Raw genomic sequence first — 71,580 nt, forward strand, 5'->3', positions numbered from 1 at the left:
TACATGAGGAGCATGAAACTGGCTGGAAAATAAGAGGAGCATGAAGTGGTGTTCAAAAACATGAAGAGATTTTAAAGTTGTGAAAAATATGAAAAGCTTCAAAAGGTGTCAAAAATGAGCTGAGCATGAAACGGTGTGAAATATAGGAGGAGCATGAAGCGGTGTTGAAAAAATGAAGAGCCTGAAAAGGTGTGAAAAATATGAAGAGCATCAAAAGGTGTCAAAAATATGAGGAGCATGAAATGGTCTGCAAAAAAGGAAGAGCATGAAGTGGTGTTGAAAAACTTGAAGAGCCTGAAAAGGTGTGAAAAATATGAAAAGCTTCAAAAGGTGTCAAAATATGAGGAGCATGAAACGGTATGAAAAATAGGAGGAGCATGAAGCAGTGTTCAAAAACATGAAGAGCCTGAAATGGTTTGAAAAATATGAAGAGCTTCTAAAGGTGTCAAAAATATGAGGAGCATGAAACAGTCTGAAAAATAGCAGGAGCATGAAGCGGTGTTGAAAAACATGAAAAGTCTGAAAAGGTGTGAAAAATATGAAGAGCTTCAAAAGATGTGAAAAATATGAGAAGCATGAAAGTGTCTGAAAAATAGAAACAGCATGAAACGGTGTTGAAAAACATGAAGAGCCTGAAAACGTGTGAAAAACATGAAGAGCCTGAAAATGTGTGAAAAATATGAAGAGCTTCAAAATGTGTCATAAATTAGAAGAACATGAAACGGTCTGAAAATTAGGAGGAGCATGAAGTGGTTTTGAAAAACATGAAGAGCCTGAAAAGGTGTGAAAAATATGAAGAGCTTCAAAATGCGTCAAAAATATGAAGAGCATGAAATGGTCTGAAAAATAGGATGATAATGAAGTGGTGTTCAAAAACATGAAGACCCTGAAAAGTTGTGAACGATATGAAGAATTTCAAAAGGTGTGAAATATATGAGGAGCATGAAACGGTCTGAAAAATAGGAGGAGCATGAAACGGTGATCAAAAACATGAGGAGCCTGAAAAGGTGTGAAAAATATGAAGAGCTTTAAAAGGTGTGAAAAATATGAGGTGCATGAAACGGTCTGAAAAATAGGAGGAGCATGAAGTGGTGTTGTAAAACTTGAAGAGCCTGAAAAGGTGTGAAAAATATGAAGAGCTTCAAAAGGTGTCAAATACATGAGGAGCATTAAATGGTCTAAAAAATAGGAGGAGCATGAAGCGGTGTTCAAAATATGAAGAGCCTGAAAAGTTGTGAAAAATATGAAGAGTTTCAAAAGGTGTGAAAAATATGAGGAGCACGAAACGGTCTGAAAAATAGGAGGAGCATGAATCGGTGTTGAAAAACATGAGGAGCCTGAAAAGGTGTGAAAAATATGAAGAGCTTTAAAAGGTGTGAAAAATATCAGGTGCATGAAACGGTTTGAAAAATAGGAGGAGCATGATGCGGTGTTGAAAAATATGAAGAGCCTGAAAAGGTGTGAAAAATATGAAGAGCTTCAAAAGGTGTCAAAAATATGAGGAGCATGAAACGGTCTGAAAAATAGGAGGAGCATGAAGCGGTGTTGAAAATCATGAAGGGCCTGAAAAGGTGTGAAAAATATGAAGAGTTTCAAAAGGTGTGAAAAATATGAAGAGCTTCAAAAGGTGTCAAAAATGAGATCAACAAGAAACCATCTGAAAAATAGGAGGAGCACGAAGCGGTGTTGAAAAATATGAAGAGCCTGAAAAGGTGTGAAAAATATGAAGAGCTTCTAAATGTGTCAAATATATGAGGAGCATGAAACGGTCTGAAAAATAGGAGGAGCATGAAGTGGTGTTGAAAAACATTAAGAGCCTGAAAAGGTGTGTAAAATATGAAGAGCTTCAAAAAGTGTCAAAAATATGAGGAGCATGAAACGGTCTGAAAAATAGGAGGAGCATGAAACGGTGATCAGAAACATGAAGAGCCTGAAAAGGTTTGAAAAATATGAAGAGCTTCTAAATGTGTCAAATATATGAGGAGCATGAAATGGTCTGAAAAATAGGAGGATCATGAAGTGGTGTTCAAAAACATGAAGACCCTGAAAAGTTGTGAACGATATGAAGAACTTCAAAAGGTGTGAAATATATGAGGAGCATGAAACGGTCTGAAAAATAGGAGGAGCATGAAAAGGTGATCAAAAACATGAGGAGCCTGAAAAGGTGTGAAAAATATGAAGAGCTTTAAAAGGTGTGAAAAATATGAGGAGCATCAAATGGTCTGAAAAATAGGAGGAGCATGAAACGGTGTTGAAAAACATGAAGAGCCTAAAAGCTGTGAAAAATATGAAGAGCTTCAAAAGGTGTCAAAAAATATGAGGAGCATCAAATGGTCTGAAAAATAGGAGGAGAATGAAGCGGTCGTCAAAAACATGAAGAGCCTAAAAAGGTGTGAAAAATATGAAGAGCTTCAAAATGTGTGAAATACAAGAGGAGAATGAAACGGTCTGAAAATTAGGCGAAGCATGAAGTGGTGTGGAAAAACATGAAGAGCCTGAAAAGGTGTGAAAAATATGAAGAGCTTCAAAATGTGTCAAAAATATGAAGAGCATGAAAGGGTCTGAAAAATAGGAGAATCATGAAGCGGTGTTCAAAAACATGAAGAGCCTGAAAAGGTGTGAAAAATATGAAGAGCTTCATAAGGTGTGAAACACATGAGGAGCATGAAACTCTCTGAAAAATAGGAGGAGCATGAAGTGGTGTTCAAAAACATGAAGAGCCTGAAAAGGTGTGAAAAATATGAAGAAATTCAAAAGGTGTCAAAAATATGCGGAGCTGAAACGGTCTGCAAAAAAGGAGGAGCATGAAGTGGTGTTGTAAACTTGAAGACCCTGTAAAGGTGTGAAAAATATGAAGAGCTTCAAAAGGTGTCAAAAATATGAGGAGGATGAAACGGTTTGAAAAATAGGTGGAGCATGAAGCAGTGTTGAAAAACCTGAAGAGCCTGAAAAGGTGTGAAAAATATGAAGAGCTTCAAAAGGTGTCAAAAATATGACGAGCATGAAACGGTCTGAAAAATAGGAGGAGCTTGAAGCGGTGTTCAAAAACATGAAGAGCCTGAAAACGTGTGAAAAATATGAAGAGCTTCAAAAGGTGTCAAATACATGAGGAGCATTTAACGGTCTGAAAAATAGGAGGAGCATGAAGCGGTGTTCAAAATATGAAGAGCCTGAAAAGTTGTGAAAAATATGAAGAGCTTCAAAAGGTGTGAAAAATATGAGGAGCATGAAACGGTCTGAAAAATAGGAGGAGCATGAAGCGGTGTTCAAAATCATGAAGAGCCTGAAAAGGTGTGAAAAATATGAAGAGCTTTAAAAGGTGTCAAGAATATGAGGAGCATGAAACGGTCTGAAAAATAGGAGGAGAATGAATCGGTGTTGAAAAACATAAGGAGCCTGAAAAGGTGTGAAAAATATGAAGAGCTTTAAAAGGTGTGAAAAATATGAGGTGCATGAAACGGTCTGAAAAATAGGAGGAGCATGAAACGGTGATCAAAAACATGAAGAGCCTGAAAAGGTGTGAAAAATATGAAGAGCTTCAAAAGGTGTGAAATACATGAGGAGCATGAAACGGTCTGAAAAATAGGAGAAGCATGAAGTTGTGTGGAAAAACATGAACATCCTGAAAAGGTGTGAAAAATATGAAGAGCTTCAAAAGGTGTGAAATACATGAGGAGCATGAAACTCTGAAAAATAGGAGGAGCAGGAAGCGGTGTTCAAATATATGAAGAGCCTGAAAAGGTGTGAAAAATATAAAGAGCTTTAAAAGGTGTCAAGAATATGAGGAGCATGAAATGGTCTGAAAAATAGGAGGATCATGAAGTGGTGTTCAAAAACATGAAGACCCTGAAAAGTTGTGAACGATATGAAGAACTTCAAAAGGTGTGAAATATATGAGGAGCATGAAACGGTCTGAAAAATAGGAGGAGCATGAAAAGGTGATCAAAAACATGAGGAGCCTGAAAAGGTGTGAAAAATATGAAGAGCTTTAAAAGGTGTGAAAAATATGAGGAGCATCAAATGGTCTGAAAAATAGGAGGAGCATGAAACGGTGTTGAAAAACATGAAGAGCCTAAAAGCTGTGAAAAATATGAAGAGCTTCAAAAGGTGTCAAAAAATATGAGGAGCATCAAATGGTCTGAAAAATAGGAGGAGAATGAAGCGGTCGTCAAAAACATGAAGAGCCTAAAAAGGTGTGAAAAATATGAAGAGCTTCAAAATGTGTGAAATACAAGAGGAGAATGAAACGGTCTGAAAATTAGGCGAAGCATGAAGTGGTGTGGAAAAACATGAAGAGCCTGAAAACGTGTGAAAAATATGAAGAGCTTCTAAAGGTGTGAAAACTATGAAGAGCTTCAAAATGTGTCAAAAATGAGATGAGCATGAAACGGTCTGAAAAATAGTAGGATCATGCAGTGGTGTTGAAAAACATGAAGAGCCTGAAAAGGTGTGAAAAATATGAAGAGCTTCAAAAGGTGTAAAAAATATGAGGAGCATGAAACGGTCTGAAAAATAGGAGGAACATGAAACGCTGATCAAAAACATGAAGAGCCTGAAAAGGTGTGAAAAATATGAAGAGCCTCAAAACGTGTCAAAAATATGAGGAGCATGATACGGTCTGAAAAATAGGAGGAGCATGAAATGTTGTTGAAAAACTTGAAGAGCCTGAAAACGTGTGAAAAAATATGAAGAGTTTCCAAAGGTGTCCAAAATGAGATGAGCATGAAACAGTCTGAAAAATAGGATGAGCATGAAGCGGTGTTGAAAATCATGAAGAGCCTGAAAAGGTGTGAATAATTATAGAGCTTCAAAAGGTGTGAAAATATGAAGAGCTTCAAAAGCTGACAAAATAAGATGATCATGAAACGGTCTGAAAATTAGGAGGAGCATGAAGTGGTGTTGAAAAAAATGAAGAGCCTGAAAAGGTGTGAAATATATGAAGAGCTTCAAAAGGAGTGAAAATATGAAGAGCTTCAAAAGCTGTCAAAATGAGATGAGAATGAAACGGTCTGAAAATTAGGAGCAGCATGAAATGGTGTTCAAACAAATGAAGAGCCTGAAAAGGTGTGAAAAATAAGAAGAGCTTCAAAAGGTGTCAAATACATGAGGAGCATGAAACTGTGTGTAAAATAGGAGGAGCATGAAGTGGTGTTCAAAAACATGAAGAGCCTGAAAAGATGTGAAAAATATGAAGAGCTTCAAAAGGTGTGAAATACATGAGAGGAATGAAACTGTCTGAAAAATAGGAGGAGCATGAAGCGGTTTTGAAAAACATGAAGAGCATGAAAAGTTGTGAAAAATATAAAGAGCTTCTAAAGGTGTCAAAAATATGAGGACAATGAAACGCTCTGGAAAATAGGAGGAGCATGAAGTGGTGTTGAAAAAGATGAAGAGCCTGAAAAGGTGTGAAAAATTTGAAGAGCTTCAAAACGTGCCAAAATTATGAGGAGCATGAAACGGTCTGAAAAATAGGAGGAGCATGAAGTGGTGTTGAAAAACATGAAGAGCTTGAAATGATGTGAAATATATGAAGAGGTTCAAAAGGTGCGAAAAATATGAGGAGGTTCAAAAAGGGTCAAAAATATGAGGAGCATGAAACGGTCAGAAAAATACGAGGAGCATGAAAAGGTGTTCAAAAACATGAAGAGCCTGAAAAGGTGTGAAAAATATGAAGAGCTTCAAAAGGTGTTAAATACATGAATAGCATGAAACGGTATGAAAAATAGGAGGAGCATGAAGCGGTGTTCAAAAACATGAAGAGCCTGAAAAGGTGTGAAAAATATGAAGAGCTTCAAAATGTGTCAAAATTATGAGGAGCATGAAACGGTCTGAAAAATAGGAGGAGCATGAAACGGTGTTCAAAAACATGAAGAACCAGAAAATGTGTGAAAAATATGAAGAGTTTCTAAAGGTGTCAAAAATATGAGGAGCATGAAATGGTCTGAAAAATAGGAGGAGCATGAAACGGTGTTCAAAAACATGAAGAGCCTGAAAAGGTGTGAAAAATATGAAGAGCTGCAAAACGTGTCAAAAATATGAGGAGCATGAAACGTTCTCAAAAATAGGAGGAGCAGCAAACGGTGTTCAAAAATATAAAGAGCCTGAAAAGGTGTGAAAAATATGAAGAGCATGAAGCGGTGTTCAGAAACATGAAGAGCCTGAAAACTGTGAAAAATATGAAGAGCTTCAAAAAGTGTGAAAAATATGAAGAGCTTCCAAAGGTGTGAAAAATATGAGGAGCATGAAACGGTCTGAAAAATAGGAGAAGCATGAAACAGTGTGGAAAAAATGAAGAGCATGAATAGGTGTGAAAATTATGAAGAGCTTCAAAAGGTGTGAAAAATATGAGGAGCATCAAACAGTCTGAAAAATAGGAGGAGCTTGAAATGGTGTTGAAAAACATGAAGAGCCTGAAATGGTGTGAAAAATATGAAGAGCTTCAACAGGTGTGTAAAAGATGAGGAGCATGAAACGGTCTGAAAAATAGGAGGAGCATGAAGCTTTGTTGACAAAAATGAAGAACATGAAAAGGTGTGAAAAATATGAAGAGCTTCAAAAGGTGTCAAAAATTGAGAAGCATGAAACGGTCTGAAAAATACGAGGAGCATGAAGCGATGTTGAAAAACATGAAGAGCCTGAAAAGGTGTGAAAAAAATGAAGAGCTTCAAAACGTGTCAAAAATATGAGGAGTATGAAACGGTCTGAAAAATAGGAGGAGCATGAAGCGGTGTGAAAAATATGAAGACCCTGAATAGGTGTGAAAAATATGAAGAGGTTCAAAAGGTGTCAAAAATATGAGGAGCATGAAACGGTCTGACTAAAAGGAGGACCACGAAACGATGTTCAAAAACATGAAGAGCCTGAAAAAGTGTGAAAAATATGAAGAGCTTCAAAAAGTGTGAAAAATATGAGGAGCATAAAACGATCTGAAAAATAGGTGGAGCAGGAAGCGGTGTTCAAAAACATGAAGAGCCTGACAGGTGGGAAAAGTATGAAGAGCTTCAAAAAGTGTAAAAATATGAGGAGCATGAAATGGTCTGAAAAACAGGAGAAGAATGAAGAGTTGTTTAAAAACATGAAGAGCCTGAAAAGGTGTGAATTATATGACGAACTTCAAAAGGTTTCAAAAATATGAGGAGCATGAAACGGTCTGAAACATAGGAGGAGCATGAAGCAGTGTTCAAAAACATGAAGAGCATGAAAAGGTGTGAAGAAAATGAAGCGTTTCAAAAGTTGACATAAATATGAGGAGAACGAAACGGTCTGAAAAATATGAGGAGCATGAAACGGTGTTGAAAAAGATGAAGAGCCTGAAAAGGTGTGAAAAATATGAAGAGCTTCAAAAAGTGTCAAAAATATGAAGAGAATGAAACAGTCCGAAAAATAGGAGGAGCATGAAAAGGTGTTGAAAAACATGAAGAGGGTGAAAATATGTGTAAAATATGAAGAGCTTCAAAAGGTGTGAAAAATATGAAGAGCTTCAAAAGGTGTGAAATATAGGAGGAGCATGAAGCGGTGTTCAAAAACATGAAGAGCCTGAAAAGGTGTGAAATATATGAAGAGCTTCAAAAGGTGTCAAAAATAAGAGGAGCATGAAGCGGTGTTCAAAAACATGAAGAGCTTGAAAAGGTGTGAAATATATGAAGAGCTTCAAAAAGTGTGAAATATAGGAGGAGCATGAAGCGGTGTTCAAAAACATGAAGAGCCTGAAAAGGTGTGAAATATATGAAGAGCTTCAAAAGGTGTGAAATATAGGAGGAGTATGAAGCGGTGTTCAAAAAAATGAAGAGCCTGAAAAGGTGTGAAATATATGAAGAGCTTCAAAAGGTGTCAAAAATAAGAGGAGCATGAAGCGGTGTTCAAAAACATGAAGAGCTTGAAAAGGTGTGAAATATATGAAGAGCTTCAAAAAGTGTGAAATATAGGAGGAGCATGAAGCGGTGTTCAGAAACATGAAGAGCCTTAAAAGGTGTGAAATATATGAAGAGCTTCAAAAGCTGTCAAAAACATGAGGAGCATGAAACGGTCTGAAAAATAGGAGGATCATGAAACTGTCTGAAAAATATGACGAGCATAAAACTGTCTGAAAAATAGGAGGAACAAGAAGCGGTGTTGAAATACATGAAGAGCCTGAAAAGGTCTGAAATACATGAAGAGCTTCAAAAGGTGTCAAAAATATGAGGAGCATGAAACGGTCTGAAAAAGAGGAGGAGCATGAAGCGGTGACAAAAAAATGAAGAGCCTGAAAAGGTGTGAAAAATATGAAGAGCTTCAAAAGGTGTGAAAAATATGAGGAGCATGAAACGGTCTGAAAAATAGGAGGAGCATAAAGCGGTGTTCAAAAACATGAAGAGCATGAAAAGGTGTGAAAAATATGAAGAGCTTCAAAAGGTGTCAAAAATATGAGGAGCATGAAACGGTCTGAAAAATAGGAGCAGCATGAAATGGTGTTGAAAAACATGAAGATCCTGAAAAGCTGTGAAAAATATGAAGAGCTTCAAAAGGTGTGAAATATATGAGGAGCATGAAACAGTCTGAAAAATCGGAGGAGCATGAAGCTGTGCTCAAAAACATGAAGATCCAGAAAAGGTGTGAAAAATATGAAGAGCTTCGAAAGGTGTGACAAATATGAAGAGCATGAAACGGTCTGAAAATTTGGAGGAGTATGAAACGTGCTGAAAAATAGGAGGAGCATGAAACTGTCAGAAAAATAGGAGGATCATGAAGCCGTGTTGAAAAACATGAAGAGCGTGAAAGGTTGTGAAAAATAGGAGGAGCTTCAAAATGTGTGAAAAATATGAGGAGCATGAAACGGTCTGAAAATAGGAGGAGCATGAAGCGGTGTTGAAAAACATGAAGAGCCTGAAAAGGTGTGAAAAATATGAAGAGCTTCAAAATGTGTGAAATACATGAGGAGCATGAAACGGGTTGAAAAATAGGAGAAGCAGGAAGTGGTGTGGAAAAACATCAAGAGCCTGAAAAGTTGTGAAAAATATGAGGAGCTTCAAAAGGTGTTAAATACATGAGGAGCAAGAAACGGTCTGAAAAATAGGAGGAAGATGAAGAGGTGTTCAAAAATATGAAGAGCCTGAAAAGGTGTGAAATATATGAAGAGCTTCAAAAGGTGTGAAAAATATGAGGAGCATGATACGGTCTGAAAAATAGGAGGAGCATGAAGCGGTGTTCAAAACATGAAGAGCCTGAAAAGTTGTGAAAAATATGAAAAGCTTCCAAAGATGTCAAAAATGAGATGAGCATGAAACGGTCTGAAAAATAGGAGGACCATGAAGCGGTGTTGAAAAAATGAAGAGCCTGAAAAGGTGTGAAAAATATGAAGAGCATCAAAAGGTGTAAAAAATATGACGAGTATGAAACGGTCTGACAAATAGGAGGAGCATGAAGCGGTGTTGCAAAACATGAGGAGCCTGAAAAGGTGTGAAAAATATGAAGCGCTTCAAAAGGTGAAAAAAATATGAGGTGTATGAAACGGTCTGAAAAATAGGAGGATCATGAAGCGGTGTTGAAAAACATGAAGAGCCTGAAAAGGTGTGAAAAATATGAAGAGCTTCAACAGGTATAAAATATATGAGGAGCATGAAACGGTGTTCAAAAACATGAAGAACCTGAAAAGGTGTGAAAAATATGAAGAGCTTCAAAAGGTGGAAAATATATGAGGAGCACGAAACGGTGTTCAAAAACATGAAGAGCCTGAAAAGTTGTGAATAATATGAAGAGCTTCAAAAGGTGTAAAAAAAAATATGAGGAGCATGAAATGGTCGGAAAAATAGGAGGAGCATGAAGCGGTGTTCAAATACATGAAGAGCCTGAAAAGGTTTGAAAAATATGAAGAGCTTCACAAGGTGTGAAATACATGAGGAGCATGAAACGGTCTGAAAAATAGGAGGAGCATGAAGCGGTGTTGAAAAACATGAAGAACCTGAAAAGGTTTGAAAAATATGAAGAGCTTCAATAGTTGTTAAAAATAGGAGGAGCATGAAGCATTGTTCAAAAACATGCAGAGCCTGAAAAGTTGTGAAAAATATGAAGAGCTTCAAAAGGTGTCAAAAAAGAGATGAGCATGAAACGGTCTGAAAAATAGGAGGAGCAAGAAGTCGTGTTCCAAAAAATGAAGAGCCTGAGAAGGTGTGAAATATATCAAGAACTTCAAAATGTGTCAAAAATATGAGGAGCATGAAACGGTCTGAAAAATAGGAGGAGCATGAAGCGGTTTTCAAAAATATGAAGAGCCTGAAAAGGTGTGAAAAATATGAGGAGCTTCAAAAGGTATGAAATACATAAGGAGTATGAAACTGTCTTGAAAATAGGAGGAGCATGAAGCGGTGTTAAAAAACATGAAGAGGCTTAAAAGGTGTGAAAAATATGAAGAGCTTCAAAAGGTGTGAAAAATATGAGGAGCATGAAACGGTCTGAAAAATAGGAGGAGCATGAAGCCGTTTGAAAAACATGAAGAGCCTGAAAAAGTGTGAAATATATGAAGAGGTTCAAAAGGTGTAAAAAATATGAGGGGATTCAAAAGGTATCAAAAATGTGAGGGCATGAAACGGTCTGAAAAAGAGGAGGAGCATGAATCGGTGTTGAAAATCATGAAGAGCCTGAAAATGTGTGAGAAATATGAAGAGCTTCAAAAGGTGTCAAAAATATGAAGAGCTTCAAAAGGTGTCAAAAATGAGAGGAGTATGAAGCAGTCTGAAAAATAGGAGGAGCACGAAGCGGTGTTCAAAAACATGAAGACCCTGAAAAGGTGTGCAAAATATGAAGAGCTTCAAAAGGTGTCAAAAATATGAGGAGCATGAAACGGTCTGCAAAAAAGGAGGAGCATGAAGTGGTGTTGAAAAACTTCAAGAGCCTGACAAGGTGTGAAAAATATGAAAAGCTTCAAAAGTTGTCAAAAATATGAGGAGCATGAAACGGTCTGAAAAATAGGAGGAGCATGAAGCGGTGTTCAAAAACATGAAGAGCCTGAAAAGGTGTGAAAAATATGAAGAGCTTCAAAAGGTGTCAGAATTATGAGGAGCATAAAACGGTCTAAAAAATAGGAGGAGCATGAAACGGTGTTCAAAACATGAAGAGCCTGAGAAGATGTGAAATATATGACGAGCTTCAAAAGGTTTGAAATACATGAGGAGCATTAAACTGTCTGAAAAATAGGAGGAGCATGAAGCTGTGTTCAAAAACATGAAGAGCCTGAAAAGGTGTGAAAATAATGAAGAGCTTCAAAAGATGTGAAATATAGGAGCAGCATGAAGCGGTGTTGAAAAACATGAAGAGTCTTAAAAGATGTGAAAAATATGAAGAGCTTCAAAAGGTGTCAAAAATTAGATGAGCAAGAAAAGGTCTGAAAAATAGGAGGAGCATGAAACGGTGATCAAAAACATGAAGAGCCTGAAAAGTTGTGAAAAATATAAAGAGCTTCAAAAGCTGTGAAAAATATCAAGGGCTTCAAAACGTGTCAAAAATATGTGGAGCATGAAATAGTCTGAAAAATAGGAGGAGCATGAAGCGGTGTTGAAAAACATGAAGAACCTGAAAACTTGTAAAAATATGAAGAGCTTCAAAAGGTGTGAAAAATATGAACCGTTTCAAAAGTGTGAAAAATGAGATGAGCATGAAGCGGTCTTAAAAATAGGAGGAGCATGAAGTGTTGTTGAAAAACATAAAGATCCTGAAAATGTGTGAAATATATGAAGAACTACAAAAGGTGTCAAAAATGTGAGGAGCAAGAAATGGTCTGAAAAATAAGAGAAGCATGAAATGGTGTTCAAAATATGAAGAGCCTGAAAAGGTGTGAAAAACATGAAGAGCTTCAAAAGGTGTGAAAAATATGATGAGCTTCAAAAGGTGTCAAAAATATGAGGAGCATGAAACGGTCTGAAAATTACGAGGCGCATGAAGCGGTGTTGAAAAACATGAAGAGTCTTAAAAGATGTGAAAAATATGAAGAGCTTCAAAAGGTGTCAAAAATTAGATGAGCAAGAAAAGATCTGAAAAATAGGAGGAGCATGATACGGTGATCAAAAACATGAAGAGCCTGAAAAGTTGTGAAAAATATGAAGAGCTTCAAAAGCTGTGAAAAATATCAAGAGCTTCAAAAAGTGTCAAAAATGAGATGAGCATGAAAGGTTCTGAAAAATAGGAGGAGCAAGAAGCGTTTTTGAAAAACATGAAGGGCCTGAAAAGGTGTGAAAAATATGAAAAGCTTCAAAAATGTGAAAAATATGAAGAACTTCAAAAAGTGTGAAAAATATGAGGAGTATGAAAACGTCTGAAAAATAGAAGGAGCATGAAGCAGTGGTGAAAAACATGAAGAGCCTGAAAATGTGTGAAAAATATGAAGAGCTTCAAAAATGTGAAAAATATGAAGAGCTTTAAAAGGTGTGAAAAATATTAGGAGCATGAAACGGTCTGAAAAATAGGAGGAGCATGAAGTGGTGTTCAAAAAATGAAGAGCATGAAAAGGTGTGAAAAATATGAAGAGCTTCAAAATGTGTTAAAAATATGAGGAGCGTGAAACGGTCTGAAAAATTGGAGGAGCATGAAACGGTGTTCAAAAACATGAAGAATCCTGAAAAGGTGTGAAAAATATGAAGAGCTTCAAAAGGTGTGAAAAATATGAAGAGCTTCAAAAGGTGTCAAAAATTAGATGAGCAAGAAAAGGTCTGAAAAATAGGAGGAGCATAAAGTGGTGTTGAAAAAATGAAGAGCCTGAAAAGCTGTGAAATATATGAAGAGCTTCAAAAGTTGTGAAAAATATGAAGAGCCTCAAAAGGTGTCAAAAATATGAGGAGCATGAAAAGGTCTGAAAAATAGGAGGAGCATGAAAGGTGTTCAAATACATGAAGTGCCTGAAAAGGAGTGAAAAATATGAAGAGCTTCAAAAACGTGAAAATATAAAGAGCTTCAAAAGGTGTCAATAATATGAGGAGCATTGAAACGGTCTGAAAAATAGGAGGAGCATGAAGCGGTGGTGAAAAACATGAAGAGTCTGAAAACGTGTGAAAAATATGAAGAGCTTCAAAAATGTGAAAAATTTGAAGAGCTTCAAAAGGTGTGAAAAATATGAGGAGCATGACACGGTCTGAAAAATAGGAGGAGCATGAAGTGGTGTTCAAAAAATGAAGAGCATGAAAAGGTGTGAAAAATATGAAGAGCTTCAAAAGGTGTTAAATTCATGAGGAGCATGAAACGGTCTGAAAAATACGAGGAGAATAAAGCTGTGTTCAAAAACATGAAGAGCCTGAAAAGGTGTGGAAAATATGAAGAGCTTCAAAAGGTGTGAAAAATATGAAGATCTTCAAAAGGTGTCAAAAATTAGATGAGCATGAAACGGCCTGAAAAATAGGAGGAGCATGAAGAGGTGTTGAAAAACATGAAAAGCCTGAAAAGGTGTGAGAAATATGAAGAGCTTCAAAAGGTGTCAAAAATATGAGTAGCATGAACCGGTCTGAAAAATAGGATCAGCCTGAAGCGGAGTGGAAAAATATGAAGAGCTTGAAAAGGTGTGAAAAATATGAAGAGCTTCAAAAGGTGTGAAATAAATGAGGAGCATGAAATGGTCTGAAAAATAGAAGGAGCATGAAGCGGTGTTGAAAAAAATGAAAAGCCTGAAAAGGTGTGAATTATACGAAGAGCTTCAAAAGGTGTCAAAAATATGAGGAGCATGAAACGGTCCGAAAAATAGGAGGAGCATGAAGCGGTGTTGAAAAACATGAAGAGCCTGAAAAGGTGTGAAAAATATGAAGAGCTTCAAAAGGTGTCAAAAATGAGATCTGCATGAAATGGTCTGAAAAATAGGAGGAGCATGAAGTGGTGTTGAAAAAAATGAAGAGCCTGAAAAGGTGTGAATTATACGAAGAGCTTCAAAAGGTGTCAAAAATATGAGGAGCATGAAACGGTCCGAAAAATAGGAGGAGCATGAAGCGGTGTTCAAAAACATGAAGAGCCTGAAAAGGTGTGAAAAATATGAAGAGCTTCAAAAGGTGTGAAAAACATGAGGAGCATGATATGGTTTGAAAAATAGGATTAGCATGAAGTGGTGTTGAAAATCATAAAGAGCCTGAAAATATGTGAAAAATATGAAGACCTTCAAAATTTGTCAAAAATGTGAAGAGCTTCAAAAGGTGTTAAAATGAGATGAGCATGAAACGATCTGAAAAATAGGAGGAGCATGAAGTGGTGTTGAAAATCATAAAGAGCCTGAAAACGTGTGAAAAATATGAAGACCTTCAAAATTTGTCAAAAATGTGAAGAGCTTCAAAAGGTGTTAAAATGAGATGAGCATGAAACGATCTGAAAAATAGGAGGAGCATGAAGTGGTGTTGAAAAAATGAAGAGCCTGAAAAGGTGTTAAAAATAAGAAAGCTTCAAAAGGTGTCAAAATTATGAGGAGCATGAAACGGTCTGAAAAATAGAAGCAGCATGAAACGGTGTTGAAAAATATGAAGAGCCTGAAAACGTGTGAAAAATATGAAGAGCTTCAAAAGGTGTGAAAAATATAAAGAGCTTCAAAGGTGACAAAAATGAGATGAGCATGATACGGTCTGAAAAACAGGGCGAGCATGAAGTGCTGGTGAAAAACATGAAGAGCCTGAAAAGGTGTGAAAAATATGAAGAGCTTCAAAATGTTTCAAAAATATGAAGAGCATGAAACGGTCTGAAAAACAGGAGGATCATGAAGCGGTGTTCAAAAACATGAAGAGCCTGAAAAGGTGTGAAATATATGAAGAGCTTCAAAAAGTGTCAAAAATATTAGGAGCATGAAACGGTCTGAAAAATAGGAGGAGCATGAAGTAGTGTTGAAAAACATGAAGAGCCTGAAAAGGTGTGCAAAATATGAAGAGCTTCAAAAAGTGTGAAAAATATGAGGAGCATGAAACGTTCTGAAAAATAGGAGGAGCATGAAGCGGTGTTCAAAAACATGAAGAGCCTGAAAAGATGTGAAAAATATGAAAAGCTTCAAAAAGTGTCAAAAATATGAGGAGCATGAAACGGTCTGAAAAATAGGAGGAGCATGAAGCTGTGTTCCAAAACATGAAGATCCTGAAAAGGTGTGAAAAATATGAAGAGCTTCAAAAGGTGTGAAAAATATGAGGAGCATGAAACGGTCTGAAAAATAGAAGTAGCATGAAACGGTTTTGAAAAACATGAAGAGCCTGAAGACGTGTGAAAAATATGAAGAGCTTCAAAAGGTGTGAAAAATATGAAGAGCTTCAAAAGGTGTGAAAAATATGAGGAGCATGAAACGGTCTGAAAAATAGAAGCAGCATGAAACGGTATTGAAAAACATGAAGAGCCTGAAAACGTGTGAAAAATATGAAGAGCTTCAAAATGTGTGAAAAATATAAAGAGCTTCAAAAGTGACAAAAATGAGATGAGCATGAAACGGTCTGAAAAATAGGAGGAACATGTAGTGGTGGTGAAAAACATGAAGAGCCTGAAAAGGTGTGAAAAATATGAAGAGCTTCAAAATGTTTCAAAAATATGAAGAGCATGAAACGGTCTGAAAATCAGGAGGATCATGAAACGGTGTTCAAAAACATGAAGAGCCTGAAAAGGTGTGAAAAATATGAAGAGCTCAAAAAGTGTCAAAAATATGAGGAGCATGAAACTCTCTGAAAAATAGGAGGAGCATGAAGCGGTGTTCAAAAACATGAAGAGCCTGAAAAGTTGTGAAAAATATGAAAAGCTTCAAAAGGTGTCAAAAATGAGATGAGCATTAAACGGTCTGAAAAATAGGAATAACATGAAACGGTGTTGAAAATCATGAAGAGCCTGAAAAACTGTGAAAAATATAAAGAGCTTCAAAAGGTGTCAAAAATATGAGGAGCATGAAACGCTCTGATAAATAGGAGGAGCATGAAGCTGTGTTCCAAAACATGAAGATCCTGAAAAGGTGTGAAAAATATGAAGAGCTTCAAAAGGTGTGAAAAATATGAGGAGCATGAAACGGTCTGAAAAATAGAAGCAGCATGAAACGGTGTTGAAAAATATGAAGAGCCTGAAAACGTGTGAAAAATATGAAGAGCTTCAAAAGGTGTGAAAAATATAAAGAGCTTCAAAGGTGACAAAAATGAGATGAGCATGATACGGTCTGAAAAACAGGGCGAGCATGAAGTGCTGGTGAAAAACATGAAGAGCCTGAAAAGGTGTGAAAAATATGAAGAGCTTCAAAATGTTTCAAAAATATGAAGAGCATGAAACGGTCTGAAAAACAGGAGGATCATGAAGCGGTGTTCAAAAACATGAAGAGCCTGAAAAGGTGTGAAATATATGAAGAGCTTCAAAAAGTGTCAAAAATATTAGGAGCATGAAACGGTCTGAAAAATAGGAGGAGCATGAAGTAGTGTTGAAAAACATGAAGAGCCTGAAAAGGTGTGCAAAATATGAAGAGCTTCAAAAAGTGTGAAAAATATGAGGAGCATGAAACGTTCTGAAAAATAGGAGGAGCATGAAGCGGTGTTCAAAAACATGAAGAGCCTGAAAATGTGTGAAAAATATGAAGAGCTTCAAAAGGTGTCAAAATTGAGATGAGCATGAAACGGTCTGAAAAATAGGAGGAGCATGAAGTCGTGTTGAAAAAAAAGAAGAGACTGAAAAGGTGTGAAATATATGAAGAGCTTCAAAAGGTGTCAAAAATATGAGGAGAATGAAACGGTCTGAAAAATAGGAGGACCATGAAGCTGTGTCGAAAAACATGAAGAGCCTGAAAAGGTGTGAAAAATATGAAGAGCTTCTAAAGGTGTCAAAAATATGAGGAGCATGAAACGGTCTGAAAAATAGAAGGAGGATGAAACGGTGATCAAACACATGAAGAGCCTGAAAAGGTGTGAAAAATATGAAGAGCTCAAAAAGTGTCAAAAATATGAGGAGCATGAAACGGTCTGAAAAATAGAAGGAGCATGAAACGGTGATGAAACACATGAAGAGCCTGAAAAGGTGTGGAAAATATGAAGAGCTTCAAAAGGTGTGAAATACATGAGGAGCATGAAACTCTCTGAAAAATAGGAGGAGCATGAAGCGGTGTTCAAAAACATGAAGAGCCTGAAAATTTGTGAAAAATATGAAAAGCTTCAAAAGGTGTCAAAAATGAGATGAGCATTAAACGGTCTGAAAAATAGGAATAACATGAAACGGTGTTGAAAATCATGAATAGCCTGAAATAGTGTGAAAAACATAAAGAGCTGCAAAAGGTGTCAAAAATATGAGGAGCATGAAACGGTCTGATAAATAGGTGGAGCATGAAGCTGTGTTCAAAAACATGAAGAGCCTGAAAAGGTGTGAAAAATATGAAAAGCTTCAAAATGTTTCAAAAATATGAAGAGCATGAAACGGTCTGAAAATCAGGATGATCATGAAACGGTGTTCAAAAACATGAAGAGCCTGAAAAGGTGTGAAAAATATGAAGAGCTCAAAAAGTGTCAAAAATATGAGGAGCATGAAACGATCTGAAAAATACGAGGAGCATGAAGCAGTGTTCAAAAACATGAAGAGCCTGAAAAGGTGTGAAAAATATGAAGAGCTACAAAAGGTGTGAAACATATGAGGAGAATGAAACGGTCTGAAAAATAGGAGGATCATGAAGCGGTTTTCAGAAACATGAAGAGCATGAAAAGGTGTGAAAAATATGAAGAGCTTCAAAAGGTGTCAAAATTGAGATGAGCATGAAACGGTTTGAAAAATAGGAGGAGCATGAAGTGGTGTTGAAAAAAACGAAGAGATTGAAAAGGTTTGAAATATATGAAGAGCTTCAAAAGGTGTCAAAAATATGAGGAGAATGAAACGGTCTGAAAAATAGGAGGAGCATGAAGCTGTGTCGAAAAACATGAAGAGCCTGAAAAAGTGTGAAAAATATGAAGAGCTTCTAAAGGTGTCAAAAATATGAGGAGCATGAAACGGTCTGAAAAATAGGAGGATCATGAAGCGGTGTTCTAAAACATGAAGAGCCTCAAAAGGTGTGAAAAATATGAAGAGCTCAAAAAGTGTCAAAAATATGATGAGCATGAAACGATCTGAAAAATAGAAGGAGCATGAAACGGTTATCAAAAACATGAAGAGCTTGAAAAGGTGTGGAAAATAAGAAGAGCTTCAAAAGCTGTGAAATACATGAGGAGCATGAAACTCTCTGAAAAATAGGAGGAGCATGAAGCGGTGTTCAAAAACATGAAGAGCCTGAAAAGTTGTGAAAAATATGAAAAGCTTCAAAAGGTGTCAAAAATGAGATGAGCATTAAACGGTCTGAAAAATAGGAATAACATGAAACGGTGTTGAAAATCATGAAGAGCCTGAAAAACTGTGAAAAATATAAAGAGCTTCAAAAGGTGTCAAAAATATGAGGAGCATGAAACGCTCTGATAAATAGGAGGAGCATGAAGCTGTGTTCCAAAACATGAAGATCCTGAAAAGGTGTGAAAAATATGAAGAGCTTCAAAAGGTGTGAAAAATATGAGGAGCATGAAACGGTCTGAAAAATAGAAGCAGCATGAAACGGTGTTGAAAAATATGAAGAGCCTGAAAACGTGTGAAAAATATGAAGAGCTTCAAAAGGTGTGAAAAATATAAAGAGCTTCAAAGGTGACAAAAATGAGATGAGCATGATACGGTCTGAAAAACAGGGCGAGCATGAAGTGCTGGTGAAAAACATGAAGAGCCTGAAAAGGTGTGAAAAATATGAAGAGCTTCAAAATGTTTCAAAAATATGAAGAGCATGAAACGGTCTGAAAAACAGGAGGATCATGAAGCGGTGTTCAAAAACATGAAGAGCCTGAAAAGGTGTGAAAAAGATGAAGAGCTTCAAAAGGTGTCAAAAATATGAGGAGCATGAAACGGTTGAAAAATTGGAGGAGCATGAAACGGTGATCAGAAACATGAAGAGCCTGAAAAGGTGTGAAAAATATGAAGAGCTTCAAAAGGTGTGACATACATGAGGAGCATGAAACGGGCTGAAAAATAAGAGAAGCATGAAGTGCTGTGGAAAAACATGAAGAGCCTGAAAAGCTGTGAAACATATGAAGAGCTTCAAAAGGTGTGAAATACATGAGGAGCATGAAATGGGCTGAAAAATAGGAGAAGCATGAAGTGGTGTTTATAAATATGAAGAGCTTGAAAAGGTGTGAAAAATATGAAAAGCTTCAAAAGGTGTCAAAAATGAGATGAGCATAAAATGGTCTGAAAAATAGGAGGATCATGAAACGGTGTTGAAAAACATGAAGAGCCTGAAAAGATGTGAAAAATATGAAGAGTTTCAAAAGGTGTCAAAAATATGAGGAGCATGAAACGTTCTGAAAAATAGGAGGAGCATCAACCTGTGTTCAAAAACATGAAGAGCCTGATAAGGTGTGAAAAATATGAAAAGCTTCAAAAGGTCTCAAAAATGAGATGAGCATGAACCCGTCTGAAAAATAGGAGGAGCATGAAGCGGTGTTGAAAGACATGAAGAGCCTGAAAACGTGTGAGAAATATGAAGAGTTTCAAAAGGTGTCAAAAATATTTGGAGCATGAAACGGTCTGCAAAAAAGTAGGAGCATGAAGTGATGGTGAAAAACTTGAAGAGCATGAAAAGGTGTGAAAAATATGAAGAGGTTCAAAGTTGTGAAATACATGAGGATCATGAAACGGTTTGAAAAATTGGAGGAGCATGAAGCAGAGGTCGAAAACATGAAGAGCCTGAAAAGGTTTGAAAAATATGAAGAGCTCAAAAAGTGTCAAAAATATGAGGAGCATGAAACGATCTGAAAAATATGAGGAGCATGAAGCGGTGTTGAAAAACATGAAGAGTCTTAAAAGATGTGAAAAATATGAAGAGCTTCAAAATGTGTCAAAAATAGGAGGAGGATGAAACGTTGTTAAAAAAACATGAAGAGCCTGAAAAGGTGTGAAATATATGAAGAGCTTCAAAAGGTGGGAAAAATATCAAGAGCTTCAAAAGGTGTGAAATACATGAGGAGCATGAAACTCTCTGAATAATAGGAGGAGCATGAAGTGGTGTTCAAAACATGAAGAGCCTGAAAGGTGTGAAAAATATGAAGAGCTTCAAAACGTGTCAAAAATATGAGGAGCATGAAACGGTCTGAAAAATAGGAGGAGCACGACGTGTTGTTGAAAAACGTGAATAGCCTGAAAAGATGTGAATATATGAAGAGCTTCAAAAGGTGTCAAAACTATGAGAAGCATGAAACGGTCTGAAAAATTGGAGGACCATGAAGAGGTGTTGAAAAACATGAAGAGCCTGAAAAGGTGTGAAATATATGAAGAGCTTCAAAAGGTGTCAAATATATGAGGAGCATGAAACGGTCTGAAAAATAGGAGGAGCATGAAACGGTGTTCAAAAACATGAAGAGCCTGAAAAGGTGTGAAAAATATGAAGAGCTTCAAAACGTGTGAAATACATGAGGAGCATGAAACGGTCTGAAAAATAGGAGGAGCATGAAGCGGTGTTCAAAAACATGAAGAACCTGAAAAGGTGTGAAAAATATGAAGAGCTTCAAAAGGTGTGAAAAATATGAAGAGCTTCAAAAGGTGTCAAAAATTAGATGAGCATGAAACGATCTGAAAAATAGGAGGAGCATGAATTGGTGTTGAAAAACATGAAGAGCCTGAAAAGGTGTGAAATATATGAAGAGCTTCAAAAGTTGTGAAAAATATGAAGAGCTTGAAAAGGTGTCAAAAATATGAGGAGCATTCAACGGTCTGAAAAATAGAAGGAGCATGAAACGGTGTTCAAAAACATGAAGAGCCTGAAAAGGTGTGATAAATATGAAGAGCTTCTAAAGGTGTTAAATTCATGAGGAACATGAAACGGTCTGAAATATAGGAGGAGAATAAAGCTGTGTTCAAAAACATGAAGAGCCTGAAAAGGTGTGGAAATATGAAGAGCTTCAAAAGGTGTCAAAAATATGAGGAGCATGAAACAGTCTGAAAAATGGGAGGAGCATGAAGCGGCGTTCAAAAACATGAAGAGCCTGAAAAGGTGTGAAAAATATGAAGAGCTTCAAAAGGTGGCAAAAATGAGATGAACATGAAACGGTCTGAAAAATAGGCGGAGCATGAAGCGGTGTTGGAAAACATGAAGAGCCTTAAAAGGTGTGAAAAATATGAAAGGCTTCAAAAGGTGTGAAAAATATGAGGAGCATGAAACGGTCTGAAAAATCGGAGGAGCATGAAGCGGTGTTGAAAAACATGAAGAGCCTGAAAAGTTGTGAAAAATATGAAGAGCTTCAAAAGGTGTAAAAAATATGAGGAGCATGAAACGGTCTGCAAAAAAGTAGGAGCATGAAGTGATGTTGAAAAACTTGAAGAGCATGAAAAGGTGTGAAAAATATGAAGAGGTTCAAAGTTGTGAAATACATGAGGATCATGAAACGGTTTGAAAAATTGGAGGAGCATGAAGCAGAGTTCGAAAACATGAAGAGCCTGAAAAGGTTTGAAAAATATGAAGAGCTCAAAAAGTGTCAAAAATATGAGGAGCATGAAACGATCTGAAAAATAGGAGAAGCATGAAACAGTGTTGAAAGACATGAAGAGCTTCAAAAGTGTCAAAAATATGAGGAGCATGAAACGGTCTGAAAAATAAGAGGATCATGAAACGGTCTGAAAAATAGGAGCAGCATGAAACGGTGTTGAAAGACATGAAGAGCTTCAAAAGGTGTCAAAATATGAGGAGAATGAAACGGTTTGAAAAATAGGAGTAGCATTAAACGGTCTGAAAAATAGAGGCAGCATGGAATGGTGTGGAAAAACATGAAGAGCTTCAAAAGTTGTGAAAAAATGAGGAGGTTCAAAAGGTGTCAAAAATATGAGGAGCATGAAACGGTCTGTAAAATAGGAGGGGCTTGAAACGGTGTTCCAAAACATGAAGAGCCTGAAAAGATGTGAAAAATATGAACAGCTTCAAAAGCTGTGAAAAATATGAGGAGCATGAAACAGTTTGAAAAATAGGAGAAGCATGAAACAGTGTTGAAAATATGAAGAGCATGACAAGTGTGAAAAATATAAAGAGCATTAAAAGGTGTCAAAAATATGAGGAGCATGAAATGGTCTGAAAAAAAGGAGGAGCATGAAGGGGTGTTGAAAACATGAAAAGCCTGAAAATGTGTGAAAAATATGAAGAGCTTCCAAAGGTGTGAAAAATATGAATAGCTTCGAAATGTGTCAATAATGAGAGGAGCATAAAACGGTGTGAAAAATAGGAGGAGCATGAAGCGGTGTGCAAAAACATGAAGAGCCTGAAAAGGTGTGAAAAATATGAAGAGCTTCAAAAGGTGTTAAAAATATGAGGAGCATGAAACGGTCTGAAAAATAGGAGGAGCATGAAACGGTGTTGAAAACATGAAGAGCCTGAAAAGGTGTGAAAAATATGAAGAGCTTCAAAAGATGTCAAAAATATGAGGAGCATGAAGCGGTCCAACAAATAGGATGAGCATGAAGCGGTGTTGAAAACATTAAGAGCCTGAAGAGGTGGGAAATATATAAAGAGCTTGAAAAGGTGTCAAAAATAGTGGGAGCATGAATCGGTGTGAAAAATAGGAGAAACATGAAGTGATGTTGAGAGACCTGAAGAGAATGAAAAGGTGTGAAAAATATGAAGAGCTACAAAAGATGTGAAATATATGAGGAGCATGAAATGATCTGAAAAATAGGAGGAGCATGAAACGGTGTTGAAAAACATGAAGAGCTTGAAAACGTGTGAAAATTATGAAGACCTTCAAAATGTGTCAAAAAAAAGGAGGAGCATGAAATGGTGTTCAAAAACATGAAGAGCCTGAAAAGGTGTGAAAAATATTAAGATCTTCAAAAGGTGTCAAAAATATGAGGAGCATGAAACGGTCTGAAAAATAGGAGGAACATGAAGCATGGTTGAAAAACATGAAGAGCCTGAAAAGGTGTGAAAAATATGAAGAGCTTCAAAAGGTGTCAAAAATATGAGGAGCATGAAACGATCTGAAAAATCAGAGGAGCATGAAGCGGTGTTGAAAAACATGAAGTGCCTGAAAAGGTGTGAAAAATATGAAGAGCTTCAAAAGGTGTGAAAAATATGAAGAGCTTCAAAAGGTGTCAAATATTGGATGATCAAGAAAAGTTCTGAAAAATAGGAGGAGCATGAAATGTTGTTGAAAAAATGAAGAGCCTGAAAAGGAGTGAAATATATGAAGAGCTTCAAAAGGTGTGAAAAATATAAAGAGCTTCAAAAGGTGTCAAAAATGAGATGATAATGAAGCGGTCTGAAAAACTGGAGGAGCATGAAGCGCTGTTGAAAACCATGAAGAGGCTGAAAAGATGTGAAAAATATGAAGAGCTTCAAAAGGTGTGAAAAATATGAAGAGCTTCAAAAGGAGACAAACATATAAGGAGCATGAAACGGTCTGAAAAATAGGAGGAGCATGAAACGGTGTTGAAAAACATGAAGAGCCTGAAAACGTGTGAAAAATATGAGGAGTTTCAAAAGATGTGAAAAATAAGAAGAGCTTCAAAAGGTGTCAAAAATGATGTGAGCATGAAACGGTCTGAAAAATAGGAGGAGCATGAAGTGGGGTTGAAAAAAATGAAGAGCCTGAAAAGGTGTGAAATATATGAAGAGCTTCAAAAGGTTTCAAAAATATGAGGAGCATGAAATGATCTGAAAAATAGGAGGAACATGAAACGGTTTGAAAAATAGGAGGAGCATGAAACGGTGTTCAAAAACATGAAGAGCCTGAAAAGGTGTGAAAAATATGAAGAGCTTGAAAAGGTGTGAAAAATATGAACAGCTTCAAAAGGTGTCAAAAATGAGATGAGCATGAAGCGGTCTGAAAAATAGGAGGAGCATGAAGTGGTGTTGAAAAACATGAAAAGCCTGAAAAAGTGTGAAATATATGAAGAGCTTCAAAAGGTGTGAAAAATATGAGAGGCATGAAACGACTGAAAAATAGGAAGAGCATGATGCCGTGGTCAAAAACATGAAGAGCCTGAAAAGGTGTGAAAAATATAAAGAGCTTCAATGGGTGTCAAAAATATTAGGAGCATGAAACAGTTTGAAACATAGGATGAGCATGATACTTTTTTGAAAAAGATGCAGAGCATGAAAAGGTGTGAAAAATATGAAGAGCTTCAAAAGGTGTCAAAAATATGAGGAGCATGAAACGGTCTGAAAAATATGAGCAGCATGAAGCGGTGTTGAAAAACATGAAGAGCCTGAAAAGGTGTGAAAAATATGAAGAGATTCAAAAGGTGTAAAAAATATGAGGAGCATGAAACGGTCTGAAAAATAGGAGGAACATGAAGCATGGTTGAAAAACATGAAGAGCCTGAAAAGGTGTGAAAAATATGAAGAGCTTCAAAAGATGTCAAAAATATGAGGAGCATGAAACGGTCTGCAAAAAAGTAGGAGCATGAAGTGATGTTGAAAAACTTGAAGAGCATGAAAAGGTGTGAAAAATATGAAGAAGTTCAAAGTTGTGAAATACATAAGGATCATAAAACGGTTTGAACAATTGGAGGAGCATGAAGCAGAGTTCGAAAACATGAAGAGCCTGAAAAGGTTTGAAAAATATGAAGAGCTCAAAAAGTGTCAAAAATATGAGGAGCATGAAACGATCTGAAAAATAGGAGGAGCATGAAGCGGTGTTGAAAAACATGAAGAGCCTGAAAACGTGTGAAAAATATGAAGAGCTTCAAAAGGTGTGAAAAATATGAAGAGCTTCCAAAGGTGTCAAAAATGAGATGAGCATGAAACGGTCTGAAAAATAGGAGGAGCATGAAGTGGTCGTGAAAATCATGAAGTGCCTGAAAAGGTGTGAAATATATGAAGAGCTTCAAAAGTTGTGAAAAAATGAGGAGGTTCAAAAGGTGTCAAAAATATGAGGAGCATGAAACGGTCTGAAAAATAGGAGGAGCATGAAACGGTGTTCAAAAACATGAAGAGCCTGAAAAGGTGTGAAAAATATGAAGAGCTTGAAAAGGTGTGAAATACATGAGGAGCCTGAAGCGGTCTGAAAAATAGGAGGAGCATGAAACGGTGTTGAAAAACATGAAGAGCCTGAAAAGGTGTGAAAAATAGGAAGAGCTTCACAAGGTGTCTAATATATGAGGAGCATGAAACGGTCTGAAAAATAGGAGGAGCATGAAGTGGTCGTGAAAATCATGAAGTGCCTGAGAAGATGTGAAATATATGAAGAGCTTCAAAAGATGTGAAAAAATGAGGAGGTTCAAAAGGTGTGAAAAATATGAGGAACATGAAACGGTCTGAAAAATAGGAGGAGCATGAAACCGTCTGAAAACTAGGAGCAGCATGAAACAGTGTTGAAAGACATGAAGAGCTTCAAAAGTGTCAAAAATATGAGGAGCATGAAACGGTTGAAAAATAAGAGGATCATGAAACGGTCTGAAAAATAGGAGCAGCATGAAACGGTGTTGAAAGACATGAAGAGCTTCAAAAGGTGTCAAAAATATGAGGAGAATGAAACGGTTTGAAAAATAGGAGTAGCATTAAACGGTCTGAAAAATAGAGGCAGCATGGAATGGTGTGGAAAAACATGAAGAGCTTCAAAAGTTGTGAAAAAATGAGGAGGTTCAAAAGGTGTCAAAAATATGAGGAGCATGAAACGGTCTGAAAAATAGGAGGGGCTTGAAACGGTGTTCCAAAACATGAAGAGCCTGAAAAGATGTGAAAAATATGAACAGCTTCAAAAGCTGTGAAAAATATGAGGAGCATGAAACAGTTTGAAAAATAGGAGAAGCATGAAACAGTGTTGAAAACATGAAGAGCATGACAAGTGTGAAAAATATAAAGAGCATTAAAAGGTGTCAAAAATATGAGGAGCATGAAATGGTCTGAAAAAAAGGAGGAGCATGAAGGGGTGTTGAAAACATGAAAAGCCTGAAAATGTGTGAAAAATATGAAGAGCTTCCAAAGGTGTGAAAAATATGAATAGCTTCGAAACGTGTCAATAATGAGAGGAGCATGAAACGGTGTGAAAAATAGGAGGAGCATGAAGCGGTGTGCAAAAACATGAAGAGCCTGAAAAGGTGTGAAAAATATGAAGAGCTTCAAAAGGTGTTAAAAAAATGAGGAGCATGAAACGGTCTGAAAAATAGGAGGAGCATGAAACGGTGTTGAAAACATGAAGAGCCTGAAAAGGTGTGAAAAATATGAAGAGCTTCAAAAGATGTCAAAAATATGAGGAGCATGAAGCGGTCCGACAAATAGGATGAGCATGAAGCGGTGTTGAAAACATTAAGAGCCTGAAGAGGTGGGAAATATATAAAGAGCTTGAAAAGGTGTCAAAAATAGTGGGAGCATGAAACGGTGTGAAAAATAGGAGAAGCATGAAGTGATGTTGAGAAACCTGAAGAGAATGAAAAGGTGTGAAAAATATGAAGAGCTATAAAAGATGTGAAATATATGAGGAGCATGAAATGATCTGAAAAATAGGAGGAGCATGAAACGGTGTTGAAAAACATGAAGAGCTTGAAAAAGTGTGAAAATTATGAAGACCTTCAAAATGTGTCAAAAAAAAGGAGGAGCATGAAATGGTGTTCAAAAACATGAAGAGCCTGAAAAGGTGTGAAAAATATGAAGAGGTTCAAAAGGAGTCAAAAATATGAGGAGCATGAAACGGTCTGAAAAATAGGAGAAGCATGAAACGGTGTGAAAAACATGAAGAGCCTGAAAAGGTGTGAAAAATATGAAGAGCTTCAAAAGGAGTCAAAAATAGGAGAAGCATGAAACGGTCTGAAAAATAGGAGGAGCATGAAGCGGTGTGAAAAACATGAAGAGCCTGAAAAAGTGTGAAAAATATGGAGAGCTTCAAAATGTGTCAAAAATATGAGGAGAATGAAACGGTCTGAAAATTAGGAGGAGCATGAAGCGGTGTTGAAAAACATAAAGAGCCTGAAACAGTGTGAAATATATGAAGAGCCTCAAAGGTGTCAAAAATATGAGGAGCAAGAAACGGTCTGAAAAATAGAAGGAGCTTGAAGTGGTGTTGAAAAACATGAAGAGCCTAAAAAAGTGTGAAATATACGAAGAGCCTCAAAGGTGTCAAAAATATGAGGAGCAAGAAACGGTCTGAAAAATAGAAGGAGCTTGAAGTGGTGTTGAAAAACATGAAGAGCCTGAAAAGGTGTGAAAAATATGAAGAGCTTCAAAAAGGTGTCAAATATATAGAGGGTGAAACGGTCTGAAAAATATGAGGAGCAAGAAACTGTTTTCAAAAACATGAAGAGCCTCAAAAGGTGTGAAAAATGTGAAGAGCTTCAAATTGTGTCAAAAATATGAGGAGCATGAAACGGTCTGAAACATAGGAGGAGCATGAAGCGGTGATGAAAAATATGAAGAGCCTGAAAACGTGTGAAAAATATGAAGAGCTTCAAAAGGTGTCAAAAATATAAGGAGCATGAAACGGTCTGAAATATAGGAGGAGCTAGAAAAGGTGTTAAAAAACATGAAGAGCCTGAAAAGGTGTGAAAAATATGAAGAGCTTCAAATGGTGTCAAAAATATGAGGAGAATGAAATGGTCTGATAGTTAGGAGGAGCATGAAGTGGAGTTGAAAAACATGAAGAGCTTGAAAAAGGTGTGAAACATAGGAGTAGAATAAAACGGTCTGAAAAATAGGAGGAGCATGAAGTGGTGTAGAAAAACATGAAGACCCTGAAAAGGTGTGAAAAATATGAAGAGCTACAAAAAGTGTCAAAAATATGAGGAGCTTGAAACGGTCTGAAATATAGGAGGAGCGTGAAAAGGTGTTAAAAAAATATGAAGAGCTTCAAAAGGTGTGAAACATATGAGGAGCATGAAACGGTCTGAAACATAGGAGGAGCATGAAGCGTTGTTGAAAAACATGAAGAGCCTGAAAAGTTGTGAAAAATATGAAGAGCTTCAAAGGTGTCAAAATTATGAGGAGCATGAAACGCTCTGAAAAAGAGGAGGAGCAGCAAGCGATGTTGAAAAACATGAAGAGAGTGAAAAGGTGTGAAAAATATGAAGAGCTTCAAAAGGTGTCAAAAATATGAGGAGCATGAAAGGGTCTGAAAAATACGAGGAGCATGAAGCGGTGTTGAAAAACATGAAGAGCCTGAAAAGGTGTGAAAAATAGGAAGAGCTTCAAAATGCGTCAAAAATATGAGGAGCATGAAACGGTCTGAAAAATAGGAGAAGCATGAAACGGTCTGAAAAATAGGAGGAGCATGAAGCGGTGTGAAAAACATGAAGAGACTGAAAAAGTGTGAAAATTATGAAGAGCTTCAAAAGGTGTCAAAAATATGAGGAGAATGAAACGGTCTGAAAATTAGGAGGAGCATGAAGCGGTGTTGAAAAACATAAAGAGCCTGAAACAGTGTGAAATATATGAAGAGCCTCAAAGGTGTCAAAAATATGAGGAGCAAGAAACGGTCCGAAAAATAGAAGGAGCTTGAAGTGGTGTTGAAAAACATGAAGAGCCTAAAAAAGTGTGAAATATATGAAGAGCCTCAAAGGTGTCAAAAATATGAGGAGCAAGAAACGGTCTGAAAAATAGAAGGAGCTTGAAGTGGTGTTGAAAAACATGAAGAGCCTGAAATAGTGTGAAATATATGAAGAGAATCAAAGGTGTCAAAAATATGAGGAGCAAGAAACGGTCTGAAAAATAGAAGGAGCTTGAAGTGGTGTTGAAAAACACGAAGAGCCTGAAAAGGTGTGAAAAATATGAAGAGCTTCAAAAAGGTGTCGAATATATAGAGGGTGAAACGGTCTGAAAAATATGAGTATAAGAAACTGTTTTCAAAAACATGAAGAGCCTCAAAAGGTGTGAAAAATATGAAGAGCTTCAAAAAGCTGTCAAATATATAGAGGGTGAAACGGTCTGAAAAATATGAGGAGCAAGAAACTGTTTTCAAAAATATGAAGAGCCTCAAAAAGTGTGAAAAATGTGAAGAGCTTCAAACTGTGTCAAAAATATGAGGAGTATGAAACGGTCTGAAACATAGGAGGAGCATGAAGTGTTGTTGAAAAACATGAAGAGCCTGAAAAAGGTGTGAAACATATGAGGAGCATGATACGGTCTGAAAAATAGGAGGAGCATGAAGCGGTGTTGAAAAATATGAAGAGCCTGAAAACGTATGAAAAATATGAAGAGCTTCAAAAGGTGTCAAAAATATAAGGAGCATGAAACGGTCTGAAATATAGCAGGAGCATGAAAAGTTGTTAAAAAACATGAAGAGCCTGAAAAGGTGTGAAAAATATGAAAAGCTTCAAATGGTGTCAAAAATATGAGGAGAATGAAACGGTCTGATAATTAGGAGGAGCATGAAGTGGTGTTGAAAAATATGAAGAGCTTGAAAAAGGTGTGAAACATATGAGTAGAATAAAACGGTCTGAAAAATAGGAGGAGCATGAAGTGGTGTAGAAAAACATGAAGACCCTGAAAAGGTGTGAAAAATATGAAGAGCTACAAAAAGTGTCAAAAATATGAGGAGCTTGAAACGGTCTGAAATATAGGAGGAGCGTGAAAAGGTGTTAAAAAAAATATGAAGAGCTTCAAAAGGTGTGAAACATATGAGGAGCATGAAACGGTCTGAAATATAGCAGGAGCATGAAAAGTTGTTAAAAAACATGAAGAGCCTGAAAAGGTGTGAAAAATATGAAGTGCTTCTAAAGGTGTCAAAAACATGAGGAGCATGAAAAGGTCTGAAAAATAGGAGGAGCATGAAGCGGTGTTCAAAAAAATGAAGAGCCTGGAGAAGTGTGAAAAATATGAAGAGCTTCAAAAAGTGTCAAAAATATGAGGAGCATGAAACGGTCTGAAAAATAGGAGAAGCATGAAGTGGTGTTGAAAAATATGAAGAGCCTGAAAAGGTGTGAAAAATATGAAGAGCTTCAAAGGTGTCAAAATTATGATGAGCAGGAAACACTCTGAAAAAGAGGAGGAGCAGCAAGCGATGTTGAAAAACATGAAGAGCGTGAAAAGGTGTGAAAAATATGAAGAGCTTCAAAACGTGTCAAAAATATGAGGAGCATGAAAGGGTCTGAAAAATAGGAGGAGCATGAAGCGGTGTTGAAAAACATGAAGAGCCTGAAAAGGTGTGAAAAATATGAAGAGCTTCAAAATGTGTGAAAAATATGAGGAGCATGAAACGGTCTGAAAAATAGGAGGAGCATGAAGTGGTGCTGAAAAACATGAAGAGCCTGAAAAGGTGTGAAAAATATGAAGAGCTTCAAAAGGCGTCAAAATATTAGGAGCATGAAACGGTCTGAAAAATAGGAGAAGCATGAAACGGTCTGAAAAATAGGAGGAGCATGAAGCGGTTTGAAAAACATGAAGAGCCTGAAAAAGTGTGAAAAATATGAAGAGCTTCAAAAGGTGTCAAAAATATGAGGAGAAAGAAACGGTCTGAAAATTAGGAGGAGCATGAAGCGGTGTTGAAAAACATAAAGAGCCTGAAACAGTGTGAAATATATGAAGAGCCTCAAAGGTGTCAAAAATATGAGGAGCAAGAAACGGTCTGAAAAATAGAAGGAGCTTGAAGTGGTGTTGAAAAACATGAAGAGCCTGAAAACGTGTGAAAAATATGAAGAGCTTCAAAAGGTGTGAAAAATATGAAGAGCTTCCAAAGGTGTCAAAAATGAGATGAGCATGAAACGGTCTGAAAAATAGGAGGAGCATGAAGTGGTCGTGAAAATCATGAAGTGCCTGAAAAGGTGTGAAATATATGAAGAGCTTCAAAAGTTGTGAAAAAATGAGGAGGTTCAAAAGGTGTCAAAAATATGAGGAGCATGAAACGGTCTGAAAAATAGGAGGAGCATGAAACGGTGTTCAAAAACATGAAGAGCCTGAAAAGGTGTGAAAAATATGAAGAGCTTGAAAAGGTGTGAAATACATGAGGAGCCTGAAGCGGTCTGAAAAATAGGAGGAGCATGAAACGGTGTTGAGAAACATGAAGAGCCTGAAAAGGTGTGAAAAATAGGAAGAGCTTCACAAGGTGTCTAATATATGAGGAGCATGAAACGGTCTGAAAAATAGGAGGAGCATGAAGTGGTCGTGAAAATCATGAAGTGCCTGAGAAGATGTGAAATATATGAAGAGCTTCAAAAGATGTGAAAAAATGAGGAGGTTCAAAAGGTGTGAAAAATATGAGGAACATGAAACGGTCTGAAAAATAGGAGGAGCATGAAACCGTCTGAAAAATAGGAGCAGCATGAAACAGTGTTGAAAGACATGAAGAGCTTCAAAAGTGTCAAAAATATGAGGAGCATGAAACGGTTGAAAAATAAGAGGATCATGAAACGGTCTGAAAAATAGGAGCAGCATGAAACGGTGTTGAAAGACATGAAGAGCTTCAAAAGGTGTCAAAAATATGAGGAGAATGAAACGGTTTGAAAAATAGGAGTAGCATTAAACGGTCTGAAAAATAGAGGCAGCATGGAATGGTGTGGAAAAACATGAAGAGCTTCAAAAGTTGTGAAAAAATGAGGAGGTTCAAAAGGTGTCAAAAATATGAGGAGCATGAAACGGTCTGAAAAATAGGAGGGGCTTGAAACGGTGTTCCAAAACATGAAGAGCCTGAAAAGATGTGAAAAATATGAACAGCTTCAAAAGCTGTGAAAAATATGAGGAGCATGAAACAGTTTGAAAAATAGGAGAAGCATGAAACAGTGTTGAAAACATGAAGAGCATGACAAGTGTGAAAAATATAAAGAGCATTAAAAGGTGTCAAAAATATGAGGAGCATGAAATGGTCTGAAAAAAAGGAGGAGCATGAAGGGGTGTTGAAAACATGAAAAGCCTGAAAATGTGTGAAAAATATGAAGAGCTTCCAAAGGTGTGAAAAATATGAATAGCTTCGAAACGTGTCAATAATGAGAGGAGCATGAAACGGTGTGAAAAATAGGAGGAGCATGAAGCGGTGTGCAAAAACATGAAGAGCCTGAAAAGGTGTGAAAAATATGAAGAGCTTCAAAAGGTGTTAAAAAAATGAGGAGCATGAAACGGTCTGAAAAATAGGAGGAGCATGAAACGGTGTTGAAAACATGAAGAGCCTGAAAAGGTGTGAAAAATATGAAGAGCTTCAAAAGATGTCAAAAATATGAGGAGCATGAAGCGGTCCGACAAATAGGATGAGCATGAAGCGGTGTTGAAAACATTAAGAGCCTGAAGAGGTGGGAAATATATAAAGAGCTTGAAAAGGTGTCAAAAATAGTGGGAGCATGAAACGGTGTGAAAAATAGGAGAAGCATGAAGTGATGTTGAGAAACCTGAAGAGAATGAAAAGGTGTGAAAAATATGAAGAGCTATAAAAGATGTGAAATATATGAGGAGCATGAAATGATCTGAAAAATAGGAGGAGCATGAAACGGTGTTGAAAAACATGAAGAGCTTGAAAAAGTGTGAAAATTATGAAGACCTTCAAAATGTGTCAAAAAAAAGGAGGAGCATGAAATGGTGTTCAAAAACATGAAGAGCCTGAAAAGGTGTGAAAAATATGAAGAGGTTCAAAAGGAGTCAAAAATATGAGGAGCATGAAACGGTCTGAAAAATAGGAGAAGCATGAAACGGTGTGAAAAACATGAAGAGCCTGAAAAGGTGTGAAAAATATGAAGAGCTTCAAAAGGAGTCAAAAATAGGAGAAGCATGAAACGGTCTGAAAAATAGGAGGAGCATGAAGCGGTGTGAAAAACATGAAGAGCCTGAAAAAGTGTGAAAAATATGGAGAGCTTCAAAATGTGTCAAAAATATGAGGAGAATGAAACGGTCTGAAAATTAGGAGGAGCATGAAGCGGTGTTGAAAAACATAAAGAGCCTGAAACAGTGTGAAATATATGAAGAGCCTCAAAGGTGTCAAAAATATGAGGAGCAAGAAACGGTCTGAAAAATAGAAGGAGCTTGAAGTGGTGTTGAAAAACATGAAGAGCCTAAAAAAGTGTGAAATATACGAAGAGCCTCAAAGGTGTCAAAAATATGAGGAGCAAGAAACGGTCTGAAAAATAGAAGGAGCTTGAAGTGGTGTTGAAAAACATGAAGAGCCTGAAAAGGTGTGAAAAATATGAAGAGCTTCAAAAAGGTGTCAAATATATAGAGGGTGAAACGGTCTGAAAAATATGAGGAGCAAGAAACTGTTTTCAAAAACATGAAGAGCCTCAAAAGGTGTGAAAAATGTGAAGAGCTTCAAATTGTGTCAAAAATATGAGGAGCATGAAACGGTCTGAAACATAGGAGGAGCATGAAGTGTTGTTGAAAAACATGAAGAGCCTGAAAAAGGTGTGAAACATATGAGGAGCATGATACGGTCTGAAAAATAGGAGGAGCATGAAGCGGTGATGAAAAATATGAAGAGCCTGAAAACGTGTGAAAAATATGAAGAGCTTCAAAAGGTGTCAAAAATATAAGGAGCATGAAACGGTCTGAAATATAGGAGGAGCTAGAAAAGGTGTTAAAAAACATGAAGAGCCTGAAAAGGTGTGAAAAATATGAAGAGCTTCAAATGGTGTCAAAAATATGAGGAGAATGAAATGGTCTGATAGTTAGGAGGAGCATGAAGTGGAGTTGAAAAACATGAAGAGCTTGAAAAAGGTGTGAAACATAGGAGTAGAATAAAACGGTCTGAAAAATAGGAGGAGCATGAAGTGGTGTAGAAAAACATGAAGACCCTGAAAAGGTGTGAAAAATATGAAGAGCTACAAAAAGTGTCAAAAATATGAGGAGCTTGAAACGGTCTGAAATATAGGAGGAGCGTGAAAAGGTGTTAAAAAAATATGAAGAGCTTCAAAAGGTGTGAAACATATGAGGAGCATGAAACGGTCTGAAACATAGGAGGAGCATGAAGCGTTGTTGAAAAACATGAAGAGCCTGAAAAGTTGTGAAAAATATGAAGAGCTTCAAAGGTGTCAAAATTATGAGGAGCATGAAACGCTCTGAAAAAGAGGAGGAGCAGCAAGCGATGTTGAAAAACATGAAGAGAGTGAAAAGGTGTGAAAAATATGAAGAGCTTCAAAAGGTGTCAAAAATATGAGGAGCATGAAAGGGTCTGAAAAATAGGAGGAGCATGAAGCGGTGTTGAAAAACATGAAGAGCCTGAAAAGGTGTGAAAAATAGGAAGAGCTTCAAAATGAGTCAAAAATATGAGGAGCATGAAACGGTCTGAAAAATAGGAGAAGCATGAAACGGTCTGAAAAATAGGAGGAGCATGAAGCGGTGTGAAAAACATGAAGAGACTGAAAAAGTGTGAAAATTATGAAGAGCTTCAAAAGGGGTCAAAAATATGAGGAGAATGAAACGGTCTGAAAATTAGGAGGAGCATGAAGCGGTGTTGAAAAACATAAAGAGCCTGAAACAGTGTGAAATATATGAAGAGCCTCAAAGGTGTCAAAAATATGAGGAGCAAGAAACGGTCCGAAAAATAGAAGGAGCTTGAAGTGGTGTTGAAAAACTTGAAGAGCCTAAAAAAGTGTGAAATATATGAAGAGCCTCAAAGGTGTCAAAAATATGAGGAGCAAGAAACGGTCTGAAAAATAGAAGGAGCTTGAAGTGGTGTTGAAAAACATGAAGAGCCTGAAATAGTGTGAAATATATGAAGAGCCTCAAAGGTGTCAAAAATATGAGGAGCAAGAAACGGTCTGAAAAATAGAAGGAGCTTGAAGTGGTGTTGAAAAACACGAAGAGCCTGAAAAGGTGTGAAAAATATGAAGAGCTTCAAAAAGGTGTCGAATATATAGAGGGTGAAACGGTCTGAAAAATATGAGGAGCAAGAAACTGTTTTCAAAAACATGAAGAGCCTCAAAAGGTGTGAAAAATATGAAGAGCTTCAAAAACGTGTCAAATATATAGAGGGTGAAACGGTCTGAAAAATATGAGGAGCAAGAAACTGTTTTCAAAAATATGAAGAGCCTCAAAAAGTGTGAAAAATGTGAAGAGCTTCAAACTGTGTCAAAAATATGAGGAGTATGAAACGGTCTGAAACATAGGAGGAGCATGAAGTGTTGTTGAAAAACATGAAGAGCCTGAAAAAGGTGTGAAACATATGAGGAGCATGATACGGTCTGAAAAATAGGAGGAGCATGAAGCGGTGTTGAAAAATATGAAGAGCCTGAAAACGTATGAAAAATATGAAGAGCTTCAGAAGGTGTCAAAAATATAAGGAGCATGAAACGGTCTGAAATATAGCAGGAGCATGAAAAGTTGTTAAAAAACATGAAGAGCCTGAAAAGGTGTGAAAAATATGAAAAGCTTCAAATGGTGTCAAAAATATGAGGAGAATGAAACGGTCTGATAATTAGGAGGAGCATGAAGTGGTGTTGAAAAATATGAAGAGCTTGAAAAAGGTGTGAAACATATGAGTAGAATAAAACGGTCTGAAAAATAGGAGGAGCATGAAGTGGTGTAGAAAAACATGAAGACCCTGAAAAGGTGTGAAAAATATGAAGAGCTACAAAAAGTGTCAAAAATATGAGGAGCTTGAAACGGTCTGAAATATAGGAGGAGCGTGAAAAGGTGTTAAAAAAAATATGAAGAGCTTCAAAAGGTGTGAAACATATGAGGAGCATGAAACGGTCTGAAATATAGCAGGAGCATGAAAAGTTGTTAAAAAACATGAAGAGCCTGAAAAGGTGTGAAAAATATGAAGTGCTTCAAAAGGTGTCAAAAACATGAGGAGCATGAAAAGGTCTGAAAAATAGGAGGAGCATGAAGCGGTGTTCAAAAAAATGAAGAGCCTGGAGAAGTGTGAAAAATATGAAGAGCTTCAAAAAGTGTCAAAAATATGAGGAGCATGAAACGGTCTGAAAAATAGGAGAAGCATGAAGTGGTGTTGAAAAATATGAAGAGCCTGAAAAGGTGTGAAAAATATGAAGAGCTTCAAAGGTGTCAAAATTATGAGGAGCAGGAAACACTCTGAAAAAGAGGAGGAGCAGCAAGCGATGTTGAAAAACATGAAGAGCGTGAAAAGGTGTGAAAAATATGAAGAGCTTCAAAACGTGTCAAAAATATGAGGAGCATGAAAGGGTCTGAAAAATAGGAGGAGCAAGAAGCGGTGTTGAAAAACATGAAGAGCCTGAAAAGGTGTGAAAAATATGAAGAGCTTCAAAATGTGTGAAAAATATGAGGAGCATGAAACGGTCTGAAAAATAGGAGGAGCATGAAGTGGTGCTGAAAAACATGAAGAGCCTGAAAAGGTGTGAAAAATATGAAGAGCTTCAAAAGGCGTCAAAAATATTAGGAGCATGAAACGGTCTGAAAAATAGGAGAAGCATGAAACGGTCTGAAAAATAGGAGGAGCATGAAGCTGTTTGAAAAACATGAAGAGCCTGAAAAAGTGTGAAAAATATGAAGAGCTTCAAAAGGTGTCAAAAATATGAGGAGAATGAAACGGTCTGAAAATTAGGAGGAGCATGAAGCGGTGTTGAAATACATAAAGAGCCTGAAACAGTGTGAAATATATGAAGAGCCTCAAAGGTGTCAAAAATATGAGGAGCAAGAAACGGTCTGAAAAATAGAAGGAGGTTGAAGTGGTGTTGAAAAACATGAAGAGCCTGAAAAGGTGTCAAAAATATGAAGAGCTTCAAAAAGTGTCAAAAATATGAGAAGCTTGAAACGGTCTGAAATATAGGAGGAGCGTGAAAAGGTGTTAAAAAAACTATGAAGAGCTTCAAAATGTGTGAAACATATGAGGAGCATGAAACGGTCTGAAAAATAGGAGGAGCATGAAGCGTTGTTGAAAAACATGAAGAGCCTGAAAAGATGTGAAAAATATGAAGAGCTTCAAAAGGTGTCAAAAACATGAGGAGCATGAAAAGGTCTGAAAAATAGGAGGAGTATGAAGCAGTGTTCAAAAACATGAAGAGCCTGAAAAGGTGTGAAAAATATGAAGAGTTTCAAAAGGTGTGAAATACATGAGGAGCATGAAACGGTCTGAAAAAGAGGAGGAGCAGCAAGCGATGTTGAAAAACATGAAGAGCGTGAAAAGGAGTGAAAAATATGAAGAGCTTCAAAAGTTGTCAAAAATATAAGGAGCAAGAAACGGTCTGAAAATTAGGAGGAGCATGAAGCGGTGTTGAAAACATAAAGAGCCTGAAACAGTGTGAAATATATGAAGAGCCTCAAAGGTGTCAAAAATATGAGGAGCAAGAAACGGTCTGAAAAATAGAAGGAGCTTGAAGTGGAGTTGAAAAACATGAAGAGACTGAAAACGTGTGAAAAATATGAAGAGCTTCAAAAAGGTGTCAAATATATAGAGGGTGAAACGGTCTGAAAAATATGAGGAGCAAGAAACTGTTTTCAAAAACATGAAGAGCCTGAAAAGTTGTGAAAAATGTGAAGAGCTTCAAACTGTGTCAAAAATATGAGGAGCATGAAACGGTCTGAAACATAGGATGAGCATGAAGTATTGTTGAAAAAAATGAAGAGCCTGAAAAATGTGTGAAACATATGAGGAGCATGATACGGTCTGAAAAATAGGAGGAGCATGAAGCGGTGTTGAAAAATATGAAGAGCCTGAAAAGGTGTGAAAAATATGAAGAGCTTCAAAAGGTGTCAAAAATATAAGGAGCATGAAACGGTCTGAAATATAGCAGGAGCAAGAAAAGGTGTTAAAAAACATGAAGAGCCTGAAAAGGTGTGAAAAATATGAAAAGCTTCAAATGGTGTCAAAAATATGAGGAGAATGAAACGGTCTGAAAATTAGGAGGAGCATGAAGCGGTGTTGAAAAACATGAAGAGCCTGAAAATGTGTGAAATATATGAAGAGCCTCAAAGGTGTCAAAAATATGAGGAGCAAGAAACGGTCTGAAAAATAGGAGGAGCTTGAAGCGGTGTTGAAAAATATGAAGAGCCTGAAAACGTATGAAAAATATGAAGAGCTTCAAAAGGTGTCAAAAATATAAGGAGCATGAAACGGTCTGAAATATAGCAGGAGCATGAAAAGTTGTTAAAAAACATGAAGAGCCTGAAAAGGTGTGAAAAATATGAAAAGCTTCAAATGGTGTCAAAAATATGAGGAGAATGAAACAGTCTGATAATTAGGAGGAGCATGAAGTGGTGTTGAAAAATATGAAGAGCTTGAAAAAGGTGTGAAACATATGAGTAGAATAAAACGGTCTGAAAAATAGGAGGAGCATGAAGTGGTGTAGAAAAACATGAAGACCCTGAAAAGGTGTGAAAAATATGAAGAGCTACAAAAAGTGTCAAAAATATGAGGAGCTTGAAACGGTCTGAAATATAGGAGGAGCGTGAAAAGGTGTTAAAAAAAATATGAAGAGCTTCAAAAGGTGTGAAACATATGAGGAGCATGAAACGGTCTGAAAAATAGGAGGAGCATGAAGCGTTGTTGAAAAACATGAAGAGCCTGAAAAGGTGTGAAAAATATGAAGTGCTTCAAAAGGTGTCAAAAACATGAGGAGCATGAAAAGGTCTGAAAAATAGGAGGAGCATGAAGCGGTGTTCAAAAAAATGAAGAGCCTGGAGAAGTGTGAAAAATATGAAGAGCTTCCAAAAGTGTCAAAAATATGAGGAGCATGAAACGGTCTGAAAAATAGGAGAAGCATGAAGTGGTGTTGAAAAATATGAAGAGCCTGAAAAGGTGTGAAAAATATGAAGAGCTTCAAAGGTGTCAAAATTATGAGGAGCAGGAAACACTCTGAAAAAGAGGAGGAGCAGCAAGCGATGTTGAAAAACATGAAGAGCGTGAAAAGGTGTGAAAAATATGAAGAGCTTCAAAACGTGTCAAAAATATGAGGAGCATGAAAGGGTCTGAAATATAGGAGGAGCATGAAGCGGTGTTGAAAAACATGAAGAGCCTGAAAAGGTGTGAAAAATATGAAGAGCTTCAAAATGTGTGAAAAATATGAGGAGCATGAAACGGTCTGAAAAATAGGAGGAGCATGAAGTGGTGCTGAAAAACATGAAGAGCCTGAAAAGGTGTGAAAAATATGAAGAGCTTCAAAAGGCGTCAAAAATATTAGGAGCATGAAACGGTCTGAAAAATAGGAGAAACATGAAACGGTCTGAAAAATAGGAGGAGCATGAAGCGGTTTGAAAAACATGAAGAGCCTGAAAAAGTGTGAAAAATATGAAGAGCTTCAAAAGGTGTCAAAAATATGAGGAGAATGAAACGGTCTGAAAATTAGGAGGAGCATGAAGCGGTGTTGAAAAACATAAAGAGCCTGAAACAGTGTGAAATATATGAAGAGCCTCAAAGGTGTCAAAAATATGAGGAGCAAGAAACGGTCTGAAAAATAGAAGGAGCTTGAAGTGGTGTTGAAAAACATGAAGAGCCTGAAAAGGTGTCAAAAATATGAAGAGCTTCAAAAAGTGTCAAAAATATGAGAAGCTTGAAACGGTCTGAAATATAGGAGGAGCGTGAAAATGTGTTAAAAAAACTATGAAGAGCTTCAAAATGTGTGAAACATATGAGGAGCATTAAACGGTCTGAAAAATAGGAGGAGCATGAAGCGTTGTTGAAAAACATGAAGAGCCTGAAAAGGTGTGAAAAATATGAAGAGCTTCAAAAGGTGTCAAAAACATGAGGAGCATGAAAAGTTCTGAAAAATAGGAGGAGTATGAAGCAGTGTTCAAAAACATGAAGAGCCTGAAAAGGTGTGAAAAATATGAAGAGTTTCATAAGGTGTGAAATACATGAGGAGCAAGAAACGGTCTGAAAAAGAGGAGGAGCAGCAAGCGATGTTGAAAAACATGAAGAGCGTGAAAAGGAGTGAAAAATATGAAGAGCTTCAAAAGTTGTCAAAAATATGAGGAGCATGAAAGGGTCTGAAAAATAGTAGGAGCATGAAGCGGTGTTGAAAAACATGAAGAGCCTGAAAAGGTGTGAAAAATATGAAGAGCTTCAAAAGTGGTCAAAATATGAGGAGCATGAAACGGTCTGAAAAATAGGAGGAGCATGAAGTGGTGCTGAAAAACATGAAGAGCCTGAAAAGGTGTGAAAAATATGAAGAGCTTCAAAAGGCGTCAAAAATATGAGGAGCATGAAACGGTCTGAAAAATAGGAGAAGCATGAAACGGTCTGAAAAATAGGAGGAGCATGAAGCGGTTTGAAAAACATGAAGAGCCTGAAAAAGTGTGAAAAATATGAAGAGCTTCAAAAGGTGTCAAAAATATGAGGAGAATGAAACGGTCTGAAAATTAAGAGGAGCATGAAGCGGTGTTGAAAACATAAAGAGCCTGAAACAGTGTGAAATATATGAAGAGCCTCAAAGGTGTCAAAAATATGAGGAGCAAGAAACGGTCTGAAAAATAGAAGGAGCTTGAAGTGGAGTTGAAAAACATGAAGAGACTGAAAACGTGTGAAAAATATGAAGAGCTTCAAAAAAGTGTCAAATATATAGAGGGTGAAACGGTCTGAAAAATATGAGGAGCAAGAAACTGTTTTCAAAAACATGAAGAGCCTGAAAAGTTGTGAAAAATGTGAAGAGCTTCAAACTGTGTCAAAAATATGAGGAGCATGAAACGGTCTGAAACATAGGATGAGCATGAAGTATTGTTGAAAAAAATGAAGAGCCTGAAAAATGTGTGAAACATATGAGGAGCATGATACGGTCTGAAAAATAGGAGGAGCATGAAGCGGTGTTGAAAAATATGAAGAGCCTGAAAAGGTGTGAAAAATATGAAGAGCTTCAAAAGATGTCAAAAATATAAGGAGCATGAAACGGTCTGAAATATAGCAGGAGCAAGAAAAGGTGTTAAAAAACATGAAGAGCCTGAAAAGGTGTGAAAAATATGAAAAGCTTCAAATGGTGTCAAAAATATGAGGAGAATGAAACGGTCTGAAAATTAGGAGGAGCATGAAGCGGTGTTGAAAAACATGAAGAGCCTGAAAATGTGTGAAATATATGAAGAGCCTCAAAGGTGTCAAAAATATGAGGAGCAAGAAACGGTCTGAAAAATAGGAGGAGCTTGAAGCGGTGTTGAAAAATATGAAGAGCCTGAAAAGGTGTGAAATATATGAAGAGCTTCAAAAGGTGTCAAAAATATAAGGAGCATGAAATGGTATGAAATATAGGAGGAGCATGAAACGGTGTCATACACTTGAAGAGCCTGGAAAGGTGTGAAAAAAATGAAGAGCTTCAAAAAGGTATCAAAAATATGAGGAGGGTGAAAGGGTCTGAAAAACAAGAGGAGCAAGAAACTGTTTTCAAAAACATGAAGAGCCTCAACAGTTGTGAAAAATATGAAGAGCTTCAAACTGTGTCAAATATATGAGAAACATGAAACGGTCTGAAAAATAGAAGGAGCTTGAAGTGGTGTTGAAAAACATGAAGAGCCTGAAATAGTGTGAAATATAGGAAGAGCCTCAAAGGTGTCAAAAATATGAGGAGCAAGAAACGGTCTGAAAAATAGAAGGAGCTTGAAGTGGTGTTGAAAAACAAGAAGAGCCTGAAAAGGTGTGAAAAATATGAAGAGCTTCAAAAGGCGTCAAAAATATGAGGAGCATGAAACGGTCTGAAAAATAGGAGAAGCATGAAACGGTCTGAAAAATAGGAGGAGCATGAAGCGGTTTGAAAAACATGAAGAGCCTGAAAAAGTGTGAAAAATATGAAGAGCTTCAAAAGGTGTCAAAAATATGAGGAGAATGAAACGGTCTGAAAATTAAGAGGAGCATGAAGCGGTGTTGAAAACATAAAGAGCCTGAAACAGTGTGAAATATATGAAGAGCCTCAAAGGTGTCAAAAATATGAGGAGAAAGAAACGGTCTGAAAAATAGAAGGAGCTTGAAGTGGAGTTGAAAAACATGAAGAGACTGAAAACGTGTGAAAAATATGAAGAGCTTCAAAAAAGTGTCAAATATATAGAGGGTGAAATGGTCTGAAAAATATGAGGAGCAAGAAACTGTTTTCAAAAACATGAAGAGCCTGAAAAGTTGTGAAAAATGTGAAGAGCTTCAAACTGTGTCAAAAATATGAGGAGCATGAAACGGTCTGAAACATAGGATGAGCATGAAGTATTGTTGAAAAAAATGAAGAGCCTGAAAAATGTGTGAAACATATGAGGAGCATGATACGGTCTGAAAAATAGGAGGAGCATGAAGCGGTGTTGAAAAATATGAAGAGCCTGAAAAGGTGTGAAAAATATGAAGAGCTTCAAAAGGTGTCAAAAATATAAGGAGCATGAAACGGTCTGAAATATAGCAGGAGCAAGAAAAGGTGTTAAAAAACATGAAGAGCCTGAAAAGGTGTGAAAAATATGAAAAGCTTCAAATGGTGTCAAAAATATGAGGAGAATGAAACGGTCTGAAAATTAGGAGGAGCATGAAGCGGTGTTGAAAAACATGAAGAGCCTGAAAATGTGTGAAATATATGAAGAGCCTCAAAGGTGTCAAAAATATGAGGAGCAAGAAACGGTCTGAAAAATAGGAGGAGCTTGAAGCGGTGTTGAAAAATATGAAGAGCCTGAAAAGGTGTGAAATATATGAAGAGCTTCAAAAGGTGTCAAAAATATAAGGAGCATGAAATGGTATGAAATATAGGAGGAGCATGAAACGGTGTCATACACTTGAAGAGCCTGGAAAGGTGTGAAAAAAATGAAGAGCTTCAAAAAGGTATCAAAAATATGAGGAGGGTGAAAGGGTCTGAAAAACAAGAGGAGCAAGAAACTGTTTTCAAAAACATGAAGAGCCTCAACAGTTGTGAAAAATATGAAGAGCTTCAAACTGTGTCAAATATATGAGAAACATGAAACGGTCTGAAAAATAGAAGGAGCTTGAAGTGGTGTTGAAAAACATGAAGAGCCTGAAATAGTGTGAAATATAGGAAGAGCCTCAAAGGTGTCAAAAATATGAGGAGCAAGAAACGGTCTGAAAAATAGAAGGAGCTTGAAGTGGTGTTGAAAAACAAGAAGAGCCTGAAAAGGTGTGAAAAATATTAAGAGCTTCAAAGAGGTGTCAAATATATAGAGGGTGAAACGGTCTGAAAAATATGAGGAGCAAGAAACTGTTTTGAAAAACATGAAGAGCCTCAAAAGGTGTGAAAAATGTGAAGAGCTTCAAAAGTGGTCAAAATATGAGGAGCATGAAACGGTCTGAAAAATAGGAGGAGCATGAAGTGGTGCTGAAAAACATGAAGAGCCTGAAAAAGGTGTGAAACATATGAGGAGCATGATACGGTCTGAAAAATAGGAGGAGCATGAAGCGGTGATGAAAAATATGAAGAGCCTGAAAACGTGTGAAAAATATGAAGAGCTTCAAAAGGTGTCAAAAATATAAGGAGCATGAAACGGTCTGAAATATAGGAGGAGCTAGAAAAGGTGTTAAAAAACATGAAGAGCCTGAAAAGGTGTGAAAAATATGAAGAGCTTCAAATGGTGTCAAAAATATGAGGAGAATGAAATGGTCTGATAGTTAGGAGGAGCATGAAGTGGAGTTGAAAAACATAAAGAGCTTGAAAAAGGTGTGAAACATAGGAGTAGAATAAAACGGTCTGAAAAATAGGAGGAGCATGAAGTGGTGTAGAAAAACATGAAGACCCTGAAAAGGTGTGAAAAATATGAAGAGCTACAAAAAGTGTCAAAAATATGAGGAGCTTGAAACGGTCTGAAATATAGGAGGAGCGTGAAAAGGTGTTAAAAAAATATGAAGAGCTTCAAAAGGTGTGAAACATATGAGGAGCATGAAACGGTCTGAAACATAGGAGGAGCATGAAGCGTTGTTGAAAAACATGAAGAGCCTGAAAAGTTGTGAAAAATATGAAGAGCTTCAAAGGTGTCAAAATTATGAGGAGCATGAAACGCTCTGAAAAAGAGGAGGAGCAGCAAGCGATGTTGAAAAACATGAAGAGAGTGAAAAGGTGTGAAAAATATGAAGAGCTTCAAAAGGTGTCAAAAATATGAGGAGCATGAAAGGGTCTGAAAAATAGGAGGAGCATGAAGCGGTGTTGAAAAACATGAAGAGCCTGAAAAGGTGTGAAAAATAGGAAGAGCTTCAAAATGAGTCAAAAATATGAGGAGCATGAAACGGTCTGAAAAATAGGAGAAGCATGAAACGGTCTGAAAAATAGGAGGAGCATGAAGCGGTGTGAAAAACATGAAGAGACTGAAAAAGTGTGAAAATTATGAAGAGCTTCAAAAGGGGTCAAAAATATGAGGAGAATGAAACGGTCTGAAAATTAGGAGGAGCATGAAGCGGTGTTGAAAAACATAAAGAGCCTGAAACAGTGTGAAATATATGAAGAGCCTCAAAGGTGTCAAAAATATGAGGAGCAAGAAACGGTCCGAAAAATAGAAGGAGCTTGAAGTGGTGTTGAAAAACATGAAGAGCCTAAAAAAGTGTGAAATATATGAAGAGCCTCAAAGGTGTCAAAAATATGAGGAGCAAGAAACGGTCTGAAAAATAGAAGGAGCTTGAAGTGGTGTTGAAAAACATGAAGAGCCTGAAATAGTGTGAAATATATGAAGAGCCTCAAAGGTGTCAAAAATATGAGGAGCAAGAAACGGTCTGAAAAATAGAAGGAGCTTGAAGTGGTGTTGAAAAACATGAAGAGCCTGAAATAGTGTGAAATATAGGAAGAGCCTCAAAGGTGTCAAAAATATGAGGAGCAAGAAACGGTCTGAAAAATAGAAGGAGCTTGAAGTGGTGTTGAAAAACAAGAAGAGCCTGAAAAGGTGTGAAAAATATGAAGAGCTTCAAAAGGCGTCAAAAATATGAGGAGCATGAAACGGTCTGAAAAATAGGAGAAGCATGAAACGGTCTGAAAAATAGGAGGAGCATGAAGCGGTTTGAAAAACATGAAGAGCCTGAAAAAGTGTGAAAAATATGAAGAGCTTCAAAAGGTGTCAAAAATATGAGGAGAATGAAACGGTCTGAAAATTAAGAGGAGCATGAAGCGGTGTTGAAAACATAAAGAGCCTGAAACAGTGTGAAATATATGAAGAGCCTCAAAGGTGTCAAAAATATGAGGAGAAAGAAACGGTCTGAAAAATAGAAGGAGCTTGAAGTGGAGTTGAAAAACATGAAGAGACTGAAAACGTGTGAAAAATATGAAGAGCTTCAAAAAAGTGTCAAATATATAGAGGGTGAAACGGTCTGAAAAATATGAGGAGCAAGAAACTGTTTTCAAAAACATGAAGAGCCTGAAAAGTTGTGAAAAATGTGAAGAGCTTCAAACTGTGTCAAAAATATGAGGAGCATGAAACGGTCTGAAACATAGGATGAGCATGAAGTATTGTTGAAAAAAATGAAGAGCCTGAAAAATGTGTGAAACATATGAGGAGCATGATACGGTCTGAAAAATAGGAGGAGCATGAAGCGGTGTTGAAAAATATGAAGAGCCTGAAAAGGTGTGAAAAATATGAAGAGCTTCAAAAGGTGTCAAAAATATAAGGAGCATGAAACGGTCTGAAATATAGCAGGAGCAAGAAAAGGTGTTAAAAAACATGAAGAGCCTGAAAAGGTGTGAAAAATATGAAAAGCTTCAAATGGTGTCAAAAATATGAGGAGAATGAAACGGTCTGAAAATTAGGAGGAGCATGAAGCGGTGTTGAAAAACATGAAGAGCCTGAAAATGTGTGAAATATATGAAGAGCCTCAAAGGTGTCAAAAATATGAGGAGCAAGAAACGGTCTGAAAAATAGGAGGAGCTTGAAGCGGTGTTGAAAAATATGAAGAGCCTGAAAAGGTGTGAAATATATGAAGAGCTTCAAAAGGTGTCAAAAATATAAGGAGCATGAAATGGTATGAAATATAGGAGGAGCATGAAACGGTGTCATACAGTTGAAGAGCCTGGAAAGGTGTGAAAAAAATGAAGAGCTTCAAAAAGGTATCAAAAATATGAGGAGGGTGAAAGGGTCTGAAAAACAAGAGGAGCAAGAAACTGTTTTCAAAAACATGAAGAGCCTCAACAGTTGTGAAAAATATGAAGAGCTTCAAACTGTGTCAAATATATGAGAAACATGAAACGGTCTGAAAAATAGAAGGAGCTTGAAGTGGTGTTGAAAAACATGAAGAGCCTGAAATAGTGTGAAATATAGGAAGAGCCTCAAAGGTGTCAAAAATATGAGGAGCAAGAAACGGTCTGAAAAATAGAAGGAGCTTGAAGTGGTGTTGAAAAACAAGAAGAGCCTGAAAAGGTGTGAAAAATATTAAGAGCTTCAAAGAGGTGTCAAATATATAGAGGGTGAAACGGTCTGAAAAATATGAGGAGCAAGAAACTGTTTTGAAAAACATGAAGAGCCTCAAAAGGTGTGAAAAATGTGAAGAGCTTCAAAAGTGGTCAAAATATGAGGAGCATGAAACGGTCTGAAAAATAGGAGGAGCATGAAGTGGTGCTGAAAAACATGAAGAGCCTGAAAAAGGTGTGAAACATATGAGGAGCATGATACGGTCTGAAAAATAGGAGGAGCATGAAGCGGTGATGAAAAATATGAAGAGCCTGAAAACGTGTGAAAAATATGAAGAGCTTCAAAAGGTGTCAAAAATATAAGGAGCATGAAACGGTCTGAAATATAGGAGGAGCTAGAAAAGGTGTTAAAAAACATGAAGAGCCTGAAAAGGTGTGAAAAATATGAAGAGCTTCAAATGGTGTCAAAAATATGAGGAGAATGAAATGGTCTGATAGTTAGGAGGAGCATGAAGTGGAGTTGAAAAACATAAAGAGCTTGAAAAAGGTGTGAAACATAGGAGTAGAATAAAACGGTCTGAAAAATAGGAGGAGCATGAAGTGGTGTAGAAAAACATGAAGACCCTGAAAAGGTGTGAAAAATATGAAGAGCTACAAAAAGTGTCAAAAATATGAGGAGCTTGAAACGGTCTGAAATATAGGAGGAGCGTGAAAAGGTGTTAAAAAAATATGAAGAGCTTCAAAAGGTGTGAAACATATGAGGAGCATGAAACGGTCTGAAACATAGGAGGAGCATGAAGCGTTGTTGAAAAACATGAAGAGCCTGAAAAGTTGTGAAAAATATGAAGAGCTTCAAAGGTGTCAAAATTATGAGGAGCATGAAACGCTCTGAAAAAGAGGAGGAGCAGCAAGCGATGTTGAAAAACATGAAGAGAGTGAAAAGGTGTGAAAAATATGAAGAGCTTCAAAAGGTGTCAAAAATATGAGGAGCATGAAAGGGTCTGAAAAATAGGAGGAGCATGAAGCGGTGTTGAAAAACATGAAGAGCCTGAAAAGGTGTGAAAAATAGGAAGAGCTTCAAAATGAGTCAAAAATATGAGGAGCATGAAACGGTCTGAAAAATAGGAGAAGCATGAAACGGTCTGAAAAATAGGAGGAGCATGAAGCGGTGTGAAAAACATGAAGAGACTGAAAAAGTGTGAAAATTATGAAGAGCTTCAAAAGGGGTCAAAAATATGAGGAGAATGAAACGGTCTGAAAATTAGGAGGAGCATGAAGCGGTGTTGAAAAACATAAAGAGCCTGAAACAGTGTGAAATATATGAAGAGCCTCAAAGGTGTCAAAAATATGAGGAGCAAGAAACGGTCCGAAAAATAGAAGGAGCTTGAAGTGGTGTTGAAAAACATGAAGAGCCTAAAAAAGTGTGAAATATATGAAGAGCCTCAAAGGTGTCAAAAATATGAGGAGCAAGAAACGGTCTGAAAAATAGAAGGAGCTTGAAGTGGTGTTGAAAAACATGAAGAGCCTGAAATAGTGTGAAATATATGAAGAGCCTCAAAGGTGTCAAAAATATGAGGAGCAAGAAACGGTCTGAAAAATAGAAGGAGCTTGAAGTGGTGTTGAAAAACATGAAGAGCCTGAAATAGTGTGAAATATAGGAAGAGCCTCAAAGGTGTCAAAAATATGAGGAGCAAGAAACGGTCTGAAAAATAGAAGGAGCTTGAAGTGGTGTTGAAAAACAAGAAGAGCCTGAAAAGGTGTGAAAAATATGAAGAGCTTCAAAAGGCGTCAAAAATATGAGGAGCATGAAACGGTCTGAAAAATAGGAGAAGCATGAAACGGTCTGAAAAATAGGAGGAGCATGAAGCGGTTTGAAAAACATGAAGAGCCTGAAAAAGTGTGAAAAATATGAAGAGCTTCAAAAGGTGTCAAAAATATGAGGAGAATGAAACGGTCTGAAAATTAAGAGGAGCATGAAGCGGTGTTGAAAACATAAAGAGCCTGAAACAGTGTGAAATATATGAAGAGCCTCAAAGGTGTCAAAAATATGAGGAGAAAGAAACGGTCTGAAAAATAGAAGGAGCTTGAAGTGGAGTTGAAAAACATGAAGAGACTGAAAACGTGTGAAAAATATGAAGAGCTTCAAAAAAGTGTCAAATATATAGAGGGTGAAACGGTCTGAAAAATATGAGGAGCAAGAAACTGTTTTCAAAAACATGAAGAGCCTGAAAAGTTGTGAAAAATGTGAAGAGCTTCAAACTGTGTCAAAAATATGAGGAGCATGAAACGGTCTGAAACATAGGATGAGCATGAAGTATTGTTGAAAAAAATGAAGAGCCTGAAAAATGTGTGAAACATATGAGGAGCATGATACGGTCTGAAAAATAGGAGGAGCATGAAGCGGTGTTGAAAAATATGAAGAGCCTGAAAAGGTGTGAAAAATATGAAGAGCTTCAAAAGGTGTCAAAAATATAAGGAGCATGAAACGGTCTGAAATATAGCAGGAGCAAGAAAAGGTGTTAAAAAACATGAAGAGCCTGAAAAGGTGTGAAAAATATGAAAAGCTTCAAATGGTGTCAAAAATATGAGGAGAATGAAACGGTCTGAAAATTAGGAGGAGCATGAAGCGGTGTTGAAAAACATGAAGAGCCTGAAAATGTGTGAAATATATGAAGAGCCTCAAAGGTGTCAAAAATATGAGGAGCAAGAAACGGTCTGAAAAATAGGAGGAGCTTGAAGCGGTGTTGAAAAATATGAAGAGCCTGAAAAGGTGTGAAATATATGAAGAGCTTCAAAAGGTGTCAAAAATATAAGGAGCATGAAATGGTATGAAATATAGGAGGAGCATGAAACGGTGTCATACACTTGAAGAGCCTGGAAAGGTGTGAAAAAAATGAAGAGCTTCAAAAAGGTATCAAAAATATGAGGAGGGTGAAAGGGTCTGAAAAACAAGAGGAGCAAGAAACTGTTTTCAAAAACATGAAGAGCCTCAACAGTTGTGAAAAATATGAAGAGCTTCAAACTGTGTCAAATATATGAGAAACATGAAACGGTCTGAAAAATAGAAGGAGCTTGAAGTGGTGTTGAAAAACATGAAGAGCCTGAAATAGTGTGAAATATAGGAAGAGCCTCAAAGGTGTCAAAAATATGAGGAGCAAGAAACGGTCTGAAAAATAGAAGGAGCTTGAAGTGGTGTTGAAAAACAAGAAGAGCCTGAAAAGGTGTGAAAAATATTAAGAGCTTCAAAGAGGTGTCAAATATATAGAGGGTGAAACGGTCTGAAAAATATGAGGAGCAAGAAACTGTTTTGAAAAACATGAAGAGCCTCAAAAGGTGTGAAAAATGTGAAGAGCTTCAAAAGTGGTCAAAATATGAGGAGCATGAAACGGTCTGAAAAATAGGAGGAGCATGAAGTGGTGCTGAAAAACATGAAGAGCCTGAAAAAGGTGTGAAACATATGAGGAGCATGATACGGTCTGAAAAATAGGAGGAGCATGAAGCGGTGATGAAAAATATGAAGAGCCTGAAAACGTGTGAAAAATATGAAGAGCTTCAAAAGGTGTCAAAAATATAAGGAGCATGAAACGGTCTGAAATATAGGAGGAGCTAGAAAAGGTGTTAAAAAACATGAAGAGCCTGAAAAGGTGTGAAAAATATGAAGAGCTTCAAATGGTGTCAAAAATATGAGGAGAATGAAATGGTCTGATAGTTAGGAGGAGCATGAAGTGGAGTTGAAAAACATGAAGAGCTTGAAAAAGGTGTGAAACATAGGAGTAGAATAAAACGGTCTGAAAAATAGGAGGAGCATGAAGTGGTGTAGAAAAACATGAAGACCCTGAAAAGGTGTGAAAAATATGAAGAGCTACAAAAAGTGTCAAAAATATGAGGAGCTTGAAACGGTCTGAAATATAGGAGGAGCGTGAAAAGGTGTTAAAAAAATATGAAGAGCTTCAAAAGGTGTGAAACATATGAGGAGCATGAAACGGTCTGAAACATAGGAGGAGCATGAAGCGTTGTTGAAAAACATGAAGAGCCTGAAAAGTTGTGAAAAATATGAAGAGCTTCAAAGGTGTCAAAATTATGAGGAGCATGAAACGCTCTGAAAAAGAGGAGGAGCAGCAAGCGATGTTGAAAAACATGAAGAGAGTGAAAAGGTGTGAAAAATATGAAGAGCTTCAAAAGGTGTCAAAAATATGAGGAGCATGAAAGGGTCTGAAAAATAGGAGGAGCATGAAGCGGTGTTGAAAAACATGAAGAGCCTGAAAAGGTGTGAAAAATAGGAAGAGCTTCAAAATGAGTCAAAAATATGAGGAGCATGAAACGGTCTGAAAAATAGGAGAAGCATGAAACGGTCTGAAAAATAGGAGGAGCATGAAGCGGTGTGAAAAACATGAAGAGACTGAAAAAGTGTGAAAATTATGAAGAGCTTCAAAAGGGGTCAAAAATATGAGGAGAATGAAACGGTCTGAAAATTAGGAGGAGCATGATGCGGTGTTGAAAAACATAAAGAGCCTGAAACAGTGTGAAATATATGAAGAGCCTCAAAGGTGTCAAAAATATGAGGAGCAAGAAACGGTCCGAAAAATAGAAGGAGCTTGAAGTGGTGTTGAAAAACATGAAGAGCCTAAAAAAGTGTGAAATATATGAAGAGCCTCAAAGGTGTCAAAAATATGAGGAGCAAGAAACGGTCTGAAAAATAGAAGGAGCTTGAAGTGGTGTTGAAAAACATGAAGAGCCTGAAATAGTGTGAAATATATGAAGAGCCTCAAAGGTGTCAAAAATATGAGGAGCAAGAAACGGTCTGAAAAATAGAAGGAGCTTGAAGTGGTGTTGAAAAACACGAAGAGCCTGAAAAGGTGTGAAAAATATGAAGAGCTTCAAAAAGGTGTCGAATATATAGAGGGTGAAACGGTCTGAAAAATATGAGGAGCAAGAAACTGTTTTCAAAAACATGAAGAGCCTCAAAAGGTGTGAAAAATATGAAGAGCTTCAAAAAGGTGTCAAATATATAGAGGGTGAAACGGTCTGAAAAATATGAGGAGCAAGAAACTGTTTTCAAAACTATGAAGAGCCTCAAAAAGTGTGAAAAATGTGAAGAGCTTCAAACTGTGTCAAAAATATGAGGAGTATGAAACGGTCTGAAACATAGGAGGAGCATGAAGTGTTGTTGAAAAACATGAAGAGCCTGAAAAAGGTGTGAAACATATGAGGAGCATGATACGGTCTGAAAAATAGGAGGAGCATGAAGCGGTGTTGAAAAATATGAAGAGCCTGAAAACGTATGAAAAATATGAAGAGCTTCAAAAGGTGTCAAAAATATAAGGAGCATGAAACGGTCTGAAATATAGCAGGAGCATGAAAAGTTGTTAAAAAACATGAAGAGCCTGAAAAGGTGTGAAAAATATGAAAAGCTTCAAATGGTGTCAAAAATATGAGGAGAATGAAACGGTCTGATAATTAGGAGGAGCATGAAGTGGTGTTGAAAAATATGAAGAGCTTGAAAAAGGTGTGAAACATATGAGTAGAATAAAACGGTCTGAAAAATAGGAGGAGCATGAAGTGGTGTAGAAAAACATGAAGACCCTGAAAAGGTGTGAAAAATATGAAGAGCTACAAAAAGTGTCAAAAATATGAGGAGCTTGAAACGGTCTGAAATATAGGAGGAGCGTGAAAAGGTGTTAAAAAAAATATGAAGAGCTTCAAAAGGTGTGAAACATATGAGGAGCATGAAACGGTCTGAAATATAGCAGGAGCATGAAAAGTTGTTAAAAAACATGAAGAGCCTGAAAAGGTGTGAAAAATATGAAGTGCTTCAAAAGGTGTCAAAAACATGAGGAGCATGAAAAGGTCTGAAAAATAGGAGGAGCATGAAGCGGTGTTCAAAAAAATGAAGAGCCTGGAGAAGTGTGAAAAATATGAAGAGCTTCAAAAAGTGTCAAAAATATGAGGAGCATGAAACGGTCTGAAAAATAGGAGAAGCATGAAGTGGTGTTGAAAAATATGAAGAGCCTGAAAAGGTGTGAAAAATATGAAGAGCTTCAAAGGTGTCAAAATTATGAGGAGCAGGAAACACTCTGAAAAAGAGGAGGAGCAGCAAGCGATGTTGAAAAACATGAAGAGCGTGAAAAGGTGTGAAAAATATGAAGAGCTTCAAAACGTGTCAAAAATATGAGGAGCATGAAAGGGTCTGAAAAATAGGAGGAACATGAAGCGGTGTTGAAAAACATGAAGAGCCTGAAAAGGTGTGAAAAATATGAAGAGCTTCAAAATGTGTGAAAAATATGAGGAGCATGAAACGGTCTGAAAAATAGGAGGAGCATGAAGTGGTGCTGAAAAACATGAAGAGCCTGAAAAGGTGTGAAAAATATGAAGAGCTTCAAAAGGCGTCAAAAATATTAGGAGCATGAAACGGTCTGAAAAATAGGAGAAACATGAAACGGTCTGAAAAATAGGAGGAGCATGAAGCGGTTTGAAAAACATGAAGAGCCTGAAAAAGTGTGAAAAATATGAAGAGCTTCAAAAGGTGTCAAAATTATGAGGAGAATGAAACGGTCTGAAAATTAGGAGGAGCATGAAGCGGTGTTGAAAAACATAAAGAGCCTGAAACAGTGTGAAATATATGAAGAGCCTCAAAGGTGTCAAAAATATGAGGAGCAAGAAACGGTCTGAAAAACAGAAGGAGCTTGAAGTGGTGTTGAAAAACATGAAGAGCCTGAAAAGGTGTCAAAAATATGAAGAGCTTCAAAAAGTGTCAAAAATATGAGAAGCTTGAAACGGTCTGAAATATAGGAGGAGCGTGAAAAGGTGTTAAAAAAACTATGAAGAGCTTCAAAATGTGTGAAACATATGAGGAGCATTAAACGGTGTGAAAAATAGGAGGAGCATGAAGCGTTGTTGAAAAACATGAAGAGCCTGAAAAGGTGTGAAAAATATGAAGAGCTTCAAAAGGTGTCAAAAACATGAGGAGCATGAAAAGTTCTGAAAAATAGGAGGAGTATGAAGCAGTGTTCAAAAACATGAAGAGCCTGAAAAGGTGTGAAAAATATGAAGAGTTTCAAAAGGTGTGAAATACATGAGGAGCAAGAAACGGTCTGAAAAAGAGGAGGAGCAGCAAGCGATGTTGAAAAACATGAAGAGCGTGAAAAGGAGTGAAAAATATGAAGAGCTTCAAAAGTTGTCAAAAATATGAGGAGCATGAAAGGGTCTGAAAAATAGTAGGAGCATGAAGCGGTGTTGAAAAACATGAAGAGCCTGAAAAGGTGTGAAAAATATGAAGAGCTTCAAAAGTGGTCAAAATATGAGGAGCATGAAACGGTCTGAAAAATAGGAGGAGCATGAAGTGGTGCTGAAAAACATGAAGAGCCTGAAAAGGTGTGAAAAATATGAAGAGCTTCAAAAGGCGTCAAAAATATGAGGAGCATGAAACGGTCTGAAAAATAGGAGAAGCATGAAACGGTCTGAAAAATAGGAGGAGCATGAAGCGGTTTGAAAAACATGAAGAGCCTGAAAAAGTGTGAAAAATATGAAGAGCTTCAAAAGGTGTCAAAAATATGAGGAGAATGAAACGGTCTGAAAATTAGGAGGAGCATGAAGCGGTGTTGAAATACATAAAGAGCCTGAAACAGTGTGAAATATATGAAGAGCCTCAAAGGTGTCAAAAATATGAGGAGCAAGAAACGGTCTGAAAAATAGAAGGAGCTTGAAGTGGAGTTGAAAAACATGAAGAGACTGAAAACGTGTGAAAAATATGAAGAGCTTCAAAAAAGTGTCAAATATATAGAGGGTGAAACGGTCTGAAAAATATGAGGAGCAAGAAACTGTTTTCAAAAACATGAAGAGCCTGAAAAGTTGTGAAAAATGTGAAGAGCTTCAAACTGTGTCAAAAATATGAGGAGCATGAAACGGTCTGAAACATAGGATGAGCATGAAGTATTGTTGAAAAAAATGAAGAGCCTGAAAAATGTGTGAAACATATGAGGAGCATGATACGGTCTGAAAAATAGGAGGAGCATGAAGCGGTGTTGAAAAATATGAAGAGCCTGAAAAGGTGTGAAAAATATGAAGAGCTTCAAAAGGTGTCAAAAATATAAGGAGCATGAAACGGTCTGAAATATAGCAGGAGCAAGAAAAGGTGTTAAAAAACATGAAGAGCCTGAAAAGGTGTGAAAAATATGAAAAGCTTCAAATGGTGTCAAAAATATGAGGAGAATGAAACAGTCTGAAAATTAGGAGGAGCATGAAGCGGTGTTGAAAAACATGAAGAGCCTGAAAATGTGTGAAATATATGAAGAGCCTCAAAGGTGTCAAAAATATGAGGAGCAAGAAACGGTCTGAAAAATAGGAGGAGCTTGAAGCGGTGTTGAAAAATATGAAGAGCCTGAAAAGGTGTGAAATATATGAAGAGCTTCAAAAGGTGTCAAAAATATAAGGAGCATGAAATGGTATGAAATATAGGAGGAGCATGAAACGGTGTCATACACTTGAAGAGCCTGGAAAGGTGTGAAAAAAATGAAGAGCTTCAAAAAGGTATCAAAAATATGAGGAGGGTGAAAGGGTCTGAAAAACAAGAGGAGCAAGAAACTGTTTTCAAAAACATGAAGAGCCTCAACAGTTGTGAAAAATATGAAGAGCTTCAAACTGTGTCAAATATATGAGAAACATGAAACGGTCTGAAAAATAGAAGGAGCTTGAAGTGGTGTTGAAAAACATGAAGAGCCTGAAATAGTGTGAAATATAGGAAGAGCCTCAAAGGTGTCAAAAATATGAGGAGCAAGAAACGGTCTGAAAAATAGAAGGAGCTTGAAGTGGTGTTGAAAAACAAGAAGAGCCTGAAAAGGTGTGAAAAATATTAAGAGCTTCAAAGAGGTGTCAAATATATAGAGGGTGAAACGGTCTGAAAAATATGAGGAGCAAGAAACTGTTTTGAAAAACATGAAGAGCCTCAAAAGGTGTGAAAAATGTGAAGAGCTTCAAAAGTGGTCAAAATATGAGGAGCATGAAACGGTCTGAAAAATAGGAGGAGCATGAAGTGGTGCTGAAAAACATGAAGAGCCTGAAAAAGTGTGCAATATAGGAAGAGCCTCAAAGGTGTCAAAAATATGAGGAGCAAGAAACGGTCTGAAAAATAGAAGGAGCTTGAAGTGGTGTTGAAAAACAAGAAGAGCCTGAAAAGGTGTGAAAAATATGAAGAGCTTCAAAAGGCGTCAAAAATATGAGGAGCATGAAACGGTCTGAAAAATAGGAGAAGCATGAAACGGTCTGAAAAATAGGAGGAGCATGAAGCGGTTTGAAAAACATGAAGAGCCTGAAAAAGTGTGAAAAATATGAAGAGCTTCAAAAGGTGTCAAAAATATGAGGAGAATGAAACGGTCTGAAAATTAAGAGGAGCATGAAGCGGTGTTGAAAACATAAAGAGCCTGAAACAGTGTGAAATATATGAAGAGCCTCAAAGGTGTCAAAAATATGAGGAGCAAGAAACGGTCTGAAAAATAGAAGGAGCTTGAAGTGGAGTTGAAAAACATGAAGAGACTGAAAACGTGTGAAAAATATGAAGAGCTTCAAAAAGGTGTCAAATATATAGAGGGTGAAACGGTCTGAAAAATATGAGGAGCAACAAACTGTTTTCAAAAACATGAAGAGCCTGAAAAGTTGTGAAAAATGTGAAGAGCTTCAAACTGTGTCAAAAATATGAGGAGCATGAAACGGTCTGAAACATAGGATGAGCATGAAGTATTGTTGAAAAAAATGAAGAGCCTGAAAAATGTGTGAAACATATGAGGAGCATGATACGGTCTGAAAAATAGGAGGAGCATGAAGCGGTGTTGAAAAATATGAAGAGCCTGAAAAGGTGTGAAAAATATGAAGAGCTTCAAAAGGTGTCAAAAATATAAGGAGCATGAAACGGTCTGAAATATAGCAGGAGCAAGAAAAGGTGTTAAAAAACATGAAGAGCCTGAAAAGGTGTGAAAAATATGAAAAGCTTCAAATGGTGTCAAAAATATGAGGAGAATGAAACGGTCTGAAAATTAGGAGGAGCATGAAGCGGTGTTGAAAAACATGAAGAGCCTGAAAATGTGTGAAATATATGAAGAGCCTCAAAGGTGTCAAAAATATGAGGAGCAAGAAACGGTCTGAAAAATAGGAGGAGCTTGAAGCGGTGTTGAAAAATATGAAGAGCCTGAAAAGGTGTGAAATATATGAAGAGCTTCAAAAGGTGTCAAAAATATAAGGAGCATGAAATGGTATGAAATATAGGAGGAGCATGAAACGGTGTCATACACTTGAAGAGCCTGGAAAGGTGTGAAAAAAATGAAGAGCTTCAAAAAGGTATCAAAAATATGAGGAGGGTGAAAGGGTCTGAAAAACAAGAGGAGCAAGAAACTGTTTTCAAAAACATGAAGAGCCTCAACAGTTGTGAAAAATATGAAGAGCTTCAAACTGTGTCAAATATATGAGAAACATGAAACGGTCTGAAAAATAGAAGGAGCTTGAAGTGGTGTTGAAAAACATGAAGAGCCTGAAATAGTGTGAAATATAGGAAGAGCCTCAAAGGTGTCAAAAATATGAGGAGCAAGAAACGGTCTGAAAAATAGAAGGAGCTTGAAGTGGTGTTGAAAAACAAGAAGAGCCTGAAAAGGTGTGAAAAATATTAAGAGCTTCAAAGAGGTGTCAAATATATAGAGGGTGAAACGGTCTGAAAAATATGAGGAGCAAGAAACTGTTTTGAAAAACATGAAGAGCCTCGAAAGGTGTGAAAAATATGAAGAGCTTCAAAAAGGTGTCAAATATATAGAGGGTGAAACGGTCTGAAAAAAATGAGGAGCAAGAAACTGTTTTCAAAAACATGAAGAGCCTCAAAAGGTGTGAAAAATGTGAAGAGCTTCAAACTGTGTCAAAAATATGAGGAGCATCAAACGGTCTGAAACATAGGAGGAGCATGAAGCGGTGTTGAAAAACATGAAGAGCCTGAAAAAGGTGTGAAACATATGAGGAGCATGATACGGTCTGAAAAATAGGAGGAGCATGAAGCGGTGTTGAAAAATATGAAGAGCCTGAAAACGTGTGAAAAATATGAAGAGCTTCAAAAGGTGTCAAAAACATAAGGAGCATGAAACGGTCTGAAATACAGGAGGAGCATGAAAAGGTGTTAAAAAACATGAAGAGCCTGAAAAGGTGTGAAAAATATGAAGAGCTTCAAATGGTGTCAAAAATATGAGGAGAATGAAACGGTCTGAAATATAGGAGGAGCGTGAAAAGGTGTTAAAAAAAATATGAAGAGCTTCAAAAGGTGTGAAACATATGAGGAGCATGAAGCGTTGTGGAAAAACATGAAGAGCCTGAAAAGGTGTGAAAAATATGAAGTGCTTCAAAAGGTGTCAAAAACATGAGGAGCATGAAAAGGTCTGAAAAATAGGAGGAGCATGAAGCGGTGTTCAAAAAAATGAAGAGCCTGGAGAAGTGTGAAAAATATGAAGAGCTTCAAAAAGTGTCAAAAATATGAGGAGCATTAAACGGTCTGAAAAATAGGAGGAGCATGAAGTGGTGTTGAAAAAAATGAAGAGCCTGAAAAGGTGGGAAAAATATGAAGAGCTTCAAAAGGTGTGAAATATATGAGGAGCATGAAACGGTCTGAAAAATAGGAGGAGTATGCAGCGGTTAAAAAACATGAAGAGCCTGAAAAGGTGTGAAAAATATGAAAAGCTCCAAAAGTTGTCAAAAATATGTGGAGCGTGAAACGGTCTCAAAAATAGGAGGAGCGTGAAGCGGTGATGAAAAACATGAAGAGCCTGAAAACGTGTGATAAAATATGAAGAGCTTCAAAGGTGTCAAATATATGAGGAGAATGAAACGGTCGCAAAAATAGGAGGGGCATGAAGCGGTGTTGAAAAACATGAAGAGCCTGAAAAGGTGTGAAAAATATGAGAGCTTCAAAAGGTGTCAATAATAAGAGGTGCATGAAAGAGTCTGAAAAATAGGAGGAGCATGAAACTGTCTGAAAAATAGGAGAAGCATGAAGCGGTGTTGAAAAACATGAAGAGCATGAAAAGGTGTGAAAAATATGAAGAGGTTGAAAATGTGTGAAATATATGAAGAGCTTCAAAAGGTGTCAAAAATGAGATGAGCATGAAACGGTCTGAAAAATAAAAGGAGCATGAAATGGTGATCAAAACGTGAAGAGCCTGAAAAGGTGTGAAAAATATGAAGAGCTTCAAAAGGTGTGAAATACATGAGGATCATGAAACTCTCTGAAAAATAGAAGGAGCATGAAGCGGTTTTCAAAAATGAAGAGCCTGAAAAGGTGTGAAAAATATGAAGAGCTTCAAAAGGTGTCAAAAATATTAGGAGCATGAAACGGTCTGAAAAATAGGAGGAGCACGAAGCGGTGTTCAAAAACATGAAGAGTGTGAAAAGGTGTGAAAAAAAGGAAGAGCTTCAAAAGGTGTCAAAAACATGAGAAGCATGAAACGGTCTGAAAAATATGAGGAGCATGAAGCGGTGTTGAAAAACATGCAGAGCCTGAGAACTTGTGAAAAATATGAAGAGCTTCAAAAGGTGTCAAAAATATGAGGAGAATGAAACGGTCTGAAAAATAGGAGGATCATGAAGCGGTGTTGAAAAACATGAAGAGTCTGAAAAGGTGTGAAAGATATGTAGAGTTTCTAAAGATGTCAAAAATATGAGAAGCATGAAACGGTCTGAAAAATAGGAGGAGCATGAAGTGGTGTTGAAAAACATGAAGAGCCTGAAAATGTGTGAAAAATTTGAAGAGCTTCAAGAGGTGAGAAATACATGAGGAGCATGAAACTCTCTGAAAAATAGGAGAAGCATGAACCGGTGTTGAAAAACATGAAGAGCCTGAAAAGGTGTGAAAAATATGAGAGCTTCAAAAGGTGTCAATAATAAGAGGTGCATGAAACAGTCTGAAAAATAGGAGGAGCATGAAACGGTCTGAAAAATAGGTGGAGCATGAAGCGGTGTTGAAAAATATGAAGAGCCTGGAAAGGTGTGCAAAATATGAAGAGCTTCAAAAGGTGTGAAATATATGAAGAGCTTCAAAAGGTGTCAAAAATGAGATGAGCATGAAACGGTCTGAAAAATAGGAGGAGCATGAAACGGTGATCAAAAACATGAAGAGCCTGAAAAGGTGTGAAAAATATGAAGAGCTTCAAAAGGTGTGAAATACATGAGGAGCATGAAACGGGCTGAAAAATAGGAGAAGCATGAAGGGGTGTGGAAAAACATGAAGAGCCTGAAAAGGTTTGAAAAATATGAAGAGCTTCAAAAGGTGTGAAATACATGAGGAGCATGAAACTCTCTGAAAAATAGAAATAGCATGAAGCGGTGTTGAAAAACATGAAGAGCCTGAAAACGTGTGAAAATATGAAGAGCTTCAAAAATATGAAAAATATGAAGAGCTTCAAAAGGTGTGAAAAATTTGAAGAGCTTCAAAAGGTGTCAAAATGAGATGAGCATGAAACGGTCTGAAAAATAGGAGGAGCATGAAGCGGTGTTGAAAATCATAAAGAGCCTGAAAAGTTGTGAAAAATATGAAGAGCTTCAAAAGACGTGAAAAATTTGAAGAGCTTCAAAAGGTGTAAAAAATGAGATGAGCATGAAACGGTCTGAAAAATAGGAGGAGCATGAAGTGGTGTTGAAAAAAATGAAGAGCCTGAAAATGTGTGAAATATATAAAGAGCTTCAAAAGGTGTCAAAAATATGAGGAGAATGAAACGGTCTGCAAATTAGGAGAAGCCTGAAATGGTGTTCAAAAACATGAAGAGCCTGAAAAGGTGTGAAAAACATGAAGAGCCTGAAAAGGTGTGAAAAATATGAAGAGCTTCAAAAGGTGTAAAAAATGAGATGAGCATGAAACCGTCTGAAAAATAGGAGGAGCATGAAGTGGTGTTGAAAAAAATGAAGAGCCTGAAAATGGGTGAAACATATGAAGAGCTTCAAAAGGTGTCAAAATTATGAGGAACATGAAACGGCCTGAAAAATTGGAGGAGCATGAAGCGGTGTTCAAACATATGAAGAGCCTGAAAAGGTTTGAAAAATATGAAGAGCTTCAAAAGGTGTGAAATACATGAGTAGTTTGAAACGGGCTGAAAAATAGGAGAAGCATGAAGTGGTGTGGAAAAATATGAAGAGCGTGAAAAGGTGTGGAAAATATGAAGAGCTTCAAAAGGTGTGAAATACATGAGGAGCATGAAACTCTCTGAAAAATAGAAGGAGCATGAAGCGGTGTTCAAACATGAAGAGCCTGAAAAGGTGTGAAAAATATGAAGAGCTTCAAACGGTGTCAAAAATATGAGGAGCATGAAACGGTCTGAAAAATAGGAGGAGCACGAAGCCGTGTTCAAAAACATGAAGAGCCTGAAAAGGTCTGAAAAATATGAAGAGCTTGAAAAGGTGTCAAAAATGAGATGAGCATGAAACGGTGTGAAAAATAGGAGGAGCATGAAGCGGTTTTGAAAAAAATGAAGAGGCTGAAAAGACGTGAAATATATGAAGAGCTTCAAGAGGTGTCAAAAATATGAAGAGCAGGAAATGGTCTGAAAAATAGGAGGAGCATGAAGCGGTGTTGACAAACATGAAGAGTCTGAAAAGGTGTGAAAGATATGAAGAGTTTCTAAAGATGTCAAAAATATGAGGAGCATGAAACGGCCTGAAATATAGGAGAAGCATGAAGTGGTGTTGAAAAACATGAAGAGCCTGAAAGGGTGTGAAAATTATGAAGAGCTTCAAAAGGTGTCAAAAATATGAGGAGCATGAAACGGTCTGAAAAATAGGAGGAGCAAGAAACGGTGATCAAAAACATGGAGAGCCTTAAAAGGTGTGAAAAATATGACGAGCTTCAAAAGGTGTGAAAAACATGAGGAGCATGAAACGGGCTGAAAAATAGGAGAAGCATGAAGTGGTGTTGAAAAACATGAAGAGCCTGAAAAAGTGTGAAAAATATAAAGAGCTTCAGAAGGTTGAAAAATATTACGAGCTTCAACAGGTGTCAAAAATTAGATGAGCATGAAACGGTCTGAAAAATTGGAGGAGCAAGAAGTAGTGTTGAAAGAAATGAAGAGCCTGAAAAGCTTTGAAAATATGAAGAGCTTCAAAAGGTGTCAAAAATATGAGAAGCATTAAACGGTCTGAAAAATAGGGGGAGCATGAAGCGGTGTTCAAAAACATGAAGAGCGTTAAAAGGTGTGAAACAAAGGAAGAGCTTCAAAAGGTGTCAAAAATATGAGAAGCATGAAACGGTCTGAAAAATATGAGGAGCATGAAGCGGTGTTGAAAAACATGCAGAGCCTGAGAACTTGTGAAAAATATGAAGAGCTTCAAAAGGTGTCAAAAATATGAGGAGAATGAAACGGTCTGAAAAATAGGAGGATCATGAAGCGGTGTTGAAAAACATGAAGAGTCTGAAAAGGTATGAAAAATATGTAGAGTTTCTAAAGATGTCAAAAATATGAGAAGCATGAAACGGTCTGAAAAATAGGAGGAGCATGAAGTGGTGTTGAAAAACATGAAGAGCCTGAAAAAGTGTGAAAAATTTGAAGAGCTTCAAGAGGTGAGAAATACATGAGGAGCATGAAACTCTCTGAAAAATAGGAGAAGCATGAACCGGTGTTGAAAAACATGAAGAGCCTGAAAAGGTGTGAAAAATATGAGAGCTTCAAAAGGTGTCAATAATAAGAGGTGCATGAAACAGTCTGAAAAATAGGAGGAGCAAGAATCTGTCTGAAAAAGAGGAGAAGCATGAAGCGGTGTTGAAAAAAATGAAGAGCCTGAAAATGTGTGAAATATATAAAGAGCTTCAAAAGGTGTCAAAAATATGAGGAGAATGAAACGGTCTGCAAATTAGGAGAAGCCTGAAATGGTGTTCAAAAACATGAAGAGCCTGAAAAGGTGTGAAAAACATGAAGAGCCTGAAAAGGTGTAAAAAATATGAAGAGCTTCAAAAGGTGTAAAAAATGAGATGAGCATGAAACCGTCTGAAAAATAGGAGGAGCATGAAGTGGTGTTGAAAAAAATGAAGAGCCTGAAAATGGGTGAAACATATGAAGAGCTTCAAAAGGTGTCAAAATTATGAGGAACATGAAACGGCCTGAAAAATTGGAGGAGCATGAAGCGGTGTTCAAACATATGAAGAGCCTGAAAAGGTTTGAAAAATATGAAGAGCCTCAAAAGGTGTGAAATACATGAGTAGTTTGAAACGGGCTGAAAAATAGGAGAAGCATGAAGTGGTGTGGAAAAATATGAAGAGCGTGAAAAGGTGTGGAAAATATGAAGAGCTTCAAAAGGTGTGAAATACATGAGGAGCATGAAACTCTCTGAAAAATAGAAGGAGCATGAAGCGGTGTTCAAACATGAAGAGCCTGAAAAGGTGTGAAAAATATGAAGAGCTTCAAACGGTGTCAAAAATATGAGGAGCATGAAACGGTCTGAAAAATAGGAGGAGCACGAAGCCGTGTTCAAAAACATGAAGAGCCTGAAAAGGTCTGAAAAATATGAAGAGCTTGAAAAGGTGTGAAATATATGAAGAGCTTCTAAAGGTGTCAAAAATGAGATGAGCATGAAACGGTGTGAAAAATAGGAGGAGCATGAAGCGGTTTTGAAAATAATGAAGAGGCTGAAAAGGCGTGATATATATGAAGAGCTTCAAGAGGTGTCAAAAATATGAAAAGCAGGAAATGGTCTGAAAAATAGGAGGAGCATGAAGCGGTGTTGAAAAACATTAAGAGTCTGAAAAGGTGTGAAAGATATGAAGAGTTTCTAAAGATGTCAAAAATATGAGGAGCATGAAACGGTCTGAAATATAGGAGAAGCATGAAGTGGTGTTGAAAAACATGAAGAGCCTGAAAGGGTGTGAAAATTATGAAGAGCTTCAAAAGGAGACAAAAATATGACGAGCATGAAACGGTCTGAAAAATAGGAGGAGCAAGAAACGGTGATCAAAAACATGGAGAGCCTTAAAAGGTGTGAAAAATATGACGAGCTTCAAAAGGTGTGAAAAACATGAGGAGCATGAAACGGGCTGAAAAATAGGAGAAGCATGAAGTGGTGTTGAAAAACATGAAGAGCCTGAAGTAGTGTGAAAAATATAAAGAGCTTCAGAAGGTGTGAAAAATATTAAGAGCTTCAACAGGTGTCAAAAATTAGATGAGCATGAAACGGTCTGAAAAATTGGAGGAGCAAGAAGTAGTGTTGAAAAAAATGAAGAGCCTGAAAAGGTGTGAAAAATATGAAAAGCTTCAAAAGGTGTCAAAAATATGAGGAGCACGAAACGGTCTGAAAAGTAGGTGGAGCATGAAGCGGTGTTGAAAAATATGAAGAGCCTGGAAAGGTGTGCATAGTATGAAGAGCTTCAAAAGGTGTGAAATATATGAAGAGCTTCAAAAGGTGTCGAAAATGACATGAGCATGAAACGGTCTGAAAAATAGGAGGAGCATGAAACGGTGATCAAAAACATGAAGAGCCTGAAAAGGTGTGAAACATATGAAGAGCTTCAAAAGGGGTCAAAATTATGAGGAGCATGAAACGGCCTGAAAAATTGGAGGAGCATGAAGCGGTGTTCAAAAATATGAAGAGCCTGAAAAGGTGTGAAAAATATGAAGAGCTTCAAAATGTGTCAAAAATTTGAGGAGCATGAAAGGGTCTGACAAATAGGAGGAGCATGAAGCGGTGCTCAAAAACCTGAAGAGCCTGAAAAGGTGTGAAAAATATGAAGAGCTTCAAAAGGTGTGAAAAATATGAGGAGCATGAAACGGTCTGAAAAATAGGAGGAGCATGAAGCGGTGTTGAAAAACATGAGGAGGCTGAGAACTTTTGAAAAATATGAAGAGCTTCAAAAGGTGTCAAAAATGAGATGAGCATGAAACGGTCTGAAAAATAAGAGGAGCATGAAGTGGATTTGAAAAAAATGAAGAGCCTGAAAAGGTGTGAAAAATATGAAGAGCTTCAAAAGGTGTGAAATATATGAGGAGCAGGAAACGGTCTGAAAAATAGGAGGAGTATGCAGCGGTTAAAAAACATGAAGAGGCTGAAAAGGTGTGAAAAATATGAAGAGCTCCAAAAGTTGTCAAAAATATGTGGAGCGTGAAACGGTCTCAAAAATAGGAGGAGCGTGAAGCGGTGATGAAAAACATGAAGAGCCTGAAAACGTGTGATAAAATATGAAGAGGTTCAAAGGTGTCAAATATATGAGGAGCATGAAACGGTCGCAAAAATAGGAGGAGCATGAAGCGGTGTTGAAAAACATGAAGAGCCTGAAAAGGTGTGAAAAATATGAGAGCTTCAAAAGGTGTCAATAATAAGAGGTGCATGAAACAGTCTGAAAAATAGGAGGAGCATGAAACTGTCTGAAAAATAGGAGAAGCATGAAGCGGTGTTGAAAAACATGAAGAGCATGAAAAGGTGTGAAAAATATGAAGAGGTTGAAAATGTGTAATATATGAAGAGCTTCAAAAGGTGTCGAAAATGAGATGAGCATGAAACGGTCTGAAAAATTGGAGAAGCAAGAAGTAGTGTTGAAAAAAATGAAGAGCCTGAAAAGGTGTGAAAAATATGAAAAGCTTCAAAAGGTGTCAAAAATATGAGGAGCATGAAACGGTCTGAAAAGTAGGTGGAGCATGAAGCGGTGTTGAAAAATATGAAGAGCCTGGAAAGGTGTGCAAAATATGAAGAGCTTCAAAAGGTGTGAAATATATGAAGAGCTTCAAAAGGTGTCGAAAATGACAGGAGCATTAAACGGTCTGAAAAATAGGAGGAGCATGAAACGGTGATCAAAAACATGAAGAGCCTGAAAAGGTGTGAAAAATATGAAGAGCTTCAAAAGGTGTGAAATACATGAGGAGCATGAAACGGGCTGAAAAATAGGAGAAGCATGAAGGGGTGTGGAAAAACATGAAGAGCCTGAAAAGGTTTGAAAAATATGAAGAGCTTCTAAAGGTGTAAAATACATGAGGAGCATGAAACTCTCTGAAAAGTAGAAATAGCATGAAGCGGTGTTGAAAAACATGAAGAGCCTGAAAACGTGTGAAAATATGAAGAGCATCAAAAGGTGTGAAAAATATGAAGAGCTTCAAAAGGTGTAAAAAATGAGATGAGCATGAAACCGTCTGAAAAATAGGAGGAGCATGAAGTGGTGTTGAAAAAAATTAAGAGCCTGAAAAGGTGTTAAACATATGAAGAGCTTCAAAAGGTGTCAAAATTATGAGGAGCATAAAACGGCCTGAAAAATTGGAGGAGCATGAAGCGGTGTTCAAAAATATGAAGAGCCTGAAAAGGTGTGAAAAATATGAAGAGCTTCAAAAGGTGTCAAAAACCTGAGGAGCATGAAAGGGTCTGAAAAATAGGAGGAGCATGAAGCGGTGTTCAAAAACATGAAGAGTCTGAAAAGGTGTGAAAAATATGAAGAGCTTCAAAAGGTGTGAAAAATATGAGGAGCATGAAACGGTCTGAAAAATAGGAGGAGCATGAAGCGGTGTTGAAAAACATGAGGAGGCTGAGAACTTGTGAAAAATATGAAGAGCTTCAAAAGGTGTCAAAAATGAGATGAGCATGAAACGGTCTGAAAAATAGGAGGAGCATGAAGTGGATTTGAAAAAAATGAAGAGCCTGAAAAGGTGTGAAATATGAAGAGCTTCAAAAGGTGTGAAATAGATGAGGAGCAGGAAACGGTCTGAAAAATAGGAGGAGTATGCAGTGGTTAAAAAAAATGAAGAGGCTGAAAAGTTGTGAAAAATATGAAGAGCTCCAAAAGTTGTCAAAAATATGTGGAGCGTGAAACGGTCTCAAAAATAGGAGGAGCGTGAAGCGGTGATGAAAAACATGAAGAGCCTGAAAACGTGTGATAAAATATGAAGAGGTTCAAAGGTGTCAAATATATGAGGAGCATGAAACGGTCGCAAAAATAGGAGGAGCATGAAGCGGTGTTGAAAAACATGAAGAGCCTGAAAAAGTGTGAAAAATATGAGAGCTTCAAAAGGTGTCAATAATAAGAGGTGCATGAAACAGTCTGAAAAATAGGAGGAGCATGAAACTGTCTGAAAAATAGGAGGAGCAAGAAGCCGTGTTCAAAAACATGAAGAGCCTGAAAAGGTGTGAAAAATATGAGAGCTTCAAAAGGTGTCAATAATAAGAGGTGCATGAAACAGTCTGAAAAATAGGAGGAGCATGAAACGGTCTGAAAAATAGGAGGAGCAAGAAGCCGTGTTCAAAAACATGAAGAGCCTGAAAAGGTCTGAAAAATATGAAGAGCTTGAAAAGGTGTGAAATATATGAAGAGCTTCAAAAGGTGTCAAAAATGAGATGAGCATGAAACGGTGTGAAAAATAGGAGGAGCATGAAGCGGTTTTGAAAAAAATGAAGAGGCTGAAAAGGTGTGAAATATATGAAGAGCTTCAAGAGGTGTCAAAAATATGAAGAGCAGGAAATGGTCTGAAAAAGAGGAGGAGCATGAAGCGGTGTTGAAAAACATGAAGAGTCTGAAAAGGTGTGAAAGATATGAAGAGTTTCTAAAGATGTCAAAAATATGAGGAGCATGAAACGGTCTGAAATATAGGAGAAGCATGAAGTGGTGTTGAAAAACATGAAGAGCCTGAAAGGGTGTGAAAATTATGAAGAGCTTCAAAAGGTGTCAAAAATATGAGGAGCATGAAACGGTCTGAAAAATAGGAGGAGCACGAAGCGGTGTTCAAAAACATGAAGAGCCTGAAAAGGTGTGAAAATATGAAGAGCTTCAAAAGGTGTCAAAAATATGAGAAGCATGAAACGGTCTGAAAAATTGGAGGAGCATGAAGCGGTGTTCAAAAACATGAAGAGCATGAAAAGGTGTGAAAAAACGGAAGAGCTTCAAAAGGTGTCAAAAATATGAGAAGCATGAAACGGTCTGAAAAATATGAGGAGCATGAAGCGGTGTTGAAAAACATGTAGAGCCTGAGAACTTGTGAAATATATGAAGAGCTTCAAAAGGTGTCAAAAAATATGAGGAGAATGAAACGGTCTGAAAAATAGGAGGATCATGAAGCGGTGTTGAAAAATATGAAGAGCCTGGAAAGGTGTGCAAAATATGAAGAGCTTCAAAAGGTGTGAAATATATGAAGAGCTTCAAAAGGTGTCAAAAATGAGATGAGCATGAAACGGTCTGAAAAATAGGAGGAGCATGAAACGGTAATCAAAAACATGAAGAGCCGGAAAAGGTGTGAAAAATATGAAGAGCTTCAAAAGGTCTGAAATACATGAGGAGTTTGAAACGGGCTGAAAAATAGGAGAAGCATGAAGTTATGTGGAAAAATATGAAGAGCCTGAAAAGGTGTGGAAAATATGAAGAGCTTCAAAAGGTGTGAAATACATGAGGAGCATGAAATTCTCTGAAAAATAGAAGGAGCATGAAGCGGTGTTCAAACATGAAGAGCCTGAAAAGGTGTGAAAAATATGAAGAGCTTCAAAAAGTGTCAAAAATATGAGGAGCATGAAACGGTCTGAAAAATAGGAAGAGCAAGAAGCTGTGTTCAAAAACATGAAGAGCCTGAAAAGGTCTGAAAAATATGAAGAGCTTGAAAAGGTGTGAAATATATGAAGAGCTTCAAAAGGTGTCAAAAATGAGATGAGCATGAAACGGTGTGAAAAATAGGAGGAGCATGAAGCGGTTTTGAAAAAAATGAAGAGGCTGAAAAGGTGTGAAATATATGAAGAGCTTCAAGAGGTGTCAAAAATGAAGAGCAGGAAATGGTCTGAAAAATAGGAGGATCATGAAGAGGTGTTCAAAAACATGAAGAGCCTGAAAAGGTGTGAAAAATATGAAGAGCTTCAAAAGGTGTGAAAAATATGAGGAGCATGAAAAGGTCTGAAAAATAGAAGCGGCATGAAATGGTGTTCAAAAACATGAAGAGCCTGAAAAGGTGTGAAAAATATGAAGAGCTTCAAAAGGTGTGAAATACATGAGGAGCATGAAACGGTCTGCAAAATAGGAGAAGTATGAAGTGGTGTTGAAAAACATGAAGAGCCTGAAAAGGTGTGAAAAATATGAAGAGCTTCAAAAGGTGTGAAAAATATTAGGAGCATGAATCGGTCTGAAAAATAGGAGGAGCATGAAGCGTTGTTGAAAAACGTGAAGAGCCTGAAAACGTGTGAAAAATATTAAGAGCTTCAAAAGGTGTGAAAAATATGAAGAACTTCAAAAGGTATAAAAAATCGAAGAGCAGGAAATGGTCTGAAAAATAGGTGGAGCATGAAGTGGTGTTAAAAACATGAAGAGCCTGAAAAGGTGTGAAATATAGGAAGAGCTTCAAAAGGTGTCAAAAGTATGAGGAGAATGAAACGGTCTAAAAATAGGAGGAGAATGAAGTGGTGTTGAAAAACATGAAGAGCTTGAAAAGTGTGAAAAATATGAAGAGCTTCTAAAGGTGTCAAAAATATGAGGAGCATGAAAAGGTCTGAAAAATAGGAGTAGCATGAAGTGGTGTTGAAAAAGAAAAGAGCTTGAAAAGTGTGAAAAATATGAAGAGCATCAAAAGGTGTCAAAAATATGAGGAGCATGAAACGGTCTGAAAAATAGGAGGAGCATGAAGCGGTGTTGCAAAACATGAAGAGCCTGAAAACGTGTGAAAAAATATGAAGAGCTTCAAAAGGTGTGAAAAATATGAAGAGCTTCAAAAGGTGTCAAAAATTTGAGGAGCAAGAGACCGTCTGAAAAACAGCAGGAGCATGAAGCGGTGTTGAAAAACATGAATTGCATGAAAAGATTCCCAAAACATGAAGAGCTTCAAATGGTGTTAAAAATATGAGGAGCATAAAACGTTCTGAAGTATAGGAGGAGCATGAAGCGGTGTTGAAAAACATGAAGAGCATGAAAAGGTGCCAAAAATATGAAGAGCTTCAAAAGGTATCAAAAATGGGAGCAGCATGAAACGGTCGGAAAAATAGGAGGAGCATGAAGCGATGTTGAAAAACATGAAGAGCCTGAAAAGGTGTGAAATATTTGAAGAGCTTCAAAAGGTGTCAAAAATAGGAGGAGTCTGAAACGGTCTGAAATCTAGGAGGAGCATGAAGTGGTACTGAAAAACATGAAGAGCCTGAAAAGGTGTGAAAAATATGAAGAGCTTCAAAAGGTTTCAAAAATGGGAGGAGCATGAAACGGTCAGAAAAATAGGAGGAGCATGAAGCGGTGTCAAAAATATGAAGAGCCTCAAAAGTTGTGAAAAATATGAAGAGCTTCAAAAAGTGTCAAAAATACGAGGATCATGAAACGGTCTGAAAAATAGGAGAAGCACGAAGCATTGTTGAAAAACATGAAGAGCCTGAAAATGTGTGAAATATATGAAGAGCTTCAAAAGGTGTCAAAAATATGAGGAGCATGAAACGGTGTGAAAATAGGAGGAGGATGAAACGGTCTGAAAAATAATAGGAGCATGAATCGATGTTGAAAACATGAAGCGCATGAAGAGGTGTGAAAAATATGAAGAGCTTCAAAAGGTGTCAAAAATATTAGGAGCAAGAAACGGTCTGAAAAATAGGAGGAGCATGAAGCGGTGTTGAAAAACATGAAGAGCCTGAAAATGTGTGAAAAATATGAAGAGCTTTAAAAGGTGTCAAAAATGTGAGGCGCCTGTAATGGTCTGAAAAATAGGAGGAGCATGAAGCGGTGTTGAAAAACATGAAGAGCTTGAAATGGGGTGAAATATATGAAGAGCTTCAAAAGGTGTCAAAAATAGGAGGAGTATGAAACGGTCTGAAATCTAGGAGGAGCATGAAGTGTTATTGAAAAACATGAAGAGCCTGAAAAGGTGTGAAAAATATGAAGAGCTTCAAAAGGTGTGAAAAATGTGAGGAGCATGAAACGGTCTGAAAAATAGGAGGAGCATGAAGCCATGTTCAAAAACATGAAGAGCCTGAAAAGGTGTGAAAAATATGAAGAGCTTCAAAAGGTGTGAAATACATGAGGAGCATGAAACGGTCTGAAAAATAGGAGAAGTATGAAGTGGTGTTGAAAAACATGAAGAGCCTGAAAAGGAGTGAAAAATATGAAGAGCTTCAAAAGGTGTCAAACATATGAAGAACATGAAACGGTCTGAAAAATAGGAGGATCATGAAGCAGTGTTCAAAACATGAAGAGCCTGAAAATGTGTGAAAAATATTCAGAGCTTCAAAATGTGTCAAATATATGAGGAGCATGAAACGGCCTGAAAAATAGGAGGAGCATGAAACGGTGATTAAAAACATGAAGAGCCTGAAAAGGTGTGAAAAATATGAAGAGCTTCAAAAGGTGTGAAATACATGAGGAGCATGAAACAGGCTGAAAAATATGTGAAGCATGAAGTGGTGTGGAAAAACAAGAAGAGCCTAAAATGTTGTGAGAAATATGAAGAGCTTCAAAAGATGTGAAATACATGAGGAGCAATAAACTCTCTGAAAAATAGGAGGAGCATGAAGCGATGTCAAAAACATGAAGAGCCTAAAAAGTTGTGAGAAATATGAAGAGCTTCAAAAGGTGTCAAAAATGAGATGAGCATGAAACGGTCTGAAAAATAGGAGGAGCATGAAGCGGTGTTGAAAAACATGAAGAGCCTAAAAAGTTGTGAAAAATATGAAAAGCTTCAAAAGGGGTCAAAAATGAGATGAGCATGAAACGGTCTGAAAAATAGGAGGATCATGTAACGGTGTTGAAAAACATGAAGAGCCAGAAAAGGTTGAAAAATATGAAAAGCTTCAAAAGGGGTCAAAAATGAGATGAGCATGAAACGGACTGAAAAATAGGAGGATCATGAAACGATGTTGAAAAACTTGAAGAGCCTGAAAAGGTCTGAAAAATAATAGGAGCTTCAAAAGGTGTGAAAAATATGAGGAGCATGAATCGGTCTGAAAAATAGGAGTAGCATTTAGGTGTGTTCAAAAACATGAAGAGCCTGAAAACGTGTGAAAAATATTAAGAGCTTCAAAAGGTGTGAAAAATATTAGGAGCATGAATCGGTCTGAAAAATAGGAGGAGCATGAAGTGTTGTTGAAAAACGTGAAGAGCCTGAAAACGTGTGAAAAATATTAAGAGCTTCAAAAGGTGTCAAAAATATTAGGAGCAAGAAACGGTCTGAAAAATAGGAGGAGCATGAAGCGGTGTTGAAAAACATGAAGAGCCTGAAAATGTGTGAAAAATATGAAGAGCTTCAAAAGGTGTCAAAAATATGAGGAGCATGAAACAGTCTGAAAAATAGGAGGAGCATGAAGCCGTGTTCAAAAACATGAAGAGCCTGAAAAGGTGTGAAAAATATGAAGAGCTTCAAAAGGTGTGAAAAATATGAGGAGCATGAAACGGTCTGAAAAATAGAAGCGGCATGAAATGGTGTTCAAAAACATGAAGAGCCTGAAAAGGTGTGAAAAATATGAAGAGCTTCAAAAGGTGTGAAATACATGAGGAGCATGAAACGGTCTGAAAAATAGGAGAAGTATGAAGTGGTGTTGAAAAACATGAAGAGCCTGAAAAGGAGTGAAAAATATGAAGAGCTTCAAAAGGTGTCAAACATATGAAGAACATGAAACGGTCTGAAAAATAGGAGGATCATGAAGCAGTGT

This window comes from Dama dama, chromosome 3 (assembly GCF_033118175.1).
Source record: "Dama dama isolate Ldn47 chromosome 3, ASM3311817v1, whole genome shotgun sequence".
Lineage (NCBI taxonomy): Eukaryota > Metazoa > Chordata > Mammalia > Artiodactyla > Cervidae > Dama > Dama dama.